Below are 71,239 nucleotides of genomic sequence, written 5' to 3' on the forward strand. Positions count from 1 at the left end.
AACACATTTACCCACAAGTGCCAGCTGCCTGAGGATGTGGACCCCACCTCTGTGACATCAACATTGGGCGCAGAGGGAACGCTTACAGTTAAGGCCCGCAGACACCCATCCAAGCATGAGCTCACACAGACCTTCCGCACTGAGATCAAGATCTAAAAAGACAGACTGGACTCTCTCATGACCTCTGCTCCCTCGCTGCCAGCAATTTGTAATGCTACAGTGTATACTGTTTTTCACATTGCCTGTCTTTACTATTATACCTGTCCATTCTGGTTGTCTTCCTCTTCTGCCATACCACCTCCTCCCATATAGCTGCCTTGAATTGACAGTAGTTAGCCTACTTTGTTCTTGTGTTTTCCCACAGTTATCACACATGGGGTTGAAAAATTCCTGGAAGTTTCAATAAACTTTCTGGTTTTCCAGAAAACCATTTTGCTACCGTAATCACACATCACCTCCATGTGTGTGCACACCCTATCCCATCCATCAATAAAGTAATGCTTCTTCTATTCTACTGAACTCTACAGTACTGCTACCATACCAGTATTGTACATTGTAATAGTTTTGTGAGTAGTCGATTGATAAATGATTTCCTATTTTGAGAATATAAAATGTTGTGTACATCAATGTATGGTGTTTGTCATGGCTCAGAAGATCTAGACCAGTGACAGAAAGAAAAAACAGATTAAAAAGTGCAAAGAAATGCCCATCACTACATTTTCACTTACCCCTTTCAAACATTTACACCAGAGCTGTCCATTATTTTAGCATGTCATTATGACTATTAGAAGCACATACTATAAAAGTTTAGGGCAGCACAAAGTAGTTGTGAGAGTAGTAAAAGAAGTTTATCACTGTGTTGAGAATGAGACAGCCTATAGGGAGGAGGTCAGAGACCTCGCCCCCATTCTCATCAACGTGGCTGTGGTGGAGCAGGTTGAGAGCTTCAAGTTCCTTGGTGTCCACATCACCAACAAACTAACATGGTCCAAGCACACCAAGACAGTCATGAAGAGGGCATGACAAAACCTATTCCCCCTCAGGAGACTGAAAAGATATGGCATGGGTCCTCAGAACTTCAAAAGGTTCTACAGCTGCACCATCAACAGCATCCTGACAGGTTGCATCACTGCCTGGTATGGCAACTGCTCGGCCTCCGTCCGCTAGGCACTACAGAGAGTAGTGCGTACGGCCCAGTACATCCCTGGGATCAAGCTTCCTGCCATCCAGGGAAGGCCCTAAAAATCCAGCCACTCTAGTCATAGACTGTTCTCTCTGCTACTGCACGGCAAGCGGTACCGGAGCGCCAAGTCTAGGTCCAAGAGGCTCCTAAACAGCTTCTACCCATAGCCTCTAAGCCATAAGACTCCTGAACAGCTAATCAAATGGCTACCCAGACTATTTGCATCCCCCCCCCATGCTACTCTCTGTTATTATCTATTCATAGCCACTTTAATAACTCTACCTACATGTACATAATTACCCCAATTAACTTGACACCAGTGCCCCCTGCACATTGGCACATTTACTCTGTACCGGTACCCCCTGTATATAGCCCCGCTATTGTTATTTACTGCTGCTCTTTAATTATTTGTTATTCTTATCTCTGTCTTTTGGGGGGATTTTCTTAAAACTGCATTGTTGGTTAAGGGCTTGTAAGTAAGCATTTCACTTTAAGGTCTACACCTGTTGTATTCAGCGCATGTGACAAATAACATTTGATTTGAACCACATTGGAAGCATCCTGAGTACGATCAGGCATAGCGCGCCATTGCGTGGTCATTTTAAACACCATTCCATACGCAGGAATAAAAACTGCGCGTGCGCAATATGTAAACTATCCACCCGGCCACTATCAGTCGATCAGAGAGTGGAAGATGGGGGTAAATCGAGTCTGTGGGGCTAGATCGATCACCGAAAAACTCGATTGAAGGAATTCAACGGATTGTGTTAAAATAGTACAAAACAACACCATAACAAGCGTTTGGAGCGGGGAATTCAGCGATCATCAAGAGGTATTTTCAATGTACGTCTTTTGAAAGATGGTGCATGCTTAAAGCACACAAAGAGGCTCTAAGGACGGGCAGAACGAAAGGCCCCAAAACATGTATGTCTAGGCAGGCTAAATTAATCCCGGATAGTGAATGTAGAAGGATATAGTATTCGTAATCAATCCGCTGCATCGTCAACCCAACAAAAATGCAAGATGTTCCTTGAAAACGAACAACATTATGTCTCGTCGATTATTAAACTAGGACTCTGATATTAATAATCGGGAGGCCATATAGGTGGTATAGGCCAACTCTTTTGATAAATTGAATTTTGCATTGCTATAAATGGAATATTTTAACATCTTTATCTATAAAACAACCCCATATCTTGTGAGCACCGATGATTTGGTTGTCAGGCTATGTCAAATTATTAAATTGCATGTCATAAATCACCCAGGAATACAACTAGCTGTAGGTGATTATACTGTATCATCATATTAGTCACATTTGAAGCGAGAATCCCCTACAGTCATGGCTTTTTACATTTCCAAACATTTTGATAAGTTTGACAGTGGTAATGTGTTACCTCATCTGATTGACTAAATCCAACACAACCCATATTTACTCAGTGGTGTAAAGTACTTCAGTAAAAATATTTTGAAGATACTACTTTAGTCGCTATTTGGGGTGTCTGTACTTTACTATTCATATTTTTGACAACTTTTACTTCAATACATTCCCAAATAAAAATATGTACTTTTTACTCCATACATTTTCTCTGACAGCCAAAAGTACTTGTTACTTTTTGAATGCTTAGCATCCGTGGTCATCCTTACTGCCTCTGATCTTGTGGACTCACTAAACACATGCTTTGTTTGTTAATGATGTCTGAGGGTTGGAGCATGCCCCTGTCTCTCTGTATATGCAAAAAAAGCAAGAAAATGATGCTGTCTGGTTTGCTTTATATAAGAAATGTGACATTATTAACTTCTGACACTATATTTGATGGTATATTTAAAACCAAATACTTTTACTCAAGTAGTATTTTACTGGGTGACTTTCACTTTTACTTGAGTTATTTTCGATTAAATCATCTATACTTTTACTCAAGTATGACAATTGGGTACTTTTTCCACCACTGCCCACTCTCACCAGGATGGACTTTCCCTGGCACAGTGGAAAGGTTTTGGAACAGCTCAACCACCAACGCCAGCTGGGACTGCTGTGTGACTGTACCTTCGTGGTGGACGGGGTGGACTTCAAGGCCCACAAGGCCGTGCTCGCTGCCTGCAGTGCCTACTTCCACACCCTCTTTCTGGACCAGAAGGATGTGGTGCACCTGGACATCAGCAATGCAGCAGGTACATCCGACTGGGTACAAACTGGTTGAATCAATGTTGTATCAACGTAAACATTTGAGAGTGAAATTTCAACCACCGGATTATGTCATCATGGTGACTTAATTTCAACACAGACAAATCTTGTTTCAAATGTTTTATTTGTACTTTTAAAACGATATTATCATATTATCAACATTATATTTTTTTATTTAACTAGGCAAGTCAGATAAGAGCATATTCTTACTTACAGGACAGCCTGGGAACAGTGGGTTAACTGCCTTCTTCAGGGGCAGAATGACCTTGTCAGCTCAGGGATTCGATCTAGCAACCTTTCGGTTACTGGCCCAACGCTCTAACCACTAGGCTACCTGCCACCCCAATATAAGAAAAAAATACAATAGGCTGGTCAGCACCTCCTACTGGAGAATAGATCTATCTACAGCTATCCTTTGGTCTCCCATCCGATGTTTTAACCAAGCCCAGTTTAGCTATATTAATTATTTGTCAATGACTATTACCAATGTGCTGTCGTGAGAATGATTTTTGAGAGATCTCCACTTAAAAACGACACTGATTCGCTTTTGCTATTGAAGTCATTCCAAAGGGTAGATTTAACAGAGCAAATTAAATGTGATCATACATTATCAGTCATCAATGATGCTATTTATCCCTACAGTATATAACATTTGCTAAGTCATTAACAGCAATTGAACCCAGAATTCAGCTAAAAATAGACAATAAAATAGGACTGGTTGATTTCAAATGTAATGATATTTAGTGATATTGAATTGTGTTTGGTTGTGAACGCAACCAAATATCAACATTTGAAGGAGACAGTTTAATCTGTGCCACTGACTTAGTCTTGCATATCCATTACATATGTTAAAAAGAAAAATGCTATTGCAACCACTTTGCAATATGGAATTGAGACCAAAAGCTTAAGAGGAGTTTCAAGTGTTTAATACCATGGATACAGTCAGCTGACTGCGTACATTTAGAAAACTCACAACCCATGTTATACTCTTCCCTTGTAGATGTCACATGTCACCTCCCCAGCTATACATTTTATGACCCCAATGAGTTTCCCTCTGGTTCCCTTGTGGAATGTCCATGGTTCTCTCTTTGTTTAGCCAGATGTCAGAATCACACCCTGTCCATCATCTGTTCTGGGCCTGACCCTGCTCTCTGATCCTAGGAAGTTTCCTCTTATCTGATTAGGTCAACATTTCTAAATTAGCATTTACACAGTTTCATGGCCTAAACTCCATTAATACTCACAGTAATCATTCACTAAACAGGATACAAACAAACTACAGTTTCATTTGAAACATGTTACATTTTAATAGACTCCATCACATATAAGGGATTACAAAAAAAACGGTAACTGGAATCCATTACCAGCTAAAATATTGTAATCCGATTACTGATACTTTTGAAAAACTAGATGATTACTTTGAGGATTACTTTTAAATGCAGAAAGTATGTTTGCGGAAAAATTAATCTTTGTCACTTCTGTTTTCTCAATGATGTTTAAATCAGCATAGAAAAGAGGTGCAAATGTAAGTTAGTTACACCTGAGCGAGTCTGACCACAAGTCAGAGAACACTATAATGACACACCAAATGGGTTTGATGGATCGCGGGAAAAGAGCAGGAATAGGCTTTTGGAGACTACAGTCCAAGCTATGTCTTCCAATGTTGCGGCTGCTGTCTGCATCCAAAGATTATCCAACGTGAATAAACGCTTGGAGGTAAGGATGACAGCAGTGGTTTAGTCTACAGCGATACAGATATCACTTATTATTAGTATCTACATAGCGCATTGATGTGAATTACACTGCTGCTCTCTCATTTAGCTATTTGCGCCTTACTGATTGTGGTTGCTGTGTGGATGGCTGTTCACAAATCTAAATGTGTATTTAAAGTAGGGTTGCACATTTTGGGGAATATTCAGTGGTGGAAACTTTCCATGGGAATATATGGGAATTAACAGAAATATATTGAAATTAATAGGAATTTAAATGTAAATGTTTTTTACATTGGATATATTTACCATATCATATGGGGACAGAAACATAAACATTTTATCTTATCATAAGTAGACATAATTGCAAATGATTAAATCCTTCCAATAGAAAAAAAATAAAATAATTAGTTACGAATTTAATTACATTTGTTGACTCTTCACATGGGATGATTTCACTGAACAACAAAAGAAAGGGAATATTGAATGATCCCCAATGATCCATCGCATCTCCCAAAAACGTTTTCAACATACATCTGTAAAATGATAGTCTAAAAACTAAAGCTTTGGTTGTCTTCCTCTCAGGCTTTCATGTCTTCTCCCTGGACCTGCTCAATGTCCACCTCTTGAACATCAGACTCTGAGGCCTCATCTTCACTGTCACTTTCCAATCCGGTTGAGGATAGCTCGTTGTCAGGCTCAAAAAGCCTCAAATTTGCCCAGATGGCCACCAATTTTTTAGCCCTTCTATTGGTCAGCCTGTTGCGTGCTTCGGTGTATGTGTTCCCAAACAAGGACCAGTTGCGCCCTGAGGCGGCTGATGTTGGTGGGATTTGGAGGATGATGGAGGTAAACAGGGGAAAGAGCCTCAGATCCACAAGTTCCCTTCCACCAGGTGGCTGATGAGATATGTTGGCATGACTGCCATAATTGCATCTCCATCCCAAAGCACTTGCTTGGAAGTGTACTTCGCAAGACTGCCAAGAACCTTATCCAGGCCAAGGGGGCGAGACACGGTAGTGATGATACCATAGGCCTTGTTGATCTCTGCACCATACAGGATGCTCTTGCCAGCATACTTGGGGTCCAACATGTACGCTGCAGCGTGTATGGGCTTCAGGCAGAAGTCTTCACACTTTTTGATGTATTTCAGAACTGCAGTTTTCTCAGTGAAATGGGCAGGGCAGTACGGATTTCTTCTCTAATGTTCAGACTCTGCTTGCAGATATAAGACAGGATGGCATTGTCTCTCTCAAGCCGTGCAATGGCTACTGCTATAGGTTTCAGGAGTTTCAGGCTGCTTACCACTCTCTCCCAAAATACATCATCCAGGAGGATCCTCTTGATGTGGCTGTCCATATCGGCAGACTGTGATATGGCCATTTCTTGGAGAGACTCCTTCCCCTCCAGGAGACTGTCAAATATGATGCCAACACCACCCCAACGGGTGTTTCTGGGCAGCTTCAATGTGGTGCTCTTATTCTTCTCTCTTTGCTTGGTGAGGTAGATTGCTGCTATAACTTGATGACCCTTCACATACCTAACCATTTCCTTGGCTCTCTTGTAGAGGGTATCCATTGTTTGCACTGCCATGATGTCCTTAAGGAGCAGATTCAATGCATGAGCAGCACAGCCAATGGGTGTGATGTGAGGGTAGGACTCCTCCACTTGAGACCAAGCAGCCTTCATGTTCGCAGCATTATCTGTCACCAGTGCAAATACCTTCTGTGTTCCAAGGTCATTGATGACTGCCTTCAGCTCATCTGCAATGTAGAGACCGGTGTGTCTGTTGTCCCCTGTGTCTGTGCTCTTGTAGAATACTGGTTGAGGGGTGGAGATTATTTAGTTAATTATTCCTTGCCCACGAACATTCAACCACCCATCAGAGATGATTGCAATACAGTCTGCTTTCTCTATGATTTGCTTGACTTTCACTTGAACTCTGTTGAACTCTGCATCCAGCAAATGAGTAGATAAAGCATGTCTGGTTGGAGGGGTGTATGCTGGGCAAAGAACATTCATAAATATTTTCCAACACACATTGCCTGTGAGCATCAGAGGTGAACCAGTTGCATACACGGCTCAGGCAAGACATTCATCAGCATTTCTCTGACAACGTTCCTCCATTTGGTCAAAAAAACTTCTGATTCCAGGAGGACCATGAGCTGTTGCTATCGATAAGGTGTCTGATTCATCATTTTCACCTTGAATAGAAGTAGAGGGACTTTTGTCAGAGGTTGCTTATTGTGAGCGCTAAGGGAACTTTATGCACTTGGCTGATTCTGAAACTTTGTTGCATTCTTCACATATGATTTGGCACAGTAACTGCAAATGTACACAACTTTTCTTTCTACATTATCTGCAGTGAAATGTATCCACACATCAGATAGTGCCAGCTGTAAAGATTATTAAAATAAGTTGTTTAAAAAAACCCAAATACAATTCCATGTACAGATAGATAGTTAAGCAGTTAGATTAAACAACTCGTTTGTAGGATAAATGTTTTAAAATGAAACATGTATGGAAACAGGTGAATTAATACTCCTCAGTTAGCAGACTCAAGCAAGCTAAAACTCACATGGTAGCAAAAACTAACTTGCAGAAATTGTTAATAAGTTAGAAATGATTTAAACACACTTTGCTGTAGGCTACTATTTACTAGTTAACAAAAAATAATGTATGTCATATATATTCACCCCACCCAGTATTGTAATCAAAACTTTCCAGAATGCATGTAGTCCTTGGCTCAGACAGTGTAGTAGTGTGGGCTCAATAGCATCTCATTAGTGTGCAAGATCTTGAGAATCAGCTGTACATGTGATGGAAGAGTGCACTGCACATGTGATGAAGAATGCATTGTGTATGCAATTCCATTGAATTGGGGATAGTTTATCCAAAATATGCCACAAGGCCTACAATTGCCTTATGTGTATCCCACAAAAACGGTTCACTGTTATAAGCTAACTTTTTTTGATTAATTTAGGCAAAATTCCCCAAATTCCCATGCTTAACTTCCCATGGAAAATTTCCAGAAATTTTCTGGGAAGTTGTTCGACTCTTTGCAACCCTAATTTGAACTCAATAATGGTTGAATTCAAGAAGTTTAAGCTGCCTATAAATCATTGTTTTTGAAACCAGTGGGACAGCCAGTGAATAATGTGCTCTTGCAACAGCTGCACAGTGCGGATCCCAGCCTATGGAATAAAAGTGGGGCTTTTATTGCTCAATCTAATTCATGCTGATAAAACATTTTAATCCATTTACCTAATGGACACATGTTCAAACTCGCACACTTTTTATAGATTAAAGGGGCAATCTGTAGTTGATACATATATTTTTGGACTTAGAAATTATACAACAATTAGTTACAACATACATTTTGATATCATGGATGGTCAGTCCTTGCATCCATAGCACTGCCTATTAATCTGAGAGGGCCCATCCCTCAGCTGTTTACCAAAACAGAGATGGGTCAACCGTTTTATTATTGTTTCATCTATGGATTTGCCCTTTAAACAGCTGCATATTATCAAGATATCAAAGTGTCACAAACTAAAAGGTAAACAATAGGCCTATAGCAAATGCAGCATATGGCATTCATTTTTCACATGTAAACAGCACTTTTCGGTAGTGCTCAAAGCATGCCATTCCATGAGCGCCGCATTTATTTTTGAACGTGAATCAATGAGCCCAATCAGTCCTCCATGACAACAAAATCATAAACAACAGAGTTGGGCTCGATAATAAATCTTTAGTTTTGGGATTATGCTCAGGTGAAACAATATGGCTAATTTAGACTTCCATATTTCCACGTCCTATACTTGAAGATCAAAGGGTATAATATTTATTGGAATGACTGGAATTCTGATAGACTTTGGTTTTTAATGTAAAGATACATTTTAATGGAATTATTATATGTAGTAGAAAGCGTTGGTTTAGAAGAATTCTACATAACCAACCCATAAAGTAAAAATGTACATCCATATATGGCCAGCTATGTGGACTTTAACATTGATTTATCCTGCAATAGATGTTGTTCAATTGGTAACATTCATTTTTGTCTTCTTCTAATGCCACTTAAGGGGTAAGTAATCTAAAAGTAACTGAATGTAATCAGATTACATTGCAGAGGTTGGGTAATCCAAAAGTTACATTACTGATTACAGTTTTGGACAGGTAACTAGTAACTGTAACGGATTACATTTAGAAAGTAACCTACCCAACCCTGGTCTTGTTTAGTTCTAGTTTATCTACAAAATAATAATTTATATGTTTGATATCATGTCTCCATCTCAAACAAAAATCGAAGTAAAAAAATAGGGCTAAATTAAATCAAACTTGATTTAAAATGCATTTAAAGTTTGATTTGATTTATAGTGTTCAAGATAGCATGCATAAGACATCACAGATCTGTGGAGATCTTCACAATTGCTGTTATAATCTGTGCAGGATCTTAAACTGCATTGATAATTTGCACCATGTACTTTTAATGTAACCTAACTGCAATCCAGGTCATTTGGTTCTGCTATAAGATGAAGCAAAGTGATATCAAATTCATCTGAACTCTATTTGCTTTACCTTAATATCCAAGACCATGTTGAACATCATGCTTGAGCTCCCAAGTGGCACAGCGGTCTAAGGCACTGGATCTCATCTCAGCTTGAGGCATCACTACAGACACCCTGGTTCGAATCCAGGCTGTATCACAACCGGCTGTGATTGGGAGTCCCATAGGGCGGCGCACAACTGGCCCAGCATCGGCCGGGTTTGGCCGGTGTAGGTCATCATTGTAAATAAGAATTTGTTCTTAACTGACTTGCCTAGTTAAATAAATAAAATAAAATCTGTCTCACAGTCACAGCAGGGCTCATGGATCCATTGCTGTGTGTATTCTGCAGGTCTGGGCCAAGTCCTTGAGTTCATGTACACGGCCAAGCTGAGTCTGAGTTCTCAGAATTTAGAAGATGTGGTGGCAGTGGCCACGTTCCTTCAGATGCAGGAGATAGTCAATGCCTGCTCTGCTTACCAGTCGCTGGCTGTCTCCACAACATCCCAGTCAATACAAGACTTAAATGACAGTGAGTACAGTACAGATCAGTACACAAACATTGGTTATTAGTACACAGAAATATCCATCAATAATTAGTATGCTTTCTTTAACAAGCCCACTAATGTTATCCGTCATAGCTTTGCACAGCTGAAGCAAGCACACTGATTTTCTTCAGGAAATTTACATGTTGTGGTTTATATTGCTCTTTCCCATAATCTCTTCCAAACCATAAAGACAAGATTGAGGAAGGAGAGCAGAACATAGAGAAGGAGCCATCAGAGACATGGTCACATGACGAGGAGATGCTAAAAACAGCAGATGACGGAGGGTCAAAGGGCGTTCAGGAGGACCCGAAAGAGACCACCCCAGACGATGGACAGATCAACAGTAAGACCCCCGACAAACCCAACCCACAGACCCCGGGGAGAGGAAGACCCTCCAAAACCTCCAACTACGCCGCACCAAGAAAAACCACAGCAGAGAGAGAGGAGATGGAGGTGGAGAGCCCTACTAAAGATGTGCCTGAGTGTCAAGATGACCACTCGGATGCGGACTACACTCCCAGTCAGTGAATTAGTCTTCATACTTTTCATTGGTGATCTGTATGTTTAATATTGCTGTGCGGATAAAGATGTATTTTGTTCTTAAGAGTTTCCATTCAAGTCTGAAGCCGGTATATCTAACATGAGTACCAGGAGAAGAAGGACAAGGAGAGCTCCTCATCGCAACCACTCTCAGGGTAAACAAACAGCTTGACTGACCTTCCTACCTAGGAGCAATCACTAATCTGCCATGCTTTCTCCTACCCAATCATGTTAGATCAGTGACTACTTCGAGGAAGGAAAGATGGACCGCTACATTTTCAAAATATTTGACTGCAGTGGGCCAGTGTCTGATGGTTATACAATTCCTCTTCATAGATAATGACTCCGATGAGGGGAACAGCGCATCAAAGACGGTAAATGAAGAAAAAGAGGTTGAAGAGGGTGAGATTGAGGAGGATGAAGAAGAGGGAGGTGGTGAGGAGGATGAAGAAGAGGAGGAGGATGAGGGAGAAGATGACCAGGGGACGGAGAGCGGAGAGGAGAGGAAGCAGCTAGAGTTGGGTGCCGTCACCGACCGCACCGAGTCACGGTCCTACGGCTCTGTGACGCACAAGTGTGAGGTGAGGACCGTGTGTGTTTGCGTGTGCTAGTTTGAGTGTGTGGTTACTTTGCACACTGCGATTAGAAATGTAAAGGATTGAATGTTTTTGGATGACCCATTCCCTATTAGAGGAGGACTTATTGTTTTGAACTGTGTATGTATATTTTCCTTTCAAATGAACCATCATATAGACAAAATTGTCTTCAAAAAGAAAGGAGGACCAAGGCACTCTTCATATAATTAATTAAAATACATTTTGGAATGGAACCAAGATTTATTTTTAACTGACTTGTTTCGGTTGCATGGCCTTTGTCAGGGGGTACGATGATACAAAATTATTTTGAACCAAGCATTTTACAAACAACCCTAATTAGAGGGAAGAGTCAGTCATTGGAAAACACCTAGTAAAAAATAATATACACTGAACAAAAATATAAACGCAACATGAAAGTGTTGGTCCCATGTTTCATGTGCAGAAATAAAAGATCCCAGACATTTTCCATAAGCACAAAATCTTTATTTCTCTCAAATTCTGTGCTCAAATTTGTTTACATCCCTGTTAGTGAGCATTTCTCCTTTGCCAAGATAATCCATCCACTTGAAAGGTGTGGCATATCAAGAAGCTGATTAAACAGCATGATCATTACACAAGTGCACCTTGTGCTCTGGACAATAAACAGCCACTCTAAAATGTGTAGTTTTGTCACACAACACAATGCCACAAATGTCTCAAGTTTTGAGGGAACATGGAATTGGCATATTGACTGCAGGAATGTCCACCAGAGCTGTTACCAGAAAATGGAATGTTAATTTCTCTACATAAGCATAGTATTGGGCTTAATTAATGTATTTCAATTGACATATTTCCTTATATGAACTGTAACTCAAAGTAAAATCTTTGAAATTGTTGCATGTTGCATTTATATTTTTGTTCAGTATACATTCAAAATGGTCTACTAGAGAATATTGCATTCACATTCATGTAATTCGGGATTGAGCATATCTAACTAAAATTGCCATGTATTTTCTAGGACTGTGGAAAGAAGTTCACCCACACGGGTAACTTCAAAAGACACATCCGCATTCACACAGGAGAGAAACCTTTCAGCTGCCGTGACTGCCACAAGGCCTTCTCAGATCCGGCTGCCTGCAAGGCTCACGAGAGAACACACAGGTTAGTATCAACCTCATCACTCATCTCTTTGGCCCAATGCCAAACAAATCCCTTAGTGTTCAATAACAACCCTTTGTATGACAGAGACGATACGCATTTGTGCAACACGTCCTCTTGTAAAATAGTTATTCATTGATAATAACAATGATCAAATTGATAGTGAATTAAAAATCAAGACAGGCATAGTAATCAGTTTCATAGCATCAACATCCCCTCGAACCTCAGCACCAAAGTAAGTAGCTATATCTTACTTAAATATCTTATGTTTCTCTCTCTCTGTGTAGCCCCCTGAAACCCTACTGCTGCTCCTCGTGTGGGAAGAGCTACCGGCAGATCAGCCTGCTCAACCTGCACCGGAAAAGGCACACAGGCAAGGCCCGATACAGCTGCAAGGACTGTGGCAAGCTCTTCACCACGTCTGGCAACCTGAAGCGCCACATTCTGGTGCACAGCGGCGAGAAGCCGTATCACTGCAACTACTGCGACCGGGCCTTCTCCGACCCCACCGCTAAGATGCGCCACCTGGAGACCCACGACGCAGACAAGGGCCACAGCTGTCCACACTGCGATAAGCGGTTCAACCAGGTTAGGACCACTTCTTGACCACTACATTGACCAGTATTGGGGATAGTAGGGAGAATTTGACCTGCATGTAAATAGAAGGGAGATAGTGTGGCAATGTGTTTGAGCAGTGGTGGGAAAAGTACTCAATTGTCATACTTGAGTAAAAATAGATACCTGAAAAGAAAATGACTCAAGTAAAAGTGAAAGTCACCCAGTAAAATACTCTTGAGTCATTATTTATTTTTTAAGTCAAAGTATCCAGTTTTAAATGTACTTAAGTACAGTGGTGGAAAAAGTACTCAATTGACATATTTGAGTAAAATGAAATGCTCTACATTAAATTCCTTATATTTAGCAAACTCGACAGCGAAAATGTTATTACATTTTTTATTTACAGACAGACAGGGGTACACTCAGACATCATTTACAAACGTGGAATTTGTGTTTAGTGAGTCTACCAGATCAGGGGCAGTAGGGATGACATTGCATTATATTGATAGGTGCGTGAATTGGACAATATTGCTGTCAAAATGTAACAAGTACTTTTGGGTGTCAGGGAAAATGCATATGGAAGTAAAAAATGCATATTGTCTTTAGGAATGTTGTGGAGTAAAAGTCAACATTTTCAAAAATATAAATACCCCCAAAAAGTACATACTCAAAAAGTAAATACTCTAAAGTATTTAAACTTAGTTACTTTACACCGCTGTGTTTGATTTAAGTAGCCCTATTTTGTACAATCCTGTATATAGTCACTCTCTATCCTTGCATTGAAATGTTGAACTGTATCTAACCTGGCTATTCCTGTCTGGACAGACTGGGAATCTGAAGGCTCACCTGAAGATACACATCACAGACGGCCCTCTGAAGTGCAAAGAGTGTGGCAAACAGTTCACCACTTCCGGTAAAACCAGACCAGACATGGACTTCCGAACCTGTATTCATAAAGCATCTCAGAGAGTAGGAGTGCTGATCTAGGATCAGGTACTCACTGTCCATGTAATCTTATTCATTATGATCTAAAAGGCACCACTGGTCCTATTAAGATTACATGGACAGGGAGGGGACCTGAACCTAGATCAGTACTCTTACACGCTTTATGAACACAGGCCCTGGTCTCTCGATGTGTTGATATATAACTAGTCTCTGGTCTTCGCATTGATATATAACTGTAGTCTTGGTTTCCCAGGGAACCTGAAGAGACACCTGCGCGTGCACAGTGGGGAGAAGCCCTATATCTGTATGCACTGCCAGAGAGCTTTCGCTGACCCAGGGGCACTGCAGAGACACGAGCGCATACACACAGGTAACAGTCCTGGATTTAAAGGAATGTGTTCACATTGACCTCTTTCTTTGTATTTTTTTATTTATCCTTTATTTAACTAGGCAAGTCAGTTAAAAACATTCTTATTTACAATGATGGCCAACCCCTAATCCGGACAACGCTGGGCCAATTGTGCGGCGCTCTATGGGACTCCCAATCACGGCCGGCTGTGATACAGCCTGGAATCAAACCAGGGTCTGTAGTGACGCTTCTAGCACTGAGATGCAGTGCCTTATTCCGCTGCGCCACTCGGGAGCCCAAACATGTGTAGCCAAACATGTGTAGCCTAAACATGTGCAAAAAGAACAGGGAATGCCTGTGCATTGCATGATAGGTTGGAGACTGTCATGTAATTGTAGTGTCTGTGTGCATGCTTGTGTGTGGGTCCTGTAGGGGAGAAGCCATGTCTGTGCCGGATCTGTGGGAAGGGGTTCACCCAGGCCAGTTCACTCATTGCTCATGTCCGCCAGCACACCGGAGAGAAGCCCTATGTCTGCGACCGCTGTGGCAAAAGGTAAACACACACACACTATAATCCTATTGATGTAACATAGAGCCCTTTTTGTCTTAATGCCCTATCTCCAACTCCAGGTTTGTCCAGTCCAGTCAGCTGGCCAATCACATCCGTCACCATGATAACATCCGGCCACACAAGTGTCACAACTGCAAAAAGGCGTTTGTCAACGTCGGGGACCTCTCCAAGCATATCATCATTCACACAGGTAGGAAGACATGGAATGTACAACTAACTGAGAGTGAGAAAGTAAGTTTCGCTGGGAGTAGTGGATATTAATGGATAGTCAAAGAAGTCTATAATATGTCACTATCTTGTGGAATATAGGTATCTTGTGTATATTTATCTAGTTAAGAAAACAAAGCTGTTGGGTATCTGGGCACATTCTTTCCCCTCCATCTTTAGTGTGCCTCCAACCTCCTTCCCCTGAGGTATAACATTAACTGCATTAGTCTACCTTCCCCCTTCAAGTAATTCTCCCCCACGGGTGGTGTCTGAGATATCACCTGTGACTACTAATGTGGTCACATAACACACGTGTAACCTGGGCACTAATTCGATACAGTTGACAATTACCCACGCTCTAACCGCAGCAGGTAGCCTAGCGGTTAGAGCGTTGGGCCTGCAACCGAAAGGTTGATAGTTCGAATCCCTGAGTCGACAAGGTGAAAAATCTGCTGATCTATCACTTAACCCTAATTGCTCCAGGGTTGCTGTCAACAATGGCTGATCCCTGGCCATGACCCGGTCTCCGAGGGAGCGGGATACACAAGTATAAGCACCCCCTATTAAAAAATAAAGAGCATTAATCACATTTATTGTCCCCCATGATGAAATCAGGGGGAGGGGGACGGACGGACGGGCTATGGATCTGTACATACGTAAGTCACGCAATATCAGACACCACTGGCCCGATCTTGACTAAACTTACAAAATTACAGTGATTGGCCCAATGGGGATGCTGTGTCATTCTTGGGGGAGGACGTGTTTACTGTTGCCTTGTTCTTTTTTTTTTACCATCCCCTAGGAGAGAAGCCCTTCCTGTGTGACAAGTGCGGTCGCGGGTTCAATCGTGTCGACAATCTACGCTCCCACGTCAAGACCGTCCACCAGGGTAAGGCTGGGATGAAGCGCCTGGTGGTTGCCGGGGGTGACAGTGATGACGGGGGTGACGGGTTCCATGGTGGGTCGGCCTCGGAGATGGACGAAAATGAGATCAACATAGTCACTGTCACCACCGAGGACATCGTCACCCTGGCGACGGAGGCCCTGGCTGGCAGCACTGTGTCCCAGCTGACAGGTCAGATGGAGCGCATGCTGGGTAATGTAGTTCAGACGGGTGGGAGTAGGGGACTATGCAAGGGTTGTGACTGTAAAAGGAATGGGATGAAAGGAAGGTGGCTATGTAAGAGTAAGAAGGAAATGGACTCAGAACAAAGGGAATAATAAAGACAATTCTCCTGCCATGTGTTTATATGGGATTCTGTCTGTTTCCAGTGGTGCCTGTGGCTACATCAGTGTCAGTAGATGAGACGGAGGCTCTGAAAGCTGTGATTGCGAAGGCTGTGGAGAAGGTGCAGGAAGCAGGTGAGACTGGCCACACACAGCTTTGAATAGCTTTTACTATTCATAACTTCCTCATACATCCTCACTGTCTATCTCCTCTCCCTCCCAGACCCCAACACTCAGATCCTGTATGCATGCGACTCTTGCGGTGACAAGTTCCTGGACGCCAGCTCACTGGCCCAACATGTGCGAATCCACACCGCCCAGGCCCTGGTCATGTTCCAAGCTGACTCTGACTTCTACCATCAGTACACCGCAGCTGCCACCACTGTGGGGGAAGATGTTACCACAACCTGGCAACCCACTTCCGAGCAGGTTATCCAGGGAGGGGAGCTCGTCTTCCACACCCGAGAGGTTGAGGCGGAAGGGGATGAGGTGACTCAAGAGGAGGGAGGAGAGGTGGTGGCCCAAGCTGACCCCCAGCCAGAGGAGGAAGATGAGGCTGTGACAGAAGAAGGACAAGGAGAAGAGATGGAGTGTGGAATGTGCAGTGATGTGGCACTCAAGAATAAAAATAAAATGCAAAGCAGTCAAGTTCTTACTGGGGTCTGACAATACCTCATATGAAGCTGCCAGTCTCTGGTTCTCTCTGAGTCTCTGCATCAGTGACATGAACATCTGTGTCCAAAGTTTGGGAAGAAACGGTTTGGCTTGTTTTTTTGGACATTGTATAAAGTTAAATTATATATATATAAAAAAAGAAGCAAAACACATTGCTATAGGCCTATCTGTGTTTTACCATTACCTTGAAAATAAATGTGTTTAGAGTTAAATAAGTTTGTTATTTGGTGTTTTTATTTTATTTTATGAGGCATGTGGCCCATGATGAACACTGAAATTCTTAATGTGGCAGCCCGGGGAAAATTATTGCCCACCCCCCCTGCTGTACAACATTTAAACTGGGGACCATTGAATGCAGGGGTCAGTTTTTGGCCCCCCATATTATTATTTTTTTATGCAAAATGTCCCAAAAGTAATGTCCCAAGAAGGAAGTTACCCCATCTAAATAATGCAAAAGGTATATTAACTTCAATTATTGAAGAAAGGGCAGGAGACAGTCAACTAAAAAGGTAAGCGGGCAGACAGCTTTGGAGGGCTGAAAAGTGAAGCGGTGGCCTCGACAATCAAAGGTGGACTGCAAATGGTGTTGAAAGTCATGAGTAGCCTAATTAATTTCAACAATCTTCTTCATTAGACTTAGACCAACAAAGCCCTCTTGTTATGTCTTCCTATTTAAAAAAAGAGGTATGCTATCCGACGCCTCAGTTTTAATTAATTAATTGAAATAAGGCTATTGTTTTGGGGCACAAGGGGGAAGATGGATTCTAATCTAGATAACTGGCAAAGTGTATTTTGGGTCGTATAAAATAAGAATATAGCTTTTCATGAACAATATATTTTTAAGTTAATGTATTTATCCAGCTCAACTTCAAGAAAGAACCTGAAAAAATGTTCTTCAAATGCCAGCAAGACACTGGGAAAGCACTGGACACAACCAGACCAAGTCAGTTCAGTGCTCTGAGCATTGTCAATCAGTGGCCACTAAATCAAATCCAACAGTCACCCACCTAATCCAGATAGCCATTTTTATTTGTAATGTTTTTTTTTTTGTTAACTAGGCAAGTCAGTTAAAGTTAATGGGTGTGAGTTAACACCATCCCTTCAGACTGTCTATGAACAGGCAGAGACCGAAGATGAAACTGAGACAAGCCAGTCATAATTCTTTAGAATTTGGGGCGGGGCTGTGATCTGGTCTGCTTATTGTCCTTGCCTCGCGGAAAAGTTGCCCTTTTAATAAAATGTCTGGTCAAGGAAGCCTCCTCTGCGGGGCGGGATATTTTTGTTATCCGTAATCTTTGGCCTGTCTGATGTTTGTCTCAATCAAATCATCCCAGACCCCTCCCATAAACTCCATCCAGAGTTACAGCCTCTCTCCTCAGTCTATGCAGTTCCTCTATGGACAGTTAATATATTAAGACCCAGTATTCATTCATTAGTATTTGATTTTCTGTTTGTTTCTTTAAATAGGGAGTAAGCAGACGAAGCCATGTGGCCATAAAGATGTAAGCCTAATTGGTAAATCTAGGAAGTCTAGATATTGTTACGTATTCGGTACATAATATAGAGAATGCAAACAAATACTGCATTCAACTCATCCGTGCACAATTCAAAGTTGCTTAGGGATCTGACCCTTTTTTTAAATTTTCGCATAAAATGACATACCCAAATCTATCTAACTGCCTGTAGCTCAGGACCTGAAGCAAAGATATGTATATTCTCAATACCATTTGAAAGGAAACACTGAGGTTTGTGGAAATGCGAAATTAATGTAGGAGAATACAACACATTAGATCTGTTAAAAGATATTACAAAGAAAAAAACATGTTTGAAATGCAAGAGAAAGGCCAATGACTTAGGAATATAGCCGCAATTTCGACAGTATATGTTCAAAGTTTTAGACTGATCCAATGAACCATTGCATTCTGTTCAAAATGTTGTATCAAGACTGCCCAAATGTGCCTAATTGGTTTATTAATACATTTTGAAGTTCATAATTGTGCACTCTCAAACAATAGCATGGTATTCTTTCCCTGTAATAAGTACTGTAAATTGGACAGTGCAGTTAGCTTACATTTGGTAATCTTTCTGCCCATATTAGATATGTCTATGTCCTGTGAATTTTGGTTACTTACAACCTCATGCTAATCACATTAGCCTACGTTAGCTCAACCGTCCGGCAGGGGATACACCGATCCTGTAGAGGTTAATTTGGCTACAATTTGTTCATCAATGTTGATTTAATTAACTTGCTGGTGGTCCAATATGATGCGTCAGCTTGCCTGCCTGTCGATCTATCTGCAACTACAGCTGATTTTTTTCTCAATGCTTTGTGCTGACCAGTGTTCCTACAGAATGCCTTCTTGTTATGCTATTAATGTACTTGAAGATAAAACTCTGGGAAACCTTTAAAAATAACTGCAGTAGTGAATAACACATGGTAAGGTTAAAAGAAAGCCATCATGTTTATTTGTACAACGGTTCTTGGCCAACATTTCACGAGTGCATAAAATGTTTTATGTCGCAGAGGGGCCAGGCTATGGGTGTAGTCTATACTCTTGTATAATCTTTACTGCAAAATTCAGACAAATACATCAGTCTACACCATTTAGGAAGAAAAAGTAGTGACCAAGATGTTTGATTTTTTTAACGAATTAGATATTATTAGTAGTATCTTTGGTAGAGCACGCATGGCTTGCCTCACTCCGTCTGACAGTCAAACAGTGAGGTTTTGAGACTGTTCATGAAAGTAACAAAGTAATATAACGTTACTTTCTATGCAAAGTAATATTGTAACATTCCTTTTGTTACATGTTCTTATAACTAATCACAACACTGCCTAGGACTAAATACCCTTTCAAAAAAACAACAAAAATCTGATAAATAAACAAACTGCAAATTAACTTTTACATTATTGGGGTAATTGTGTGAATATTAAACATTGTACATAATATCGTCTTGATTACAACTAGGGAATCTGGAGGCACTGCATTTCAGACAGGCAGAGGCACAGACTGACAGACAGGCAGGCAGAGGGACAGACAGGCAGGCAAAGGGACAGAGACAGGCAGGCAGACAGATATGCAGGTAGAGGAACAGACAGAGGGCCAGACAGACTACAACATTTATTGGTAGTCCTGCTCACATGTGCTGTAATTCTGTTCTTGACATAATACTTCACTGCCCGCCAGTCCCGCTCTCTGAGGGCTTGTGGCACTGCCTTGATGCATGCAAGAGTCTGCATTCCCTGGAGTAGCTCCAGAGTCCATGAATTGAATATATGTTTCTTCCACTGTCCCTTTGTCCTCCTCACTCCACTTCCTCTTCTTAGAACCTTGGGACAAGTAAACAACAATTAAAAAATATTTGAGGCATTTTTGCTGCGTCACCATACATCATGCTGTATTTGAATTCTATGCATGTGCTTTTGCTGCTTAACTGAAGTCATGCGTTATGTTGCATGCTGTTTACAAACTGGATACATTTTTATTTGTATTTTTAAAAAATTCAGTCATTTAGCAGACACTCTTATCCAGAGTGACTTACTTAGGGTTAAGTGCTCAAGGGCACATCTACAGAATTTTTCACCTTGAAGATTCGAACCAGCAACCTTTTGATTACTGGCTTAACGATCTAACCACTAGGCTACCTATCTCCCTTTATTGTTCTGCGTCTCCTACCTCCACCCCAGTCTCCACCTGCTTTGGGTCTGCTCTATCCCTATGGGGAATGTAGATTATTCCATTCTCTACCTATTTTTTTAATTTAATTGTGAACTTTGTTATGGTGCTTTTGTTGTAGGGAGTATCCCAAAAGGATCAGAGTCCATACTCAATATATTGCCATAAATATTTGATTCAATAAATTGTTAAAATGGCCAAATATTCTCAGTTTCTTACAGAATAAAGTTTCAGAGCCTCTAGAGAGTTTTAGAGATCTTAGAATAGGAGAGACTTTAGAGGCCGCCATGGCCTCCCGTATCCTATGACATTCCCACCCACCAGGGAGCCAGGGCCAGCCAATCAAAATGTGTTTTTCCCATCAAAAAGGGATTTATTACAGACAGAAATACTCCTCAGCACCCCCACCAGCACAAAATGCACCTGTGTAATGATCATGCTGTTAATCAGCTTCTTGATATGCCACACAAGTCGGGTGGATAGATTATCTTGACAAAGGATAAACTGCTCCCTAACAGGGATGTAAACAAATTTGTGCATATAATTTGAGAAATAAGCTTTTTATGCATATGGAAAATGTCTGGGATCTTTTATTTCAGCTCATCCAACATGGGACCAGCACTTTACATGTTGCGTTTACATTTTTGTTCAGTGTAGAAACAATAACGTTTACTCACTCCCTTACTTTCATGTAGGCTATTTTTGCTTTGACCACATTGATTCGGATGGGGTTTCTCACGATCCGCAAATGCGAGTTGTAGTTGCCATTTACCGATGGGAAAATTTGTTGAGTATTAGGAGTACAGTAATACTTCAGGCATTTCTGGAAAGCACTGTTATTTACAGCTATTTACTGTTATTGATAGTTACGATGGGTAGAAAAATGACTGTGATATGTGGTTGTCCCACCTAGCTATCTTAAGGTGATTGCACTAACTGTAAGTTGCCCTGGATAAGAAAGTCTGCTAAAAGACAAAAAATCATAATAAATTGCTGTGGCTAAAACTACACTAAAATTGTCCAGAGTTTTAGATAACTAAAACTAACGAGAGATGAAATTACTCAAATGTGACTAAGACTAAAACAGCTAACAAAATGAACACTGGTCTCGCTGAGTCTCTCTTTAAAAAATTGGAACATTGCATTATAAGAATGTAATTGTTGGAGCATGAGTAATGAAATCACGAGTGTGTGGATTACTTGTTCATTTTTAGAGCCACAATTTGAGACTCCTTCAGCAAAGTGGCTGAGTACCACTTACTAAAGAACAGAGCTCTAAGATCTGGCTTGGCAGGAAATATAAATAACTAATTCACCGACCACAGTCTACGTACAAGGACTAATATGTCTATAATTAAATGTTTGTGGGAGTAAACAGAGAAACTATTTTGACATGACTAAGTGCTGGAAATGCATGCAGACATTTTAGAATAGTAGAGACTAAAGAGCCAAGTGGAAACAGGAACAAACACATCAATAAGATTAATTTGGGCAGGTTCCTTACCTGATCTTCCTGCCATGGCCTCCCGTGTCCTCTCTGGTGAGCCAATGGAAACACATTAATACAAATTCCTAAATCCCATGGATCTGTATTGAAATCCTACAACATGCTGTTTGCATATACAATATCAATTAAACTGTTGGCCCTAAGGTACAGTATGTGTGTGTCATTTATGAATATGTTATGGCTGGAAATTAAAATGGAACAAGTTTCTAAAAGCTGCTGGGCCTTAAATGCTTTCATTCCACATCAAAATCTTTACCTTGTGGCTCACATGACCTTCCAGGAGTTTCTTCAGTCAAGTCTGTATCACTCTCTTCATCCAGCTCAACACACTCTGAAATACAAGCAAGCAAGAACATCTCTTAGCAAGGAGAGCGAAATAGACAGGTCGCTCAGAAAAAGTCACCATGACAGGGTTGAGGTACCAGGTTCAACTTGACAGATTGTTACATACCCACTGGACTGATGTGGATCTGGTCAAGACCTTTCCCCTTGAATTCGTTTAGCCTTCCCTGCTCCATCGCCATGAGGACTTTGGTGATTTTTGCCAGCTGAAGTGTTCCCTCAGGTAACCTGTAATATTTCTTGTCCATCTGTAGATCATGTCCCAGGAAATCTGCTAGCAGGTCCATGTCGGTGTCATTTAAGTTGAGTACAGTAGACATCATGGTGATGTGTTTACGCAACTTGATGGACGAGAGGGATTCTGGACATTTAGCCCCACACTTCTTGGCAAAGAGACGCAGGCAGTCTGATCCGCTAAATGATGTTGGACAGCCTGGAATGGCGAACATATAGATGTTCTCCTTCAGAACGCTGCAATGTTCACGCTTCTCTGCAAGCAGCTCCATTGATTTGATCATTGTAGGGGACAGAAGCACTGCGACTTTTCTTGATCGCTTTCCACGTATTTCTATGCGACTAAAATGTTGGCATAGCGCCCGTTCAACATCTGAAAGGGAGTTCCCATAATCGTCATGTAAAGCAGTTTTGTCTCGAGACACGAATGAGGCCACTGTCATCAGGGAGGCATCCCCTAGTCTTTTTCGGTTAAAGACCGTCATTTGTGACAGAGTGACTTTAGCCAGCTGTGCCCACGTCTTCCTGTTAGGTTCTTTGGAAAGTTGGCTGTAGCATGTTTTCTGTTTTTCTTGAAGGTGGATGTGCAGTTTCTTGACATCTTCAGCAAATGTCAAGATCAGTGGAGCATTGAACTTATTTTCTTCAAATGTTTTGTGAGCATGACACGAGATGTACTCTCTCCAGCATGTCTTATAGATATGTTTGAAGTCCTCTACCTTCTGAGCCTTTTTCTTGTTACCAGAGACCCTAGCCTCACAACTAACTATGTCTGCAACCTTCTGAAGGTTATGGCCAAGTTTTAAGGCTAGTGAAGGTGTCTTTAGTGTATTCTTATCACTGTCAAAGCCACAAACAGCTTTCACTGCACTGATTGTGTGGAGGAAGTTGGCTGGATCAATGTATTCCTCCAATCTCGTGAGAGGTGATACATGCTTCCCTTTCAAAACCAGTCTTCCCAGCTCGCGCATTTTCTGCCGTATCAATTCATGATTGGCACGTCTGTGTCCCATGATGTTGTAATGTTGCTCCCCGAACTGGATGATACATTTGTCTCTCTTTATGACATCTACCACCTCATCTTGTGTCATATCATTGACGAGTTTCCACAGTCCCTTGCTTATCCCATCTGGCACAGGTTGTGCATGGGCACAAATAGCCTGCACTCGTGTTTTACCAGGTTTCAGCCGTACACCACTCAGTGGGCACCGTTTCATGTGTTTCCATAGGAATTTTCTTTTAAAGAGTCCTTGGCAATTTGCACAGTGCAAGAAGTCTTTTGGATTTCCATTTGGGGAACTGGTTTGTTTACAAGGAACTATAACACCTTTGCCTTCTCTTATGACTTGCATGTTGTGTGCTCTGTCCCCTCGTTTCCTCAGTATAGTCAGTTGGAGCTTTCTGTCCTTGGAGTTCTTTGGGAAAGAAAGGGCCTTTGCGACTTCAGCTTCACTTTTATGAATCATTTCCAGATGCCGGGCAATTTTTGATTGTGGTTTCTCACAAAAGAGACAGTAATGTTTTTTGGTGTATCTTCTTGATCCATCTTTAGTCTTTGTAACGTGCATGACTTCAAGTGAACTTGTCGATTCTTGCACAGAGGTGTCAGATTCTGTATTTCTATGTCTCTTATAAGTCTTTTTTGGACCGTCTTTAGGAGCAGATCTTGCTTTGGTGGGGCCTTTGTTCTTCAATACAGTGCAGTGCTCCAAGCTGCTCTCACTGTCACTTTCCGTTCTTGACACACATTCATCTCGTGTTATTTCTGTGCTGCTGATTGAATCTTCAGAATTATATCCAATCCTGTCTTTGTCAAGTTGGCCATCTTTAGGTTCCAATCTTGCTTTAGTAGTGCATTTGTCCTTCAATGCAGTAAAGTCCTCTAAGCTGCTCTCACTGTCACTTTCTGTTCCTGGCACATATTCATATTCTGGCACATATTCATATTCTGTTATTTCTATGCTGCTGATTGAGTCTTCAGAATCATAACCAAGCAAGTCTTTGTCAAGTTGGCCATCTTTAGGTGCAGATCTTGCTTTAGTGGTGCATTTGTCCTTTAATGCAGTAAAGTCCTCTAAGCTGCTCTCACTGTCACTTTCTGTTCCTGGCACATATTCATATTCTTTTATTTCTATGTTGCTGATTGAATCTTCAGAATCATATCCAAGCATGTGTTTGTTGAGCTGAAATCATGAAAACAAATCAGAATTGATAAATTTGTTTTACTAAATGCATTGTCTGATCACTGAAAAACTGAACAGTTTTACTCCAACATATCAACTCATTTACTAAACCAATAACTGTGTCCTTATTATTCTGAAAGGGCCTATTTCATGCAATCAAGTAATAAAATAAAACCATGCTCCTTTCTTATTTGTAATCATTCCATTATCTATTCTGTATGCTAGTGTACAGAGTAAAACATGTATCGGGTCTCTAAGTTCCTGACTAACTCCACAGCTAAAGGGATACCGAGACAGATTTGGTCCTTGTGAAAGGAATGAGACTAATTTCATCCCTGTATGATGACCACAAATCAGAGTGGCCCTAGAAATATGATATCCACAGTATCTTGGCCTGAGTTCAGTCTTGCTCGACCTCTTCAGACTCTGTCACAGACAGAAATATCAACTCAGGGATAATCTTCAGACTTTAAAGTTTCCGGAATGGTGACTTGCTCAGGTAGACCATTTTTAGATAGCTAAAGATCTCATTGGGCCCATATAATACATAGTCACCTCAAATTATTGGCACCCTTGATAAAGAAGAGCAAAAAAGACTAAACTAAATACCAATACTGAGCTATATTTTATGCTCCAAAAAGTTTTCAAATTATTATTTTATACTGATATAATTTCTCAGAGAAATAGATTGTTTCAATATTTTTTCTCTCTTAAAAAGATGGGTGAAGATAATTTAGACCCCTCTGTCAAAAGTTTAGTGTTTAGTATTTAATTCCATATTCTTAGCGCACATTGACTACATCAAGCTAGTGACTAAACAAACTTGTTGCATTCACGCTTTGTTTTGGTTGTGTTTCAAAGATCATATCCTTAAGACATGCTAACCTCTCACCATTAGCAATAACAGGGGAGGTTGGCATGTCTTGGGGGTATGATCTTTGTTCTTTGGCCCTAATCTATGGATTTCACATGAGTGGAAATACAGACATGCATCGTGACACGTCTCCTTCGCATAGAGTTGATCAAGCTGTTGATTGGAATGGTGTCCCACTACACTTGTTGCTTGATATTGGCGGAAACTGTAACACGCGTTCCTACACGTCGATCCAGAGCATCCCAAACATGCCTGGCGAGTATGCAGGCCAGAAACAGGGACATTTTCAGCTTCCAGGAATTGTGTACAGATCCTTGCGACATGGGGCAATGCATTATTATGCTGAAACATAAGGTGATGGCTGCTGATGAATGAACCTCGGGATCTCATCACGGTATCTCTGTGCATTCAAATTGCCATCGATAAAATGCAATTGTGTTTGTTGTCTGTAACTTATCCCTGCCATACCATAACCCCAACGCCACAATGGGGCACTCCATTCACAACGTTGATATCAGCAAAATGCTCGCCCAAACGACACTATACACGTGGTCTGCGGTTGTGAGGCCGGTTGGATGTACTGCCAGAATCTATAAAACGACGTTGGAGGTGGCTTATGGTAGAGAAATTAACATAAAATTCTCTGGCAACAGCTCTGGTGGACATTCCTACAGTCAGCATCCCTCAACTTGAGACATTGTGGCATTGTGACAAAACTGAACATTTTAGTGGCCTTTTTTTGTCCCCAGCACAAGGTGCACCCATGTAATGATCATGCTGTTTAATTATCTTCTTGATATGCCACACTTGTCAGGTGGATTGATTATCTTGGCAAAGGAGAAATGCTCACAAAATGAGAAAAATGGGCCAAAATTCACCCAACTTATTGTGGGAAGCTTGTGGAAGGCTACCCTAAACATTTGACCCAAGTTAAACAATTTAAAGGCAATGCTACCAAATACTAACTGAGTGTATGTAAACTTCTGACCCACTGGGAATGTGATGAAAGAAATAAAAGCTGAAATAGATCATTCTCTCTACTATTATTCTGACATTTCACATTCTTAAAATAATGTGGTGATCCTTACTGACCTAAAACAGGGAATTTTTACTAGGATTAAATGTCAAGAATTGTGAACTTAAGTTTAAATATATTTGACTAAGGTGTATGTAAAGTTATGACTTCAACTGTGTGTGTGTATGTATATATATATATATATATATATATATATAAATAAATCTAAATAAATAAAACATCCCTTTTTCACGACCCTGTCTTTCAAAGATAATCCAAATAACTTCACAGATCTTCATTGTAAAGGGTTTCAACACTGTTTCCCATGCTTGTTCAATGAGCCATAAACAATTAATGAACATGCACCTGTGGAACGGTCGTTAACACTAACAGCTTACAGACAGTAGGCAATTAAGGTCACACTTGTGAAAACTTAGGACACTAAAAAGGCCTTTCTACTGACCAAAAGAAAGATGAACTGCGTGAACGTGCCTTAGGCATGCTGCAAGGAGGCATGAGGACTGCAGATGTGGCCAGGGAAAGAAATTGCAATGTCCGTACTGTGAGTCACCTAAGACAGCGCTACAGGGAGACAGGACGGACAGCTGATCGTCCTCGCAGTGGCAGACCATGTGTAACAACACCTGCACAGGATCGGTACATCAGAACATCACACCTGCCGGACAGGTACAATGGCAACAACAACTGCCGAAGTTACACCAGGAATGCACAATCCCTCCATCAGTGCTCAGACTGTCCGCAATAGGCTGAGAGATAGGCTGAGAGAGGCTGGACTGAGGGCTTGTAGGCCTGTTGTAAGGCAGGACCTCACCAGACATCACCGGCAACAATGTCGCCTATGGACACAAACACACCGTCGCTGGACCAGACAGGACTGGCAAAAAGGGCTCTTCACTGAAGAGTCGCGGTTTTGTCTCACCAAGGGTGATGGTTAGATTCACGTTTATCATCGAAGGAATGAGCGTTACACCCACGCCTGTACTCGGGAGCGGGATCGATTTGGAGGTGAAGGGTCCGTCACGGTCTGGGGCGGTGTGTCACAGCATCATTGGACTGAGCTTGTTGTCATTGCAGGCAATCTCAACGCTGTGCATCACAGGGAAGACATCCTCCTCCCTTCCTGCAGGCTCATCCTGACATGACCCTCCAGCATGACAATACCTCCAGCCATACTGCTCGTCCTGTGCGTGATTTCCTTCAAGACAGGAATGTCAGTGAGCCCGGACCTCAATCCCATTGTGCACGTCTAGGAACTGTTGGATCGGAGGGTGAGGGCTAGGGCCATTCCCCGCAGAAATGTCCAGGAACTTGCAGGTGTCTTGGTGGAAGAGTGGGGTAACATCTCACAGCAAGAACTGGCAAATCTGGTGCAGTCAATGAGGAGACGATGCACTGCGGTACTTAATGCACCTGGTGGCCACACCAGATACTGACTGTTACTTTTGATTTTGACCCCCCCCTTTGTTCAGGGACACATTATTCCATTTATGTTAGTCACATGTCTGTGGAACTTGTTCAGTTTATGTCTCAGTTGATGAATCTTATGTTCATACAAATATTTACACATTAGGTTTGCTAAAAAATAAACGCAGTTGACAGTGAGAGGACGTTTCTTTTTTATCTGATATATATTTATATATATTTTTTTTTTAAATTAAATCTAATTTACAAAAATCTGCAAGGAACAAGAGAAAATGCCCAAATCCAGATGTGCAAAGCTGATACAGACATACTCAAGACGACTCAAAGCTGTAATCGCCGCCAAAGGTCCTTCTACAAAAGTTGTGAATACTTATGCAAATGAGATGAGTTAAGCAAATATTTACCAAATAAACTAAATAAACTATAAAAAGTTACAAAATAACAATAACGAGGCTATGTACGGGAGGTACCGGTACAGAGTCAACGTGTGGGGGTAGAGGTTAGTCGAGGTAATATGTAAAGTGACTATACATAGATAATAACAGCGAGTAGCAGCAGCTTAACAAAATGTGGAATAAGTCAAGAGGTATGAATACTTTCTGAAGGCACTGTATGTCAAGGGTTTTTGAAAATCAGGAAGGCAGAAGCCTCTGTAGAATTGCAGTTCACAGTCAGCCTAAAACATGACATAGTTGCTGCTGACACACAATGGAAGTGAAACAAACTCCAAAATGGCTATTGTACAATTATCCCCAAACATTTCTCCCCAAACACAAGTGGTGACAACTTTGCAGGACCTAAATAATATCAGCCATTTTGTGTTGTGATATACAATGATACTTACAAATACACTCTCCACTTCTCTGGTTGAAGAAGATGTATTGTCCATTTCTGAGCTTGACTGAAAAGAAAATCTAAAAAGAACCATTTCAGGTAATGAAATGACCACACTCATATCAGTGACTTGCATCTTATGTGAGGTTGAACTGACAGTCTTCCAAAATAAAAAAGGAAGCAAAGCGCCTTACTAGCAAGAGTGACACAGACAAGCTGAAATGTTAGAAGACAACATCTAGGTTAGGGCTATTCAAATGGCTACCAGTTGGCAAGATGCGGCCTTTTACCAATTTAGATTGGCCATTTGCTCAAACATAAAAAACAATTTCATCAGCTAAAAATCCATGCAGAAATCCAATGTTTAGTGCCAAAATGAGTTCAACATTCTCCAATGGGAGAATCTGTTTTCCTAACGTCCTGCCCATTAAGTGCTGTCAATCAATAGCACTAAGATACCAGTTACAGCCAATCAGAGCAGCTAACAAGGGTACAGGGTCTGTCTGGCTGCCTATAGGTGGTATGGACTCTTTCACCGCAGATGTGACTACACTGCCTGAGTGTGCTTTGCGCTAAACTCTGCGGTGAGTTAAAGAATGCACTGGACTCAGTTATGGCCATCATAAACTTTATCTGATCAACATTTAGCCTTCAACATTGCTTGTTTCTTAGTCTGCTGAAAGACATGTCTGCTGAGCATCATGATTCAGTGGTTAAATAAGGGTAGACCTAACGCTCTCAAGAGAGTATGTGAGCTTAGGGAGGGGAGAGTTGCTTATCTCTCGACTGCCGTCAGAAGAAACCCATCACATTCTAGAGAAAATGATTTTTTTGTGACATCTTCAATCACTTGAATGGACTTAATTTGGGACTACAGGGGAGGAACAAAACAGTTAATGACATAAATTAAAAATAGTCTGCTTTTCCAAAGAAATTTGGGTAACAGTTTACTTGACACCCAGTATCATATAACGTTATGGCACGGTCAAAACCATGTCAAAATATGTCATAACAGCTAACATAATTTTTCATAACATAGTCATAACACTCATGACCCATATATGTACACCTGCTGAGACAAATTGCATCATTTTATGGCTGGTTATGTTCAAATGTGTTTTTTTTCTCCTGCCAATAACTTTCCTTTCGTTTGTTGTTGTAACAAATTCTTTAGTCATTTTTTTTGCCGTCATATTTTAAATAATTTGTCATAAAGCATTATGATCATCATAATCATATAAGCCAGATATGTCTATCACGTACTTTCCCTTATGTCAGTCATCAGTCAAATAGAGGGTGTCTTGTCCTGTTCCTTAAATCTGCTCCTGCATGCACCCCAGTCATCAGAAACAAAGCATTTGGGTAGTTGCATGTCTGACATCAATGTGTGCACAATATTAAATTCTGGTCAATTCCAGAAAATGTTTGGTAACATAAACATACTACTGACAAGTAGGCTATGGTGTAATGAAATGTTTTGCTTTGTGTGGTAGGTTGTGGGTTTTGACATTTATGTAGGCGTCATAACCAGCCATAAAATAATTGAATATGTCACAACCAGTGTAAATATGCCAGTTTATGACAAGTTATGTCAGCTGTTATGACATGGTTATGACCGTTTCATAACGTGTAAGGACGCTGGGTGTCAAGTAAAGTGTTACAGACATGTTGTATTTTCCCAAACATCTTTGCAACGAGATTTGGTGAGTTTAATCACCCCACAGAGGTGCTGCATTTTGTTAGGGACATGTTCGATACTGAAGGGGGAGGGGGCACTTCTATGCAAAAGCTAAACAGGTGCCGACGTCACTCACCGAGGGTTCCCTCCAGCTGTAGACATGCAAACATCTTATCTGAGGCAGGCACTTAAGTCTGTGGGCTGTGCAATGTTTTGGACTGATCATATTACTGCAGAGTAATTGCCAAACATGACAGCACTGGCGTTTTTTCTTTTAACGGTGTTTGGATCAACATACACAACATATAAATTCAGCTACTCTCACATGAAAACGAACACTGTTCTTCTCTGTCAAATCTGCATCAACAACACTGCAGGTTGCCCTGAATTCATATGTGCCAAATGTTTTGCTCTTTCACAATTTAAAAAGTGCATCCAACTTGGAATTCTAACTCTGGCATCTTTCTACAGCTCAGACTTTCCAACCTGAAGATTACTGACATTGTGATTTGACCCTGTTTTTTTCCCCAAGTTCCCAGTTGTCTTGAAAGCACCATAAATGTTTCTGCACTTTAATGTTCCATCATTATGCAGTTTTACATATTCATAAGCATGATCATTTCATACTTCAAAACATGTTCATAACAATTATCAGATTATCTTGAACCATCATCATAACATGCCCTGTGCATTGTAACAATTAATAACCCCTTACATTGTCAGGTTAATAATTTTACTGATAAAAGTCTTTACAGTTTGAGTAGAATACCTCTGACTTTTATTGTCAAATATCTGTCAAATAGGACACAATGCGTGATTTCTGATTGTCTAGTTTTCTGGATATTACAAAAGGTGTACCGCATAGATCAGTATTGGGACCTGTTCTCTTTCCCATTCATATAAATAATATTAAACTGTTAAAACTTGTAATATTTATCTGTATTCAGATGACACTTATGTATGCCATTGTCCCAACTGTTGACAAGGCTATATTAGAGCTGTAATTTGACTTTGTTGCCTTACAAAATAGCCTGTTTGGTTTAAAACGTGTACTTCATGCGGGCAAGACTGTTGTATGTTGTTCTCTAATCCTCGCAAACAAAAAACATTGGAATACATATTTATTCATTGGCTGGTTCTCCCATCAATCTGGTTCCCAGCAATAAATACCTGGGCATTTGGATTGACAAGATTTAATGTTTAAAAAAAGATATGGATGAGCTAGTTAAAAATCCACGATTTAATGTGGGCTTCTTTATAGAAATATATCTTGCCTCTCCCTAAATAGCAAGAAGCAGATTGTACATTCAACTTTCGTGCCAGTTCTTGATTACAGTGACACAATTTACCAGACTGCAGCAGCCATTACTGTTAAACCTTTGGATGCCATGTCTCCCATAGCGCCCTTCACAGGTGACAGTTTCAATACTCACCACTGAATGCTGTATCAAAAGGTTGGCTGGTTCTCATTAAAGTCCCATAGATCAGTTAATTATTACCTTTTTGTTTACAAAGTACTACTACACAAGCTTCCGACTTATCTAACTTCACTGTTCAAATATAAAAACATGAGATACCAAACCCGTCCACGAGGTTGGTTGAATCTTAAGGTTCCTCGGGTCTCCACCGAACTAGGTAAATCTGCTTTTAGTTTTAAAGCACCGCATTGCTGGAACCAACTATAAAATACATTACAATTGCATGTTCTGGTGCCACTCTGGCAATTTAAAATATTGATTGGGGACCTGCTTTTTGAGGAATGTAATAGTTTTCCTTGAATATTTGTGTAGTGCTGTTTTTTACTTGTTTCATATAGTATTTGATTTTTTGATTTATGAAATTATATATAGATGGCTTCCTTGTGAAAGAGAACCTCATCTCAATGGTGACTCCCTGCTAAAATAACGATACAATTAAATAAAATTAACTGGCAACATTGCCCAGCCCCTCAAACCAATACAGAGAGAGGTAGGGAACTGGCAGTAATTAGACACTGAATGCATGTATTCACTAGGAAACAACATTAATACATGTAGCTAAGGATGCACAATCAATTAATTGGCTAGTAAGCCTACATGAAGCAGAAAACAACTAGCTGAATGTTGAATGTTTTTAATCAGATAATGTTACAATATCTTACCTCCACACCAGTCGGGAAAGAGTGCTTTGTCCTGCTAAAGCGTCAATTGGCTTGTTTAGTCCCTGAAAGAAAACGGATTTAAAAAGATGATTTGCAACATTTCCTGGCTAGCCTAATAACCAATTCAGGATTTAAAAAATAAGCGGTTCTTTGTAGTTGACACATTCCTGAATGTACAATTAACTAGTTAGTTTAACTTTGGTTGTTTATCTAAACACCGCCTGCTGGCAATCAGCAGGGACATAAACGTTCAGCCTGCTGCAGAGACCCTATCCATGGTCTCTCTAGTCTAGAGCAATGGTTAAATTGAGCATTTTTTACATCTCTAAATGGATAAACTTGTGAGAATTGTGATTATTGAACAAATCTTTGAGTTTGCATAATTTATTATCATCCTAAATTAAGATATTGAATTATTTTGCCATATCAAAATGCAAAATAGGATTAATATGTAATTAATGTATATTACGCTACTTTCCATGATATACTGTGTGTTACTACTACATTACACAAACTGACCACATCGAATGGGGGGAGGGTTACACATGCTTTTTACCTCAGATTGGTGATGTTAGTATAAAAGTTTATCGTCAACACGATGACAAAATATCAATTGCTTAAAACAGATCAATATCTTTGGTGTTGTAATGTTGATTTTGTCATACACGCTGAGGGTAGCAGGATTTAGAACGCTAATAACATTTTATTTCTCAAATGGCGCAGATAATTCGGACGGTCTATATAAAAGTCGATGACTACACAACAATAGACGGAATTGAAAGTCAAACGATTACTTAAATAGCAGCCAACCGTTGTCAATGTTGATACCTTATGGCGGGTCGTGATTCGTTGTAAATGAACTAAACAGAAAAAGTGTTGTATTCCCTTTTCCATGATGGCAGCCTCCCGAAATCAACATCCGCCATTTCAAAATAAAGATAGAAGCCTTATACAAATTATCATCTAACCAACCATGTACAGGTTATTCCAAGTTTCCGTGTGGCCGTTGAATAGCGTTAGTTTAAACAGCGCTACACCCCAAACGTTTAACCCCTGTTCTATTGATTTCAGTATGATATCGATGGAAGTGATTCACAGAAAGGTGTTGTTACAATTACCTCGTTGGTGACCTACTTGAATCAAAATGCAACACTTCAAATTGTAGCTAGCGTTCTTCTACAAATTGTCCTCCAACCAGTGATGTACACATGATTCTCAGATTCCGTGTGGTTTTTGAGTGTGTGAGATTTAACAGCACGTGCAACCTAATCTTCCCCCCTCTCGGGCAATTTATTTCAACATGATAATAGATTGGAGTGATTGACAAAACAATGTTGCGTTTCTCTTTTTGTTTTGGTGACCCCCATATCCAAATTCAACATTCCAAAATGCAGCTCACCGTTGTGAAGGGTATCCTCTAACCAGTGAAGTAAAAATATCCTCATTCCATGTGGTTTTGAGTTGTGGTAGTTTGAACAGCGCATATCCCCCCCATCGATTAATGATTTAGTACCACTTGACCAACTGGGTTTTGGTGCGTGTGGAGTTTATAGGGTGCTCGTTTAAAAAATACAAGTAATATGATTACTATTGTTGCACATGTAAGTGTAGATAGTAAATTGTATGTTTACGTTTTCAATATATCACGAACTGTTTCTGCATATTGGTTATTGATTTGGACACTTTAAAACTGTTGGGACATTGGGCTATTTATTAATGTCTTGTCAACAGGAAGCAGCGGCTGCATTATTTTCAACTAAAGTTATAAGAATATAAATTGAATTTAGCATTTAATTTAATGGTATTGTACTGCTGAATGAGTCCAAAAACTTGCAGTGATTTATTTATTTGGATGATTTATCAAGAATCACCAAAACGGGTTTTTCGTCCCTACGTTACTAATCGGACGGTAGTGTCCAATAACGTAAGCTAACAGTAGTTAGCTTGCTTGGCTAGTGGGATGATGTTGAAAACACACTCGGCGTTGCATGCCCCAATGATCGTATTAAACATTAAAATGAAAGTAATTTGTTGAATAAATAAACGTTGTACTCACATTTCACGAAGTTGGTCTTTGTTATTCTAGCGAGAAAGCGTTCTCCCAAGAAATCTTCTTCAAATGAGTGTGGCAGATCACAATTTACTGTTAGGTGCATACAGCGCCACCTTCTGTACTGGAGTGGGAGGCCTTCCCTATTAATCGAGGTTATTAATCTATTTCTCTTATCTAGGCCCTGCGTTTCTGCCTACTTCTGGAATGTGAATTCATTGCAATTTGAGACAAAAATGGAAGGGAAAAGGACGGGGAATAGGGAAGAAAAATTGCCCTACCAACTAACCCTACACCCAAAAAAACGCACCACTATTCCACTACTTGGCTCTATCTGATCCTACACCAAGCCGGCTGCCTGGGAGAACCCGGGACAACTATTGCCCAACATTAGCGTCACGGAAGCGTGTGTGGATTTTGTCAAGAAGGGATAAAGATTTTGTCAAATTGGACTTTTCGTAGGGGGTTTAGGAGAACTAATAAAAAGTACGAGGTCAAATCATTAAATCAGTGACCTTCAGGTCGGAAAGTCGGAGCTCTAGAAAGAGGCCCGAGTGGGAATTCTGAGTTGGATGACCGTTCAAAATGATTTTTTTTTCCAGGTGGAGCTCGTTTTCCAAGTTCCCAGTTCTCTTGAACGCACTGAATTCGGAAGTTGGAGATTTCCGAGTTCTCAGTTGTTTTGAACAAGGCATTCAAAGCGCCACCAGAAAGCGGTGAATGAGCGAGATTTCTTGCACGTTATTGTCACAAACCTGACATTTTTAAAGAGACGGTGTACAATGTAATGCGTTTCAATAAGAATATAGTGCTTTACACAATGTAGAAACAACTTATTTTTAATTTCAATGACAGGTATTCGTATCAACATTTTAGCTTTTATAATACGCTGATGTATTTACAGTGTTACACATTCATTTATATGGCACAACATGTGCTTCAAATGTAGCTAGAATTCATATAGTCCCAATATAGACTGTATCTCCCCCCAAAATTCTGGCGCTCCTAAATTTAATTTGGGGGCTCCTACCTTTCTTTAACTTAAGAAGGGAGTACCAGTGCTACCAATATTTTCGTTTTAAATTTAGAGCCTTGAACGCAGCTATAATTTTCTTTCTCAAATAACACAGGTAATTTGGGCGGTCTCTATATAAGTCACTAGCCACACACCAATAAACAATCACATTATCAATAAATAGCAGGCAATGATTGTCATTGTTTTTATTTTTAACCTTTATTTAACTAGGCAAGTCAGTTAAGAACACATTCTTATTTTACAATGATGGCCTACCCTGGCCAAACCCTCCCCTAACTAATTGTGCACCACCCTATGGGACTCCAGATCATAGCCAGTTGTGATACAGCCTAGGATCTAACCAGGGTCTGTAGTGATGCTTCTAGCACTGAGAAGCAGTGCCTTAGACCGTTGCGCCACTTAGATATTGTATGGCGGGTTGTGAAAATGTGTTTTGTTCCCTTTTCGCTGATGGCAGCCTCCCGAAATTAACATCAGCCATTCCAAAATATACACTGAACAAAAATATAAACTGGATTTGCAACGTTTTCAAATATTTTACTGAGTTACAATTCATATAAGGAAATTAGTCCATTGAAATAAATGATCCCCTAATCTTTGGATTTCACGTGACTGGGAATACAGATATGCATCAGTTGGTCACAGATACCTTCTTTTTTTAAAAATAGGGGTGTGGATCAGAAAACCAGTCAGTATCTGGTGTGACCACCATTTGACCACATCTCCTTCGCATAGAGTTGATCAGGCTGTTGATTGTGGCCTGTGGAATTTAGCCCCACCCCTCTTCAATGGCTATACAAAGTTAATGGATATTGGCGGGAACTGGAGCACGCTGTCATACACGTTGATCCAGAGTATCCCAAACATGCTCCATGGGTGACATGTCTGGTATGCAGGCCATGGAAGAACTAGGACATTTTCATGCTGAAACATGAGGTGATAGCGGTGGATGAATGGCACAACAATGGGCCTCAGGATCTCGCCACGGTATCTCGGTGCATCAAAATTGCTATGATAAAATGCAATTGTATTCATTGTTAGTAGCTTATGCCTGCCCATACCATAACCCCACTGCTACCATGGGGCACTCTGTTCACAATGTTGACATCAACAAAACGCTCGCTCATAGGACGCCATACACTGTCTGCCATCTGCCCGGTACAGTTGAAACCGGGATTCATCCGTGAAGAGCACACTTTTCCAACGTGCCAGTGGCCATCGAAGTTGAGCATTTTCCCACTCAAGTCGGTTACGACGACAAACTGCAGTCAGGTCAAGACCCTGGTGAGGACGAGGAGCACGCAGATGAGCTTCCCTGAGATGGTTTCTGACAGTTTGTGTAGAGATTCTTTGGTTATACAAACCCACAGTTTTATCAGCTGTCCAGGTGGCTGGTCTCAGACAATCCTGCAGGTGAAGAAACCAGATGTGGAGGTCCTTACACGTGGTCTGTGGTTGTGAGGCTGGTTCGATATACTGAGAAATTCTCTAAAGCAACGTTGCAGTCAGTATGCCAATTGCACGCTCCCTCAAAACTTGAGACATCTGTGGCATTGTGTTGTGTGACAAAATGGCTTATTTTAGAGAGGCTTTTACTGTCCCCAGCACAAGGTGCACCTGTGTAATGATCATGCTGTTTAATCAGATTCTTGATATACCACAACTGTCAGGTTGATGGATTATCTTGGCAAAGGAGAAATGCTCACCAACAGGGATGTTAACAAATTTGAGTTTATGGAACATTTCTGGGATCTTTTATTTCAGCTCACGAAACATGGGGCCAACAATATGTTGCACGCTTTCCTGAGATTGAGTAGCAGAAGAACCATCTTGTGGTGGGAGAGATCAGGAGCAATCAGGTCAACATAATTTACTTTTAGGACTGACTTAGAGATCTGTTCTGTTTACAGAGATCTGTTGTGCAATTATCTAATCAAAGAGATATTGCATTATTGCTTGCTTTTATAGGCAGCTCAGATCCGTTAGCCAGTAATAGAGATAGAGATGCATATTGAAAAATGTGCATTGGCTGGTGCTAGGAAAGTGATTGAAGTCAGACACATCTCCATCTTTGTATCTTGAAATGTTCAGAGGAGGATTTACCCCCTAGATAGAGACATCGGGAACATAGTCAGGAAGACAAAGGACAGTACGAGGCGGTCAAACATTCACCAAGTCAATCTGCAGGTAACCATAGCTTTGGTAGGAGATTGTTTTTTAGGATTGAAACAACATTGGAGAGAATGGATCCTTGCCTTCTGGCTGATCCATATGTGGTATCAGGATGGGTGAAGAAGAGGTTGGGGACTGTTGAATCGGTGAAAGTAACTTGAAGTGGACTTGTGAATATATTTTTTGTGTCTTCCATCCTGAAGGAGCAGGTGTCCCAGGACAAGACCTGTGACTTGCTCTGCTATCCGGGCACAATTGAAAGGAATGATAATTGGAGTGATGTTAAGTGTTGAGGAGGACCAACTGAATTTGGAGGACCAACTGAATTTGGAAGATTCTGTGGTGTCTCTTTACCTGAAAAGTCAAGCCACTGCTGAAGCCATTATGGTTCTTTAGGTGCAAAGCTTATTGTAATGTTGCAGACCCGGTGGAGGAATGTGTGGTGAAGCAGAACTGTAAGACACTGTCTGTCCTGCTTTGTTTTGATGCAGAGTCTTTAAAATGTGTTTCAGTAAGGTTGGCTCCTTAACATTCATAGTCATGGATATCAACTGTACTGCAGAAATGGAAACGTAAATCACAGAAAATAGATGTTGTGGTGGCAGCTGCAGAGAAGTACTTGGGTGTATGAGATTTTACTGCAGAGGAGTTACAAGGTGTGTTGAGCGATAGTATTGGATCAGATAGGATAGGTTTAATGGGTGTAGGGTTAGATGGTAGGGACATTTTTTCCCTCCCTTTTGTGTCACAAAGTGGAACGAATTCACGCCCAAAAATAGTAGGCAGAAACACCGGGCTAGATACAACAAAAAGATTAATAGGGCCCCACACACTCCATTGTAGTAGATGGCAGTGTATGCGCCTTTCAGTCGGTTGCGATCAGCCAGTACACATTTTAAAAAGAAGAAGAAGAACGCTGACGTCGACTTCTTCTCCAAAATGGCGACGTGGACCTCAGACAAGCGCATGAATTGGTGCAGTTCTGCTTTGTTGTTAAAAAAACGCACTGTAGGCATGGCTCAGACAAAATCCAGATTGTTGGGAAACAATTTTATTTTATTCTTGATGATATCGTCCATGATGCACATGGCATTGGCTGACGGAAAGACGCTCGTTTTGTTGGACAACCTCAACATCAGAGATACACATGCAATCTTCTTCCGCAGTCTGGCAGGTGGAAGGAATACATGTTCTTTTCTCAGCCATTTGTTAGCTAGCTAGCTACAATTATACGTTTCTTTTCATCCATAACGAAGATTTGTTTTCATTAATTTGTTTTCGTTCCGTTAGTAAGCTAACGTTATCTTAGTTAGCGCTCGTAACTCCACTAACGTTAGCTTGTTAGCTAGGTTGCCAACGCAACGTTGCATAGGATAGGAATAGGTGTCACTACTGGGGCATGTGGCATTGATTTGGGTAAAAAAAAAAAGTAACTAGCTAGCTATCATTGTCGATGTTAAAGGCAAATAAAGGTCGTATCTGTCCACAACTACGTGTCCGGGGCACCTGAGAATGTTAGCTTTTGCACTGTGATTGTACTACTACTTCATACACATTATTTCAGTCCCTACTGCGCATGTACTGTTACATGATGTTTATCCCAAAATGATGCATAAGTGTGTGTTGTTTTTATGCACTAAAAATGCTGTGTTAACCCACCCTGGGCATCAAAATGGTTTAAAACAAAGTAACTTAGCGGACTTATTTCCAAATCAATTTCCACCAGGCTGATGTAGTTCTATGTCCCTCTTTGCAGATCGTGGCTTTGACCTTTCATTCAAGACTGCAGATGATCCTTCTCTTTCCCTGATCAAATATGGCCAATTTCTCTATGACCACCTCATTATCTTCTCCCCATCCGTGGAAGGTTAGTTACCTAACATTGCAGTTCTAATTTTTGACATTTCTTATCTTGCATCAAATCATTTTTGTTACAACAAACAGTACAAAATATTTAATGCAACTTTTATCCTTTTAAGACTTTGGTGGCAACATCAGTGTTGAGACAATCACTTCCTTCATCGATGGTGGAGGCAATGTCCTGGTTGCTGCAAGCTCTGATATTGGTAAGTGAAAAATATATTATTCTTACTTGTGTAAAAACCACAGATGTTGTTTCTACAACATGTACGTGCTGACCGAACTAACCAAGATGTTGCAAAATAAATGTACACGGGTTATTTAATAATTTCATCCAAACATCAACAAACTTGGTTCCATTTTAGGGGCTTGACCCGCTGCAAGTCCTGCCTCTCCCATCTACTCATTGGTTTTTAGGAGCATACTAACCCACGTGGTTGATTGAAAGATGAACAAGATCCACACGCCAGTCCAGTTGGTGGTGGTAATGCACCTTAAAGTTGGTTGCCAACTGCCATATAGAATCCACAGAAGAATAAGAATGAAGGAGGGAACATTAATTAAATAAAACTAACTTTAAAACTAACTAGGGTTCCCTTTTTATCTATGGATTAATTGTCAGAGTAGAGAACACATGATTTTGCGACTCAAAATTGGTCAACATTTTACAAAGAAAAAAGGACTAAGTAAAATAACAATCCAATGTTTATCTCCCAGGACAAATTAGCTAGCAACAGCAAGCTTGCTAAATATCCATGAATGTTTCATGTGTGTTTCGACCTGTCCAATAATGAATATAGTTCATTCACAGTTGGTTTGGTATTTAAACCTGCGTGTCATGAGCACGTCTGATGGGGATAGACAAAACATGAGTCGGTTTGGTCAGAATGTTTCACAGTAACTAATGCCATTCTCCTGTAATCTCCTTTGTCCTAGGTGATCCTCTGAGAGAGATAGGCAGTGAATGTGGAATTGAGTTTGATGAGGAGAAGACTGCTGTCATTGATCATCACCATTACGATGTGTCAGACCCTGGTGAGGTAAGCAGAAGAAAGAACATTCTAATGTAAACCTTTTAGCATTAGGTTTTGCAATTGCTTACAGGGGCATGTGTCAATGCACTTCTGTAATAATGTAGAATTCCCAAGTTAAGTCTCAGGAAAAGGTGTGAAATGTGTATTGAGTGACCATTAAAATTGCAGAGCACTTGAGGTAGGCGAATGAAGTGAATCATAATAGGTAAACTTCCCCCCTATTCCTTCCCCTAGCATACCCTGATTGTTGCTGATCCAGACAATCTTCTGAAGGCTCCCACTATTGTCGGGAATCCCAGTGACAAACCCATCCTCTTCAAGGGTGTTGGGTGAGTCTACCATTACAGTTGAGAACAAGTATTGTCAGTTCTAAACAAGGGAGTTACTACACTGGTATTATGTTGTTATACCCCTATGGACATATTTTTCTATGGTAAAGGATTTTTGTCGTCCTCTGCCCTTCTTCCAGCATGGTGGCAGACCCAGATAACCCCCTGGTCCTGGACATTCTGACTGGCTCCTCCACCTCCTACTCCTACTTCCCTGACCGACCCATCTCTCAGGTAATACCAGCACTGTTTCCTTCCTTATCAAACATTGTCCTTTGAAATTTGACTAACTTATGTGTGTAAGGTGTTTATAACTGAAACTTTATATTTTGGTTGACACTACGCTCTCCTTTCTGGACAGTACCCCCATGCTGTTGGAAAGAACACTCTTTTGATCGCTGGGCTCCAGGCCAGGAATAACGCCCGAGTGGTATTCAGTGGCTCACTGCACTTTTTCAGCGACGCCTTCTTCAACGCCGCTGTTCAGAAGGCCACACCTGGCTCCCAGAGGTAACCCTCTCTCATAATGCTTTTCATCATCTGCTCTGTAGTTGCCTGCCCTACTTTTATCCTGATTTTCTTTGTTCAATAATCACCTTTTATATTTTAAGAAATGGAATAACTGTGTTTTAATTCCAGTCTTGGATCTCTTGTAGGTACGCTCAGACTGGGAACATGGAATTAGCCGAGGCTCTGTCCCGTTGGGTGTTCAAGGAAGCCGGTGTACTCCGGGTGGGAGCCGTTACACATCATCCTGTGGGGGAGAGCACCCCCCCTGCAGCTTACACCATCACAGACCTTGTGGTGAGTCACTATTTAATCCATCAACATCTCGTGGTAAGACATTTTTGCTGTCCATTATGACAGTATTTAGTTATTTTTCTTATTTAACGAAACATTAAAATGTGAAAATATGCCAATTTAGCTAATGTGAATGAAAAAAGGCATGAATATTTTTGTTTTTTTACTCCATAAACTGTGGCCATTATGTTGTTTCTGTCCTTTTCCTCTGACACAGGAGTACAGTGTTGTAATTGAGATGCTGTCCGAGGGCAGCTGGATTCCCTTTGATGGGGAAGACATCCAGTTGGAATTTGTGAGAATCGACCCCTTCGTCAGGACCTACCTCAAGAAAAATGGTATGAGCATTTCAGAGATTACTCTTTATTTTCATGATTATTTACATTGTGGAAATTGATTGAACAGTTTTCGATGTCAATCAAATATTTATATTTACCTGAATAGGAGATAAATACAGCGTCCAGTTCAAGTTGCCTGACGTGTATGGAGTGTTCCAGTTCAAGGTGGACTACAACAGGCTAGGCTACACACACCTGTACTCCTCTACTCAGGTGAGGGAACTGTCATGTTTTGAAATGGAAGGCTCTTGAGTATATCAAGGGCTACACCAGCTAATTCATTGTACGTGTCACACTATAAGCAAACAAAGTATAGTACTCAATTGCTAATGTATACATGTCCTCTCCCATAGGTGTCGGTGCGTCCTCTGCAGCACACGCAGTATGAGCGCTTCATCCCCTCAGCGTTCCCTTACTACGCCAGTGTCTTCTCCATGATGGGAGGACTCTTTGTCTTCAGCATAGTCTTCCTTCACATGAAAGAAAAGGAAAAATCAGACTAGGGAGATGAAACGTTTCGAGAAAAGCTTATTAAATTAGGAGGGAGGGGTGGTAGATTAAGAATTTGCCTTATTGGGGTGAAGGTTCTTGGTTGCTTAAATCGTCTGGAGGTGTCTGCAAGAAGAGTTGGTGAGAATTGAACATGTTGCTTCTCTATTGGTTGTGGGGGAATTTAATGAGGGCTTTGCAGGCAAACTAATTCAGCTGTGGCTGAGATTTTTTGTAATTCTGAAAATAATACACTTGTGCACAGATAATTTGAGTGATTATTTTACACATCTCTGAATTCAGTCAGCAATTGGATATGGTTGCTTCATGATCTCAATAACAGATGGAACACTTGTTTGGAAAAATCCCATGAATGTATGTTTTTCACACCCCCTTGTATGAGGATAAAAACATCTTGATGCAGTACATGCACTGAATATTTTTGTTTTGTCTGATCAAAAAGTCTTGCCAATAGAAACACTAACATGTTTGCAACAAACGTTACACAAATCCTTAAACTACAATAAAATGTTGACATTCCACTCTGTTGAAGTCTTATTACTATCCTTAATCTAATTTAGTAACCCGCAGCTGGATCAATTGTGTGTATATATAAATCATTGAGCTGGATAGGGTAGAGAACATGTAGTTAGTTAAAAAAAAAAAAGACAAACTACAGCAAAAAAACAGTTACCCACATTTGTTGGAGGTGATGTTAGTGGGTCACGAGCTCGTTGACAGGCATTTGGTGACTTATCAGTCAATTCTATAACTTCAAATGGCCAGCTGCTAAATTTAACCATATACAGTACAGTATAAAGATGGGCAGAAATTGCTTCCCAAATGGAGATACCCGATCACGCTTCTAGGCCATGTCATGGCGACGTTGGCTAGCTAAGCTCATGCGCAGAAACACTTCTTCGGCTCTAATGATGGTCTCGCGCCGGAATGCGCACGTGCTGGACGTCGACTTAAAGGCACTCCTTTGATATAAAGTAATTTTTGACAAAGGAAAACGTGTCAATTTCACAAGGTTGGAGTAATAACATGTTCAATTACTTAAGACGTGGGCTCGAATCTAGGTTGTGTATTGACATGTCTAGAAAATTAACTATAGAATACCCTTTCACTTCTGTAATTGAATTGTTAAATCCGAAACCCCGGTCTGTTCCGCAAGCGTTCCCGGAAGCCTCGCGATGTTGCACCTCTGGCTTTAGAAACTGGGTTAGCATTGTCTTGAATATATGCTTCTGGACTAAACATCGAGCTTGTTAAAAATAGGTCATGGTTTCTACATTTTACATCATAAAGTTGAACTACAACATAAGTTTAAACAAGTTGAGTGCTAGCTAACTACACAAAGTAAAAGTTACCGGCTACGACAGCAGGATATTTACTCCCTACTAGCGCTGACGCCAACTAACGTGCTGGCCAGTTCGGTTGACTAACGACGTTAGCCATTCGAACCTTAGTAGGAGGACTAGTATGAGGGAGGACGACGTTGCCAGTCAACGTTATTAGCCATGGCCATGTTGTCTTATGCTAGTTGTTACATTACCTAGCCAGCTCTTTGTTTGATATGTTGTTCGCTTCGCTAGCCAATTATCAGTGTTGAAAATATATGGCTGGCTAGCTTTGAGAACATCGACAGCAGACCACATTGAGACCCCTGGAAATCAGCTGACAGCTGCAGGCAGCCAAGGAGACCAGTCAGTGATGGATCAACTCAAAGTCAAGGACCGAATATTGGAAAACATTTCTTCGTCTGTCAAGAAGGTAAGACTGATACCAAGTCTATACACATACCGTTAGCTGATCTTACTAACATGACTTTGAGCTAACTTATTTGAAAACGGTAAACACCAGTATTACCATGATAGGTGGGCCTGACTCATCGTAGAAAACAGTTGCTGACTATCTGTGAGGTCTTTGAAGATTGTTTAGCTAACGTTAAACACATGGATTACGTTTGTAATGTCATGGGTGTTTTGTCTTGCTAATTTAGCTTACACTGTGTTGTATTCGCTAATGCTGTCATGTAAACAAACACTTTCTTGCTTCTAAAATTCTGAGTCACGGCCAATTCAACAACCCTCGGGTCAGCTAGGTCTATTTTTGAAGGCCAAAATAACTTTTGTTGCTTATTTTCCAAACACATTTCAATATGCTTGCTTAATATAGGCATAGTTACGCATACTGTGACCACGTTCAATTTGACTTCTGGGTTACTTAATCAATTAAGCTAAACCCTGGTTGAATGTTTGTTGATGTTCATCCTTTGCATACACCTGTACAGTTAACGTTCAGTCCCATCCTTCCAAAGTATTTGCACTGTGCCAGACTGACAGTGCTTTAATAGACCTTGCCTGGTATGATTTTCAAGTCCTCTCCAGTTTATATTCAGTTTGTTCCTGTTCCCAGTCACATGATCATCATCAGGTGATTGGAATTTAAGATCCCACATTCCTTTATATTCAGTCAGTCCTGTTAAACTAGTCTTTTCAGGGGTTATGAACAAAAGTCTGATTAATGCTTTTAAGTCAGTCATAGTAATACCATTTGGTGGATCAGATGTACAGTAGCAATTATCCAATTTCAGGCTCCATGCTTGCAGATATCTGTCACTGAGGGACTCCTCTCAACATCTCATGAAGAAGATATCCCTATATTTCTAGTTTGGCTGTGGGCTGAGTACTCTTGTCAGCTCCATATGTTTTGTGCTCTGACTGCAGTTGCAGAGTTATTTTGCTGCCTGTGAGGATGAAACTCCAGCCATCCGGAATCACGACCGGGTCCTACAGCGACTGTGTGAGCACCTTGACCATGCTCTACTCTATGGGTAAGAAGACTGAGCCAAATCTGCTCAGTACTTTAATACATCCTAACTCCGTTCAATTCTCATAGTCTGTGCATTGCAGGCTGCAGGATATCTCCTCAGGTTACTGGGTACTGGTTCTACACTTCACCCGCAGGGAATTGGTCCGGCAGGTAGACGAGCTCCAGCACATAGCAACCAACCTTGGGCGAAGTAAGAACACCATTTTTATTGCTTTCTTACGCACACATCCACATTCAGTCTTGTGGGCAACTTGAGAAACAAACGTTTCACAGCAGTTAACCCTAATACATACATGCCATTTCTGTCAATCAATTCATACACCTACATTTACTGTGATAAAATGAATGACATATGTTAGCCAGTGGTTTGCCAATTGTAAGTTCCTCTTGTGCCACATGCCAGAAATGTAGCATGATGATGTTATTTGAGGTCAGGATTACAGTAATTACCATTGGTGTTTGCACATATGTTTCTCTTTTTACAGAAGTTTCTTTGCAGGCCTACTTATTTGCAAGTTCAGGCAGGAAATAAATAATACATGGTACTAGTAAATATGACCTACATATGCCCATGTTTGTCCCTTGTTTATATTTATTTTCTATGCAGGTCGTGCCTGGCTATACCTAGCACTGAGTGAGAGCTCCTTAGAAAGCTATCTCCGTCTCTTCCAAGAGAACCAAGGATTGCTGCAGAAGTATTACTTCAAGTGAGTGTTCTGAAGAGCCCTAAATTAAAATCAAATATATTTTTTTCACATGCACCGAATACAACGGGTGTAGACTTTACTATAAAATGCTTGCCTACGAGCCTGTCCCAACTATACAGAATCAAAAGATAATAAAAATAGTAACACAAGGAATAAGAAAATACAATATTTAATATATGCATACATACACACACACACACACATACAGTGGGGCAAAAAAGTATTTAGTCAGCCACCAATTGTGCAAGTTATCCCACTTAAAAAGATGAGGCCTGTAATTTTCATCATAGGTACCCTTCAACTATGACAGACAAAATGAGAGAATAAAAATCCAGAAAATCACATTGCAGGGTTTTTAATGAATTTATTTGCAAATTATGGTGGAAAATAAGTATTTGGTCAGACCTGTAACTTTTTCTTTAAGAGGCTCCTCTGTCCTCCACTCGTTACCTGTATTAATGGCACCTGTTTGAACTTGTTATCAGTATAAAGAGGACACAACGAAACCTATTCCCCCTCAGGAGACTGAAAAGATTTGGCAATGGTCCTCAGATCCTCAAAAGGTTTTACAGCAGCACCATCGATAGCATCGTGACTGGTTGCATCACTGCCTGGTATGGCAACTGCTCGTCCTCCGACCGCAAGGCAGAGGGTAGTACATGCAGCCCAGTACATGACTGCGGCCAAGCTTCCTGCCATCCAGGACCTCTATACTAGGCGTTGTCAGAGGGAGGCCCTAAAAATTTGTCAAAGACTCCAGCCACCCAAGTCATAGACTATTCTCTCTGCTACTGCACAGCAAGCGGTACCTGAGCGCCAAGTCTAGGTTCAAGAGACTTCTAAACAGCTTCTACCACCAAGCCATAAGACTCCTGAACATCTAATCAAATCGCTACCCAGACTATTAGCATCCCCCCTTTTTATGCTGCTGCTACTTTCTGTTATTATCTATGCATATGCATAGTCACTTTATTAACTCTACCTACATGTACATATTAAACTCAATTACCTCGACTAACCGGCGCCCCCGCACATTGACTCTACTGGTACCCCCTATATATAGCCTCGCTATTGTTATTTTACTGCTGCTCTTTAATTATTTGTTACTTTAAAAAAACATTTTTTATTTAAACTGCGTTGTTGGTTAAGGGCTTGAAAGTAAAGCATTTCACTGTAAGATGCATGTGACAAATAAAATTGGATGTCAGGTTCTAATGTTTCCTCTGGCCTTCCTGACCAATTAATGATGGATTCTAATAAAGTGAAGGATAAAGCCCATATTGTAGGGGTTTTTAACAAGCACTTCATGTACAGTTGAAGTTACATACACCTTAGCCAAATACATTTAAACTCAGTTTTTCACAATTCCTGACATTTAATCCTTGTATAAATTGCCTGTCTTAGATCAGTTAGGATCACCACTTTATTTTAAGAATGTGAAATGTCAGAATAATAGTAGTGAGAATTATTTCAGTTTTTATTTCTTTCATCACATTCCCAGTGGGTCAGAAGATTACATACACTCAATTAATATTTGGTAGCATTGCCTTTAAATTGTTTAACTTGGGTCAAATGTTTCGGGTAGCCTTCAACAAGCTTCCCACAATAGGTTGGGTCTATTTTCACCCATTCCTCCTGACATAGCTGGTGTAACTGAGACAGGTTAGTAAGGCCTCTTTGCTCTCACACGCTTTTTCAGTTCTGACCACAAATTTTCTATAGGATTGAGGTCAGGGCTTTGTGATGGCCACTCCAATACCTTGACTTGGTTGTCCTTAAGCCATTTTGCCACAACTTTGGAAGTATGCTTGGGGTCATTGTCCATTTGGAAGACCCATTTGCGACCAAGCTTTAACTTCCTGACTGATGTCTTGAGATGTTGCTTCAATATATCCACATAATTTCCCCTCCTCATGATGCTGTCTATTTTGTGAAGTGCACCAGTCCCTCCAGCAACAAAGCACCCTCACAACATGATGCTGCTACCCCCGTGCTTCACTTTTGGGATGGTGTTCTTCGGCTTGCAAGCGTCCCCTTTTTCCCATCAAACATAACGATGGTCAATATGGCCAAACAGTTCTATTTTTGTTTCATCAGACCGGAGGACATTTCTCCAAAAAGTACGATCTTTGTCCCCATGTACAGTTGCAAACCGTAGTCTGGCTTTTTTATGGCGGTTTTGGAGCAGTGGCTTCTTCCTTGCTGAGCGGCCTTTCAGGTTATGTCGATATAGGACTCGATATAGGACTTTACTTCCGGCGCCGACAGAGATGGCCGCCTCGCTTCGCGTTCCTAGGAAACTATGCAGTTTTTTGTTTTTTTACGTGTTATTTCTTACACTAGTACCCCAGGTCATCTTAGGTTTCATTACATACAGCCGAGAAGAACTACTGAATATAAGATCAGCGTCAACTCACCATCAGTACGACCAAGAATATGTTTTTCGCAATGCGGATCCTGTGTTCTGCCTTACAACCAGTGCCATGGAATGGTTCCCATGCAGCGACCCAAAAAACGACTCAGAAAAAGAGGGAAACGAAGCGGTCTTCTGGTCAGACTCCGGAGACGGGCACATCGTGCACCACTCCCTAGCATTCTTCTTGCCAATGTCCAGTCTCTTGACAACAAGGTTGATGAAATCCGAGCAAGGGTAGCATTCCAGAGGGACATCAGAGACTGTAACGTTCTCTGCTTCACGGAAACATGGCTAACTGGAGAGACGCAATCCGAAGCGGTGCAGCCAGCGGGTTTCTCCACGCATCGCGCCGACAGAAACGAACATCTTTCTGGTAAGAAGAGGGGCGGGGGCGTATGCCTTATGGCCAACGTGACATGGTGTGATGAAAGAAACATCCAGGAACTAAAATCCTTCTGTTCACCTGATTTAGAATTCCTCACAATCAAATGTAGACCGCATTATCTACCAAGAGAATTCTCTTCGATTATAATCACAGCCGTATATATCCCCCCCCCAAGCAGACACATCGATGGCTCTGAACGAACTTTATTTAACTCTTTGCAAACTGGAAACGATTTATCCGGAGGCTGCATTCATTGTAGCTGGGGATTTTAACAAGGCTAATCTGAAAACAAGACTCCCTAAATTTTATCAGCATATCGATTGCGCAACCAGGGGTGGAAAGACCCTGGATCATTGTTACTCTAACTTCCGCGACGCATATAAGGCCCTGCCCCGCCCCCTTTCGGAAAAGCTGACCACGACTCCATTTTGTTGATCCCTGCCTACAGACAGAAACTAAAACAAGAAGCTCCCACGCTGAGGTCTGTCCAACGCTGGTCCGACCAAGCTGACTCCACACTCCAAGACTGCTTCCATCACGTGGACTGGGAGATGTTTCGTATTGCGTCAGACAACAACATTGACGAATACGCTGATTCGGTGTGCGAGTTCATTAGAACGTGCGTTGAAGATGTCGTTCCCATAGCAACGATTAAAACATTCCCTAACCAGAAACCGTGGATTGATGGCAGCATTCGTGTGGAACTGAAGGCGCGAACCACTGCTTTTAATCAGGGCAAGGTGTCTGGTAACATGACTGAATACAAACAGTGCAGCTATTCCCTCCGCAAGGCTATCAAACAAGCTAAGCGCCAGTACAGAGACAAAGTAGAATCTCAATTCAACGGCTCAGACACAAGAGGCATGTGGCAGGGTCTACAGTCAATCACGGACTACAGGAAGAAACCCAGCCCAGTCACGGACCAGGATGTCTTGCTCCCAGGCAGACTAAATAACTTTTTTGCCCGCTTTGAGGACAATACAGTGCCACTGACACGGCCTGCAACGAAAACATGCGGTCTCTCCTTCACTGCAGCCGAAGTGAGTAAGACATTTAAACGTGTTAACCCTCGCAAGGCTGCAGGCCCAGATGGCATCCCCAGCCGCGCCCTCAGAGCATGCGCAGACCAGCTGGCCGGTGTGTTTACGGACATATTCAACCAATCCCTATACCAGTCTGCTGTTCCCACATGCTTCAAGAGGGCCACCATTGTTCCTGTTCCCAAGAAAGCTAAGGTAACTGAGCTAAACGACTACCGCCCCGTAGCACTCACATCCGTCATCATGAAGTGCTTTGAGAGACTAGTCAAGGACCATATCACCTCCACCCTACCTGACACCCTTAACCCACTCCAATTTGCTTACCGCCCAAATAGGTCCACAGACGATGCAATCTCAACCACACTGCACACTGCCCTAACCCATCTGGACAAGAGGAATACCTATGTGAGAATGCTGTTCATCGACTACAGCTCGGCATTCAACACCATAGTACCCTCCAAGCTCGTCATCAAGCTCGAGACCCTGGGTCTCGACCCCGCCCTGTGCAACTGGGTACTGGACTTCCTGACGGGCCGCCCCCAGGTGGTGAGGGTAGGCAACAACATCTCCTCCCCGCTGATCCTCAACACTGGGGCCCCACAAGGGTGCGTTCTGAGCCCTCTCCTGTACTCCCTGTTCACCCACGACTGCGTGGCCACGCATGCCTCCAACTCAATCATCAAGTTTGCGGACGACACAACAGTGGTAGGCTTGATTACCAACAAAGACGAGACGGCCTACAGGGAGGAGGTGAGGGCCCTCGGAGTGTGGTGTCAGGAAAATAACCTCACACTCAACGTCAACAAAACTAAGGAGATGATTGTGGACTTCAGGAAACAGCAGAGGGAACACCCCCCATCCACATCGATGGAACAGTAGTGGAGAGGGTAGCAAGTTTTAAGTTCCTCGGCATACACATCACAGACAAACTGAATTGGTCCACTCACACAGACAGCATCGTGAGGAAGGCGCAGCAGCGCCTCTTCAACCTCAGGAGGCTGAAGAAATTCGGCTTGTCACCAAAAGCACTCACAAACTTCTACAGATGCACAATCGAGAGCATCCTGGCGGGCTGTATCACCGCCTGGTATGGCAACTGCACCGCCCTCAACCGTAAGGCTCTCCAGAGGGTAGTGAGGTCTGCACAACGCATCACCGGGGGCAAACTACCTGCCCTCCAGGACACCTACACCACCCGATGCTACAGGAAGGCCATAAAGATCATCAAGGACATCAACCACCCGAGCCACTGCCTGTTCACCCCGCTGTCATCCAGAAGGCGAGGTCAGTACAGGTGCATCAAAGCTGGGACCGAGAGACTGAAAAACAGCTTCTATCTCAAGGCCATCAGACTGTTAAACAGCCACCACTAACATTGAGTGGCTACTGCCAACACACTGTCAATGACACTGACTCTACTCCAGCCACTTTAATCATGGGAATTGATGGGAAATGATGTAAATATATCACTAGCCACTTTAAACAATGCTACCTTATATAATGTTACTTACCCTACATTATTCATCTCATATGCATACGTAGATACTGTACTCTATATCATCGACTGCATCCTTATGTAATACATGTATCACTAGCCACTTTAACTATGCCACTTGGTTTACATACTCATCTCATATGTATATACTGTACTCGATATCATCTACTGTATCTTGCCTATGCTGCTCTGTACCATCACTCATTCATATATCCTTATGTACATATTCTTTATCCCCTTACACTGTGTATAAGACAGTAGTTTTTTTTTTTTTTTTGAATTGTTAGTTAGATTACTTGTTCGTTATTACTGCATTGTCGGAACTAGAAGCACAAGCATTTCGCTACACTCGCATTAACATCTGCTAACCATGTGTATGTGACAAATAAAATTTGATTTGATTTGTTTTACTGTGGATATAGACACTTTTGTACCTATTTCCTCCAGGATCTTCACAAGGTCCTTTGCTGTTGTTCTGAGATTGGTATGCACTTTTCGCACCAAAGTACGTTCATCTCTTGGAGACAGAACACGTCTTCTTCCTGAGCAGTATGACAGCTGCGTGGTCCCATGGTGTTTATACTTGTGTACTATTGTTTGTACAGATGAACGTGGTACCTTCAGGCGTTTGGAAATTGCTCCCAAGGGATGAACCAGACTTGTTGAGGTGTACAATTTATTTTCTGAGGTCTTGGCTGATTTCTTTTGATTTTCCCATGATGTCAAGCAAAGAGGCACTGAGTTTGAAAGTAGGCCTTGAAATACATCTACAGGAACACCTCCAATTGACTCAAATGATGTCAATTAGCCTATCAGAAGCTTCTAAAGCCATTTTCTGGAATTTTCCAAGCTGTTTAAAGGCACAGTCAACTTAGTGTATGTAAACCTCTGACCCACTGGAATTGGGATACAGTGAATTATAAGTGAAACAATCTGTCTGTAAACAATTGTTGGAAAAATTACTTGTGTTGTGCACAAAGTAGATGTCCTTAGTGACTTGCCATAACTATAGTTTGATAACAAGAAATTTGACATTTGGATTGGTTGAAAGTGAGTTTTAATGACTCCAACCTAAGTGTATGTAAACTTCAACTGCATGCTGTACGTTTTTGATAATGTTGGGGCTCAGGCTTCTAATGTAAGCTCTGTTACTGTAAATTAAATGCCCTTGTGAACCATTTACATTTTGAGCCTGTTTCTTATGCTAAGGTCTGTAAAGCTCTACAGGCAAGAGACACTAAAAAGTTTGCAGGTCCATACAACCGGGATCTCTCCTACCTCTAAAAGATAGCAGCTGGTATTATTACACATTGTCAACTTGAGTCGCTTGACCAATTCCATACCCAGCATTTGGAAATCTGCTTATATTAGCAAGATTCCTCAGATGCTAATAACTATCATCCTATCTCTAAACTCCATATCCTGGCCAAGGTCTTTGAATCCCTGATGAACACACAGTTAAAAAACGTATTAATTGAAATGAACATACTGAGAGCAGTTCAGTCTGGCTTTAGATCAGGGCACATCACCAAAGCTGCAGCTATGCCAGTGGCAAGTGACAGCATTTGGGAAATGGGATGCAACCGAAGTTGCATCTATATGCAGATGCTAGTCATTTATTAATGTTCTCCTTCTCTGGTTCAGGCTGTTGAAGATCTCCAGACTGCTTTTCAGTTACCGCAGGACTCCCTTTATGGTCTCCAACTGGTCTTGAATGTACAGAGAGAAAAAATGCATGACCTTTGCCGGAGCTCACACTCAGCCAGAGTGTGAGCTCATTGTCGCAACATCCTCTCACTGCCAACTGCGTTTATTTTTTAGCAAACTTAACATGTGTAAATATTTGTATGAACATAAGATTCATCAACTGAGACATAAACTGAACAAGTTCCACAGACATGTGACTAACATAAATGGAATAATGTATCCCCGAACAAGGGGGGGTCAAAATCAAAAGTAACAGTCAGTATCTGGTGTGGCCACCAGGTGCATTAAGTACTACAGTGCATCTCCTCCTCATGGACTCTACCAGATTTGCCAGTTCTTGCTGTGAGATGTTACCCTGCTCTTCCACCAAGGCACCTGCAAGTTCCCGGACATTTCTGCAGGGAATTGCCCTAGAACTCACCCTCTGATCCAACAGGTCCCAGATGTAGTCAATGAGATTGAGATCTGCGCTCTTCGCTGGCCATGGCAGAACACTGGCATTCCTGTCTTGCAGGAAATCACGCACAGAACAAGCAGTATGGCTGGTGGCATTGTCATGCTGGAGGGCCATGTCAGGAGGAGCCTGCAGGAAGGGTACCACATGAGGGAGGAGGATGTCTTCCCTGTAATGCACAGCATTGAGATTGCCTGAAATGACAACAAGCTCAATCCGATGATGCTGTGACACACTGCCCCAGACCATGACGGACCCTCCACCTCCAAATTGATCCCGCTCCAAAGTACAGGCCTCGTGTAACGCTCAATCCTTCAACGATAAACGCAAATCAGACCATCACCCCTAGTGACACAAACCGCGACTCGTCAGTGAAGAGCACTTTTTGCCAGTCCTGTCTGGTCCAGGGACGGTGGGTTTGTGCCCATAGGCGACATTGTTGCTGGCGATGTCTGGTGAGGACCTGCCTTACAACAGGCCTACAAGGCCTCAGTTCAGCCTCTCTCAGCCTATTGCGGGCAGTCTGAGCACTGATGGAGGGATTGTGCGTTCCTGGTGTAACTCGGGCAGTTGTTGCCATCCTGTACCTGTCCTGCAGGTGTGATGTTCGGATGTATCGATCCTGTGCATGTGTTACACGTGGTCTGCCACTGCGAGGACGATCAGCTGTCCGTTCTGTCTCCCTGTAGTGCTGTCTTAGGAGTCTCAGTACGGACATTGCAATTAATTTCCCTGGCCACATCTGCAGTCCTCATGCCTCCTTGCAGCATGCCTAAGGCACGTTCACGCAGATGAGCAGGGACCCTGGGCATCTTTCTTTTGGTGTTTTTCAGAGTCAGTAGAAAGGCCTCTTTAGTGTCCTAAGTTTTCATAACTGTGACCTTTTATTGCCTACCGTCTGTAAGCTGTTAGTGTCTTAACGACTGTTCCACAGGTGTATGTTCATTAATTGTTTATGGTTCATTGAACATGCATGGGAAACAGTGTTTAAACCTTTTACTATGAAGATCTGTGATGTTGTTTGGATTATCTTTGAAAGACGTTCCTGAAAAAGGGAGATTTTTGTTGTTGTTGAGTTTACATAAAGGCAGGGTTTAGTGACTAGGCATAAGGATAGTTAAGAAGAGTAAAATGATGAACAGAGTAGTAGCAGCATATGATGAGTATGAAAGTGTGTCTGTATGACTAATGCGTATAACCCTTATTGTACATAAACCATCTGCTTTGAATCTCTTCCCAGAAATGCATTGGTGTGCAGCCATGATCACCTCACACTCTTCCTCACATTGGTGTCGGGACTGGAGTTCATTCGCTTTGATCTGGAGTTGGTCAGTTATTAGACAGTGCTTTACAACCATTATAATTCATATTAATACACTTCCAACGGTTCAGGCTTTAACCAAATAATCTAAACATAGTATTTGGTTTGTGTGTAAAACTAATAAATAGTTCAGTCAAAAGGGGATGTGTGATGTAACATCAAGAACACTCTCAAACCCCAATTGTTTTCTGGATGTTAGGATGTCCCTTACTTGGATGTGGCACCCTACATGCCGGAGTACTACAAGCCCCAGAATCTGCTGGACTTTGAGGAGCGCCTTCCCAGCTCTGACAGCCTTTCTCTGCTCTCCTTCACCTCCCTCACCTCTACCAACCTGGAGTGGGACGACAGCGCCATCGCCCCGTCCAGCGAAGGTCGGGCTCCACCTATCCATCTCTTTCATTTTCTCCTTCTCCACCTCTGACTTTTCTCTCCACCCCGTCTCTCCCCGTCTGTCTTATGTGGTGTCACTAGTCTAATTCATAGGCTGGTTTGTCAAGTAATGAAGTATTGATGCTGAAGTTTGATCGATCAGGAAGACACTTGTGGCTCATGGGTTTTAATGTAGAAATAGTAGCTTAGCACTCACATTGAAGTGCTCTTCATTGATCACATGGCACAGTATATGAACTCCAGGGTGTGAATGCTTTATCTCCTGTCACTTTCCATAAACCGTTGAGCCCCCATTAATTTGTAGTTTTCTCTGCCTATCCATACCAGTAACTGTTCTCATCAAGTGTATCATATTTCTCTCATATGTCACAGTTTCTACCTCTGTCTCGGGCCTTCCAGTTCTAACGTTGAGTCTTATCCCTCCTTTTTAGATTATGATTTCGGTGACATCTTCCCCATGTTGCAGCCAACTGCAGACTGGGAAGGTGGGACATGGTTACCCCTCTCCTCCCTTCCTCCCCGATCACAGCATCATGCATGTCCTCCATCCCACAGTGTGTGCTCAATGCATTCTGGTCCTCTGTGTAGTCAGTGGTTTAATTGGAGTATCTCAATTGCAATATCAATGCTGAGAGGGAAATGGTAGAGAAGTCAATGAAGGGGCTTCTGTTTTATGCACTTTAGTTTATTGGGAAGTAGGCTAGATGGATTCGTAAGCATATTAACATCCACTGTTGCTGTGCTTTTACACTTATCTTTTAAGACACTACTGAATCACCTTTATGCAAGAAAATGTGGCACTATTGCCAACATTTCATACGATTTTATTGCCAGGTAAGTTATTTTCTAAGCAGACATTTCTATGCACTGGTGAATTGTTAATGTTGTCTATTATGTTTTAATTAACCACGCAACGTTTATTTTACAAGACGTGACCTTGAAGCTTACGCAGCATTGATGTGGAATAATACTAGAGAACTGCCATGCCTGATGTATCTGGTACTCACTCTGTTTGGTGTCTGCCGGCATATATGTGGTATATCCTCTATTTCTCATTGGAACCATTGGATTGCATGGCTTTGTTCTACGTTCAACTCTGCCTTCAAAGCTTTTGTCACCAACTGTAGCATGTACTATAGCACTGCATACCACTGCTGGCTTGCTTCTGAAGCTAAGCAGGGTTGGGCCTGGTCAGTTCCTGGATGGGAGACCAGATGCTGCTGGAAGTGGTGTTGGAGGGCCAGTAGGAGGCACTCTTTCCTCTGGTCTAAAAAAATATCCCAATGCCCCAGGGCAGTGACACTGCCCTGTGTAGGGTGCCGTCTTTCGGATGGGACGTTAAACGGGTGTCCTGACTCTCTGAGGTCATTAAAGATCCCATGGCACTTATCGTAAGAGTAGGGGTGTTAACCCCGGTGTCCTGGCTAAATTCCCAATCTGGCCCTCAAACCATCACGGTCACCTAATAATCCCCAGTTTACAATTGGCTCATTCATCCCCCTCCTCTCCCCTGTAACTATTCCCCAGGTCGTTGCTGCAAATGAGAACACGATGTGTTCTCAGCCAACTTAACAGATAAATAAAATAAACTGTCACTGCATTCATTTGACATAGTTTCACCAATGCCTGTCACTCAAAAAGATTGTCTTTTTTTCTGCCTGCCTGTCTTTGTCCTGTGCATCCTGTGGGAAATGTGTGGTTGCGTGCCCTAATCCCTGTCCCAGCCAAAGCACCACCAGTATCCATTCTCATTATTTGGATCCAGAATGTGTACAGTATCTGTAGCATACTGTATGTGTGAATGTTCTGCTATTTTGTTTACTATGTGTGTTCCTCTCCCGTCCTGCCTCAGAGGGTGACCTCACCGACCCGGTTATCTGTCCTCGCTCCAGCGCCTCAGACCCTCAGACGGTCTTCAAAGACTCTGTGATCCTCCGGGCTGCCATCATCCCAGTAAGGGGAACTTCCCCGCCCCGCAGCCCCACCAGACACAACCCCTTCAACGAGGACTCAAACAACAACACCTCGGCCGACATCACCCCCGTCCACACTGCTAGCCGCCACCCCCACGACACCACCACCACCGTGGACGACACGGAGAGCACCAGCAACGAGCTGGAGGTTACTAGGTACAGCACACACTCCTAACATTAGTCTCTATGGGTAAAACTACATGAGATTTAGGCTAGTTAGCTGCTTAGCCACTAACTGGTTATCAGGTTTATGTTGCCCACACTTTTTCTCAGCCTCAACACACAGAGCTTGGAGTTATTGAATCCAAATGGCATGTTCCAACTTCATTTTAGCTCAACAAACATCGGGGTTATCAGGTCAAGCGAAGCCCTCATTTATTGGCACACTCATACAGGTCAGCAAGTCACCTAGCTTTTTGGCTTGTGAAATGTTAGGAATTCATATGGACCTAGGAGGAGTACACATGGACTAACTATTATGACGTACTGCTTTTCTTTCCACCAGGATGGCTACACGAAGGAAGCCTGCCAAGAAGCGCCATGTCGTGAAGGGCTCCAGCAACTCCTCGGTGAGCAATGAACAGAACACAGCGGCCTCCGAGCAAGCGGAAGTAGAAGACGGAACCCAGGCGAGAGGGGGAGAGGGGCTGGATGGAGACTCCTGTAGCCCCTCTGTGGGGCCGCCGCAGGGCTCAGGGGCCGAGACAGTGAGGAGAAGGAGAGGGATGGGGGATGAGGAAGGCCAGGAGGAGGATGAGTCTCCTGCGGAGGGTCTCCTGCGGCTGCCGGAGATGACTGACACCTCCATGGACAGTGTTGGCCAGCCTCTACGTGATGTTATGGACCGGCTCAATGGAGCTCTGGACGGGGGGCAGGCCTGGTGGCGACCAGACAGAGAGGAAGAAGATAAGGGGGAGGAGGGGGAGAAGACCCATCAGAGTTCCCTCCCTAGAAGGTCCTCCTCTGGCAGCCCTGAAGCCAACTCCCAGCCCCCGGGGCAGCAGCCCTTTCGGGGGGATCCGATTATTGAGCCGCCTGACTCGGAAGCTGGGGCCCTCCTCCTGCTGCGCCCTGCTCTGGCCCCGAGCCCCAGCTTCCTGCAGGCCCCTCTGGCCCCTGCAGACTTTTACTGCTTTATCCCCCACAGTCCAGATGCTGCTGCCACGCGTGGTGGCCACCATGACACTGCAGGGCATGGCCAGCCGCAGGCTCTTCCTGGTGGCCATGAAGATGAGGCAGAGGCACCACCAGGAAAGGACCCCTTCTTAGAGGAGGCAGGGGTGGTTGAGAATGGATTGCCTGCTGGAGAAACTGAAGAGGACAGGCTCAGTCCAACAGAAAACTCCCATTCTGCAGAATTCAAGTGAGTTGGGAGATTAATTACACATGTTTGGGTGAACCATGAATGGAACCTTTTTTAATTATTGTCTAAGCTGGGGGGGATGTTCTACCCTGCTAACATAGAACTGTTTTAAGATGGTCATACCAAGGATCATTGAGCTATTTTATTTAGAATTTTAGAACCCATTTAGGTATCAAAAGAATATATAAAACATGTATTTGAAACATTGAATTTGGCCACAAATTAACCCATATAAACGCATTGAATAACAGATTCATACACTTAAGTGTCTGTCCTATATCTGAGCGATTATTTAAAAAATGTAAGAAATTATTACATTTTTTACCCATATTTAACCAATTGTTTTGGGCACTAAACTACTTCCATAATACACTGAGTAAAAACATTAGGAACACCTGCTCTTGACCTGGGGAATCCATGTGAAAGCTATGATCCACTTCAATCAGTGTAGATGAATGGGGAGGAGATAGGTTAAAGAAGGATTTTTGCAATAATCAATAATAATGTAATACTAGTAAAACACATAATAAATAAGAAATATAAAGAACACAATAACTAAGTAAGCATACCAAATACATGGTGAAGTTCCAATAGCATATTTAAAGGGATTTACAAGGAGCAGGGATTTCGCTATACAGTGGGGCAAAAAAGTATTTAGTCATCCACCAATTGTGCAAGTTCTCCCACTTAAAAAGATGAGAGAGGCCTGTAATTTTCATCATAGGTGCACTTCAACTATGACAGACAAAATGAGGGGAAAAAATCCAGAAAATCACATTGTAGGATTTTTAATGAATTTATTTGCAAGTTATGGTGGAAAATAAGTATTTGGTCACCTACAAACAAGCAAGATTTCTGGCTCTCACAGACCTGTAACTTCTTCTTTAAGAGGCTCCTCTGTCCTCCACCCGTTACCCGTATTAATGGCCGCTGTTTGAACTTGTTATCAGTATAAAAGACACCTGTCCACACACTCCAAACTCCACTATGGCCAAGACCAAAGAGCTGTCAAAGGACACCAGAAACAAAATTGTAGACTTGCACCAGGCTGGGAAGACTGAATCTGCAATAGGTAAGCAGCTTGGTTTGAAGAAATCAGCTTGGTTTGAAGAAATCAACTGTGGGAGCAATTATTATGAAATGGAAGACATACAAGACCACTGATAATTTCCCTCGATCTGGGGCTCCACGCAAGATCTCACCCCGTGGGGTCAAAATGATCACAAGAACGGTGAGCAAAAATCCCAGAACCACACGGGGGGGACCTAGTGAATGACCTGCAGAGAGCTGGGACCAAAGTAACAAAGCCTACCATCAGTAACACACTATGCCGCCAGGGACTCAAATCCTGCAGTGCCAGATGTGTCCCCCTGCTTAAGCCAGTACATGTCCAGGCCCATCTGAAATTTGCTAGAGAGCATTTGGATGATCCAGAAGAAGATTGGGAGAATGTCATATGGTCAGATGAAACCAAAATATAACTTTTTGGTAAAAACTCAACTCGTCGTGTTTGGAGGACAAAAAATGCTGAGTTGCATCCAAAGAACACCATACCTACTGTGAAGCATGGGGGTGGAAACATCATGCTTTGGGGCTGTTTTTCTGCAAAGGGACCAGGACGACTGATCCGTGTAAAGGAAAGAATGAATGGGGCCATGTATCGTGGGATTTTGAGTGAAAACCTCCTTCCATCAGCAAGGGCATTGAAGATGAAACGTGGCTGGGTCTTTCAGCATGACAATGATCCCAAACACACCGCCCGGGCAACGAAGGAGTGGCTTCGTAAGAAGCATTTCAAGGTCCTGGAGTGGCCTAGCCAGTCTCCAGATCTCAACCCCATAGAAAATCTTTGGAGGGAGTTGAAAGTCTGTGGTGCCCAGCAACAGCCCCAAAACATCACTGCTCTAGAGGAGATCTGCATGAATGGGACAAAATACCAGCAACAGTGTGTGAAAACCTTGTGAAGACTTACTGAAAACGTTTGACCTCTGTCATTGCCAACAAAGGGTATATAACAAAGTATTGAGAAATTTTTCTTATTGACCAAATACTTATTTTCCACCATAATTTGCAAATAAATTCATTAACAATCCTACAATGTGATTTTTTTTTTTTTTTTTTCTTCTCATTTTGTCTGTCATAGTTGAAGTGTACCTATGATGAGAATTACAGGCCTCATCTTTTTAAGTGGGAGAACTTGCACAATTGGTGGCTGACTAAATACTTTTTTGCCCCACTGTATATATATATTTTAAATAGGCAAGTCAGTTAAGAACAAATTATTATTTACATTGACGGCCTACACCGGATACTGGAGTGATGGAGGGTAGATACAGTATGTATAGGGCTAAGGTGACTAGGCAAAAGGATATAAGATGAACAGAGTAGCTGCAGCTTGTGAGTGTGTGAGTGTGTGTGTGTGTGTGTGTGTGTGTAGAGTACATATTATGTGTGAGTGAGCAGATGATGGAGTGAGTGTAGGGCCTGTCAGTGTGCATATAGACAGTGTAAAAATAAAAGGTCAATAAAGATGCAAGGTTAACTCAGTCTGTGTAGCTATTTTGTTAGCTATTTATCAGTCTTATTGCTTGGGAAGAAAGCTTTTCAAGAGCCTGTTGGTGTTAGACTTGATGCACTGGTACTGCTTGCCGTGTGGAAGAGGAGAGAATAGTCTGGCTTGGGTGGTTGAGGTCTTTAAAGATTTTACTGGCCTTCCTTCCACACCGTCTGACAAACAGTGCATTCAGAAAGTATTCAGACCCCTTCACTTTGTCCACATTTTGTTACATTACAGCCTTATTCTAAAATCGATTGAGGATTTATTTATTTAATCTACACACAATACCCCATAATGACAGTGAAAACAGGTTTTTAGAAATGTTTGCAAAACATAAGTATTCAGACCCTTTGCTATGAGACCTGAAATTTACCTCAGGCGCATCCTTTTTCCATTGATCATCCCTGCGATGTTTCTACAACTTGGAGTCCCCCTGTGGTAAATTCAATTAATTGGACATGATTTGGAAAGGCACACCTGTCTATATAAGGTCCCACAGTTGACAGTGCATGTCAGAGCAAAAACCAAACCTTGAGGTCAAAGGAATTGTCTGTAGTACTCAGAGACAGGATTGTGTCAAGGCATAGATCTGGGGAAGGGTACCAACACATTTTATGCAGCATTGAAGGTCCCAAAGAACACAGTGGCCTCCATTTTTAAATGGAAGAAGTTTGGAACCACCAAGACTCTTCCTAGAGCTGACAGCCTGGCCAAAAGGAGCAATCGGGTGAGAAGGGCCTTGGTCAGGGAGGTGAACAAGAACCCGATGGTCAGGGAGGTGACCAAGAGCCCGAAGGTTACTGACAGAGATCCAGAGTTCCTCTGTGGAGATGGGAGAACCTTCCAGAAGGACAACCATTTCTGCAGCACTCCACCAAGCAGGCCTTTTATGGTAGAGTGGCCAGATGGAACACACTCCTTCGTAAAAGGCACATGATAGCCCGCTTGGAGTTTGCCAAAAGGCACCTAATGGACTCTCAGACCATGAGAAACAAGATTCTCTGGTCTGATACAACCAAGATTGAACTCTTTGGCCTGAATACCAAGTGTCACGTCTGGAGGAAACCAGGCACTGCTCATCACCTGGCCAATACCATCCCTTTGGTGAAGCTTAGTGGTGGCAGCATCATCTTGTGGGGATTGTTTTTCAGCAGCAGGGACACGGAGACTATTCAGGATCGAGGGAAAGATGAACAGAGCAAAGTACAGAGAGGTCCTTAATGAAAACCTGCTCCAGAGCATGCAGGACCTCAGACTGGGGCAAAAGTTCACCTTCCAACAGGACAACGACCCTAAGCACACAGCCAAGACAATGCAGGAGCGTCTTTGGGAGTCTCTGAATTAGAGGTCGACCGATTAATCGGAATGTCTGATTAACTAGGGCCGATTTCAAGTTTTCATAACAATCGGAAATCGGTAATTTTGGATGCCGATTTTTGCCGGATTTTATTTTATGCCTTTTATTTAATCTTTATTTAACTAGGCAAGTCAGTTAAGAACACATTCTTAATTTCAATGACGGCCTAGGAACAGTGGGTTAACTGCCTCGTTCAGGGGCAGAATGACAGATTTTTACCTTGTCAGCTCAGGGATTCAGTCTTGCAACCTTACGGTTAACTAGTCCAACGCTCTAACCACCTGCCTCACGAGGAGCCCGCCTGTTACGCGAATGTAGTAAGAAGCCAAGGTAAGTTGCTAGCTAGCATAAAACTTAATCAATCATAATCACTAATTATAACTACATATGGTTATTGATATTACTAGTTTTTCTAGAGTGTCCTGCTTTGCATATAATCGATGCAGTGCGCACTCGCGAAAAAGAACTGTCGTTGCTTCAACGTGTACCTAACCATAAACACCAATGCCTTTCTTAAAATCAATACACAGAAGTATATAATTTTAAACCTGCATATTTAGCTAAAAGAAATACAGGTTAGCAGGCAATATTAACCAGGTGAAATTGTCACTTCTCTTGCGTTCATTGCATGCAGAGTCAGGGTATATGCAACAGTTTTGGCCGCCTGGCTCATTGAGAACTAATTTGCCAGAATTTTATGTAATTATGACATAACATTGAAGGTTGTGCAATGTAACAGGAATATTTAAACTGATGGATGCCACCCGTTAGATAAAATACGGACCGGTTCTGTATTTCACTGAAAGAATAAACGTCTTGTTTTCGAGATGATAGTTTCCGGATTCTACCATATTAATGACCTAAGGCTCGCATTTCTGTGTGTTATTATGTTATAATTAAGTCTATGATTTGACAGAGCAGTCTGACTGAGCGATGGTAGGCACCAGCAGGCTCATAAGCATTCATTCAAACAGCACTTTCGTGCGTTTTGCCAGCAGCTCTGCTGTTTATGACTTCAAGCCTATCGACTCCCGAGATTAGGCTGGTGTAACGAAGTGATGTGAAATGGCTAGCTAGTTAGCGGGGTGTGCGCTAATAGCATTTCAAACATCACTCGCTCTGAGACTTGGAGTAGTTGTTCCCCTTGCTCTGCATGGGTAACGCTGATTCGATGGTGGCTGTTGTCGTTGTGTTCCTGGTTCGAGCCCAGGTAGGAGCGAGGAGAGGTACGGAAGCTAGACCGTTACACTGGCAATACTAAAGTGCCAATTGACCAAAAGTCAAAGGTATATGAAATACAAATGGTATAGAGAGAAATAGTCCTATAATTCCTATAATAACTACAACCTAAAACTTCTTACCTGGGAATATTGAAGATTCAGGTTAAAAGGAACCACCAGCTTTCTTATGTTCTGAGCAAGGAACTTAAACTTTAGCTTTCTTACATGGCACATATTGCACTTTTACTTTCTTCTCCAACACTTTTGTTTTTGCATTATTTAAACCAAATCGAACATGTTTCATTATTTATTTGAGGCTAAATTGATTTTATTGCTGTATTATATTAAGTTAAAATAAGTGTTCTTTCAGTATTGTTGTAATTGTCGTTATTACAAATACAGTTAAAAAATCGGCCAATTTAATCGGCATTGGCTTTTTTTGTGTCCTCCAATAATCTGTATCGGCGTTGAAAAATCCTAATCGGTCGACCTCTACTCTGAATTGCCTTGAGTGGCCCAGCCACAGCCCAAACTTGAACCTGATCGAACATCTATGGTGAGACCTGAAAGTAGCTGTGGAGCGACGCTCCCCATCCAACCTGACAGAGTTTGAGAGGATCTATAATTGCTGCCAAAGGTGCTTCAACAAAGTACTGTGTTAAGGGTCTGAATACTTAAGTAATTATGATATTTCATTTTAATATTTGTACTAAATTAGCAAAATGTCTAGACCTGTTTTTGTTTTGTCATTATGGAGTATTGTATTTCGATTGATGGGGATTATTTATTCTTTAATAATTTTTAGAATAAGCCTGTAATGTAACAAAGTGGAAAAAGTGAAGGGGTCTGAATACTTTCCGAATGCATTTTATATGTCCTGGATGGCAGGAGCTCGGCCCCAGTGATGTACTGGGCTGTCCGCACCACCCTCTAGCACCCTACCAGGCAGTGATGCAGCCAGTCAAGATGCTCTCAATGGTACTACTGTAGAAGTTTTTGAGGATTTAAGGTCCCATGCCAAACTTTTTCAGCCTCCTGAGGGGAAAGAGGCGCTGTCGCACCTTTTGTACGTGTGTGCTTGGACCATTTTTAAGTCTTTAGTGATTTGGACACTGAGGAACTGGAAGTATGTGTGCTATTCAGAGGGTGAGTGGACAAGGCCAAAGGTTTGTTTCTTTGAACAGGGTATGGTAGTAGGTGCCAGGCGCACCAGTTTGAGTGTGTCAAGAATTGCAACGCTGCTGGATTTTTCACACTCAGTTTCCCGCGTCTGTCAAGAATAATCCACCACCCAAAGGAAGTCGAGTCAACTTGACACAACTGTGGGAAGCATTGGAGTCTCACCATATGCCAGTATCACTGTGGAACGCTTTTGACACCTTGTGGAGTCCATGCCCTGACGAATTGAGTAAGTTCTAAGGGCAAAAGGGGGTTCAACTCAATATTAGGAATGTGTTCCTAATATTTTGTACACTCTGTTTATACCTTCATTTTCTGACATGTACGTGCTAGTGAGAGTCTAACCTTTCCATAGAGGGGTCATATTAGTGCGTAGCTCAAACTGTTCGGACACAACAGACAGAAGTTGGCAGATAAGCGTTACCAACTCCAGTCGAGTTCCATCACGCTTTTGGCCGTAGAGCGAAACAGAGAACACCATCGTGTTCATGAGAGTCATCTTTACGTAGAGTGGTCAGATGATTAGTTTGTAGGCCAAACCATTCAGACACTACAGACACTTTAGCGACAACACCGATTTTTGGGATGTCTCACTGTCTGACAAACACCGCTCTAGCTCGGCCATGTTCCACCGCAGATGCGGAAGGCCACTGTTGGTGGATGTGGTGGATTGAGATGCAGCCCATGCAACAACAAAAAAATACTGATTTTGATGGTGATTTTTGTTACTTTGCAAGTTAGATTGCCGCAAGGCAGACATCGACTCTAGCGGTTTTTAAAGGCACAATATCTGGAAAATATTTTTTCTTAAATGTCCACCTGATTTCAGTTTGTGACATAACAAGCAATGTATAGTGTAGAGAATCATTGTACCATCTTTTTCAATAACAAAAAAATCTATCTTGGCAGAAATAGCTTGTTTTTGTAGCTGTATGAGTCTGATGTACAAAACTGAAAGTAAAAATAAACAAATTAAACTTACTGAAGGGAAGCAATCAGAATGACAGATCTATTACTAGCATTTCGATCGGAAATCTGTCGGTCGTGCACAAAATTACATAACTGTTAAGGCTTTTTTGGGGCGATTCTGATTGTGTGGCTGTTTCAGGGTGGACAACAATCACCTGCTACTGCTCATGATCCACGTCTTCAGAGAGACAGAGGAGCAGCTCTTCAAGGTAAGCCTAGTATATTATGTTGGGTGGGGGGGGTGTAATCAGGCTGTGTGCTTAGGGTTGTTGAAGGTCAATCTTCGCCCTTGTTCTGAGCACTCAGGAGCAGGTTTTAATCAAGGATCTCTCTCTACTTTCTTTCGATCCTGACTCGTCTCCCAGTCCCTGCCGCTGAAAAATATCCCCACAGCATGATGCTGCCACCCATGCTTCACCGTAGGGATGGTGCCAGATTTCCTCCAGACGTGACCCTTTTTTATTCAGGCCAAAGAGTTTCATCATGGGTTACATCAGATCAGAGAATCTTGTTTCTCATGGTCTCAGAGTCCTTTAGGTGCAAGCGGGCTGTCATGTACCTTTTACTGAGGAGTCGCTTCCGTCTGGCCACTCTACCATAAAGGCCTGATTTGGTGGAGTGCTGCAGAGATGGTTGTCCTTCTGGAATGTTATCCCATCTCCACAGAGGAACTCTGGAGCTCTATCAGAATGACCATCGGGTTCTTGGTCACTTCCCTGACCAAGGCCCCTCTCCCAATTGCTCAGTGTGGCTGGGCGGCCAGCTCTAGGAAGAGTCTTGGTGGTTCCAAACTTCTTCCATTTAAGAATGATTGAGGCCACTGTGTTCTTGAACCTTCAATGCTGCAGAATTTTTTTTGGTACCCTTCCCCAGGTGTGTGCCTCAACACAATCCTGTCTTGGACCTCTACGGAAAATTCCTTCGACCTCATGGCTTGGTTTTTGCTCTGACATGCACCATCAACTGTGGGAGCTTATTATAGACAGGTGTATTTCTAAATAATTTCCAATTAATTGAATTTACCACAGGTGAACTCCAGTCAAATTGTAGAAACAACTCAGGGATGATCAATGGAAACAGGATGTACCTGAGCTCAATTTTGGGGCGGCAGGGTAGCCTAGTGGGTTAGAGCGTTGGACTGGTAACCGGAAGGTTGCAAGTTCAATCCCCCGAGCTGACAAGGTTCAAATCTGTCGTTAACCCACTGTTCCTAGGCAGTCATTGAAAATAAGAATTTGTGCTTAACTGACTTGCCTAGTTAAATAAAGGTTATAAAAAAATATATATATATATATATTTCTTTTTTTAAAATTGAGTTTCATAGCAAAGGTTCTGAATATTTATGTAAATAAGGTAAATAAATGTGCAAAAATGTCTAAACCTGTTTTCACTTTCTCATAATGGGGTATTGTGTGTAGCTTGATAAAGAAAATAAGGCTGCAATGTGGAAAAAGGGAAGGGGTCTGAATACTTTCCGAATGCACTGCATTTAAAAAAAAAAAAAAATTTTTTAGAGCCTTTGTTTATGATTTTTCAGGGCCCCCGTAGTTTCTCAAAATCATGTGAAATCACAAAGGTGTCTGGACCCTTCCATAACATGCCATTTACTTAAAAAATAGAAGTACTCCTTTAATAGACAAGGACAGAACTCTATACCGTAATTTCCGGACTATAAGCCGCTACTTTTTTCCCACGCTTTGAACCTCGCGGTTTATACAATGACGCGGCTAATTTATGGATTTTTTCCGCTTTCACAAGATTCATGATTCAAACTGAGCACCGTCACATAATGTGACGTAAATCGAGCGCGCTCAAACTTCCCATCATTCTGATTACGGTAGTCATTTTGTCACCCTCATCATGGCAAAGACACAAAGAAATGCATATGATGCAGCTTTCAAGTTGAAGGCGATGGATCTGGCTGTTGGAAAAGGAAATAGAGCTGCTGACAGCGTGGAGCATTGTCAAAAAATCCACTCATCAACGAGTTTCAAAAGACTGGACTGCTGCGTGTTGAAGAGGACAGCGATCCAACATCGGATGAAGCAATTCTGAGGCTATTCAACTCCGACGCCGAAGGAGATGACTTCAGTGGTTTCAGTGCACAGGAGGAGGAAGATGGTGACCAATGATTTTCTTGGTAGGCTACTGTTTAATTTTTGTTACAAGCCGTGTTTCGTTTAAAGGCTGTGTAAAGTTAATTTGTTTCAATGTACCGGTAGGCACCTGCGGCTTATAGACATGTGCGGCTTATTTATGTACAAAATACATATTTTGTAATAATTCAGTGGGTGCGGTTTATATTCAGGTGCGCTTAATAGTCCAGCAATTACGGTACATTTAAAACATCACACATAGTCTACATATCAGTAGAAACAAACAATAGCTATGTCAAATAGGGAAGAGGTGTTGTGCGGCGAGGTGTTAATCTTTTTTTTGATACCAGGTTTGCTGTTCACTTGAGGAATCTTTGATGGAAGGGAGTTCCATGCAATCATCCTGTACATTTTCTTGATTTTGTTATGGTTTTGGGGACTGTGAAAAGACCCCTGGTGGCATGTCTGGTGGGTAAGTGTGTGTGTGTCAGTGCTGTGCGTAAGTTGCCTATGCAAACAATTTGGAATTTCCAACATGTAGTTTTTTAAATTAAAAATAAGAAGTCATGCAGTCAGTCTCTCCTCTACTTTTAGCCAAGAGAGACATATGCATACTGTTGTATTGATTAGGGCTGAACCCATTTAGTCGTCAGTCGATTGTTTGGTCAATAGGCTGTTGGTCGACTTTTCTTTAGTCACAAATTGATTTAAGTGGTGCACAAGATACATGTCTGATTCACACCTGTCTCAGTGGACTAATCCATTGCTGAGGCCACGGGGCTGGCACAGTCCATCACTCTTAAGACGTGGTACTGAAATTGTACATGGTTATATTATGTTAGAATAATGGTGCAACACCAATAAATATAATATTATTTTATAACAAACACGCTTTCTCCCGCGATGGATATCGGTTGCTGTTCGCGGTTCTGAAACATAATCTTCAGTACGTCATTAAATTTGCACCTTTCCTTATATGTTGGTATGTGCATAATAGCAAACTTAACCAGCATATTGGTGTTGAGAACAATGCTGCTGAGGCAGCAGCAGAGTGAGGAAACCACCCATGGCTTAATTAAGAAAATTGAAGAGAGAGTATACCTTAAGTAGGTCTATAAGTAATAATAGCCCAACTTTTAAGCGTGCCTGGCTTTAGAAATCATCCTTAATATCTACAGAAATAAGACAGATCCTGCTTCTGTTGCCAGTTTGTGATTAATAGTCTACCGAATCCGTAAGCATGCATGTTTCATGTAAAGAGAGCAACGATGGAGGGAATAGGGAATGTTTTTCCACAAAGCTGTTTTTCCATACAGCTTTTAAATTCCTCATCAATTCCCGGGGCCTTATCAGTTCTAACACTCTTATTCTGAAATGTGCATTTAAATACTCCCCGTTATGGATTTTACAATGGTGGAAATTCCCTCCAGCCAATGCTTTCCTTCAATCTAATGCATTTAAATCCATGACTGAGTGTGTGTGCAAGCACACACTTTAGGAGAAGCATGGATAATCGGGACGCTGCCAGGGCCTCCCAACCATCTCCACTCTAAATGCATCTTTATACACTGAGTGTTCAAAACATTAAGAACACTTGCTCTTTCCATGACAGACTGACCAGGTGAATGATGATCCCTTGTAAAATCGAATTCAATTAATGTTAATGAAGGGGAGGAGACGGGTTAAAGAAGGATTTTTAAGCTTGAGGCTATTGAGACGGATTGTGTATATGTGCCATTTTAGAAGGTGAATGAGTAAGACAATGGGATATGGTAGTAGGTGCCAGACACACCGGTTTGTGTCAAGAACTGCAACGCTGCTGGGTTTCACGCTCAACAGTTTCCCGTGTGAATCAAGAATGGCCCACCACCCAAAGGACATCCAGCTAACTTGAAGCATTGGAGTCAACATGAGCCAGCATCCATGTAGATGTTTTGACACCTTGTAGAGACCATGCCCCAACGTATTGAGGCTGTTCTGAGGGCAAAAGAGGGTGGGTGCAACGCAATATTAGGAAAGTTATTTATTTGTACACTATCTGGAACAAATTGATTTCAAAGGTATTGGTAAGTAAATCAGTGAGATTAGAATGCTTTGTAGTCTATATGAAAAGGTGCAGTCCTGAGTCTTTGGTTATTTTTGTCTGTTCCCAGATGGTGAGGATGAGCACGGGTCACATGGAGGGAGACCTGCAGCCTCTCTACCTGCTGCTGACTGACTGTTACATCTACCTGCTGAGAAAAGGTGAGGGTTTACTGCTCACCACGCTCTCAGATACTCGTTATTTCCGTCTCACTCTCTCTTGCTCTCTAATGGTGGGTCCCGTGTGGCTCACTTGGTAGAGCATGGGTTGTGGGTTCAATTCCCACAGGGGGAACAATAAAAAATTAAAAAATGTATGCACTGTATGCATGTAAAATGTATGTAAGTTGCTCTGGATAAGAGCAACATTTGGTGGTGTCTTTTGGCTTTGCTTGTCATGCTGTCTCTCGCTCTCCCTTTCTCTCGCTCTTTCAGGTGCAGCAGAAAAGCCCTATACAGTGGAGGACGCCATCTCTTACAATGAGTTGGACTATGTCTCTGTGAGTTGTCTACACTGCTGGGATATGTTTTCTACTGTCAAGATTGTCTGTGACTGGTTTCTTGTAATGTCACATGGCTGTCTTTTCTGCAAGCGCGCAATAGGTTTTCTTCCAGGTTAGCTTGAAGGTTGTCTTGGTCAATGTTTAGCGTCAGGGTCATGCAGGATCCTTAAATTAC

The 71,239-nt window shown here is 41.9% G+C and overlaps 5 protein-coding genes across 7 annotated transcripts in view; 4 read left to right on the forward strand and 1 right to left on the reverse strand.

Annotated features, from left to right (window-relative positions):
• LOC112216603 (heat shock protein beta-7-like) overlaps positions 1-592 on the forward strand; it is a 2,227-nt gene extending 1,635 nt beyond the window's left edge. Inside the window, exon 2 of the mRNA XM_024376587.2 lies at positions 1-592. This exon is cut by the window's left edge and continues 24 nt beyond it. Within this exon, the coding sequence (XP_024232355.1) occupies positions 1-156 (156 nt within the window). The 3' untranslated portion in view covers positions 157-592.
• A 1,224-nt stretch (positions 593-1,816) lies between these two features.
• On the forward strand, positions 1,817-17,185 carry LOC112232573 (zinc finger and BTB domain-containing protein 17). Of its 2 annotated transcripts, none has more exons than XM_024399631.1 (15): positions 1,817-2,026; positions 3,147-3,352; positions 9,973-10,152; positions 10,359-10,688; positions 10,774-10,863; positions 11,045-11,289; positions 12,302-12,444; positions 12,729-13,029; positions 13,825-13,912; positions 14,198-14,314; positions 14,726-14,846; positions 14,924-15,054; positions 15,874-16,146; positions 16,344-16,433; positions 16,522-17,185. In XM_024399631.1, coding segments are annotated over exons 1-15 (2,760 nt in total). In that variant the 5' UTR covers positions 1,817-2,024; the 3' UTR covers positions 16,965-17,185. The 2 variants fall into 2 exon arrangements, with proteins under 2 accessions (XP_024255399.1, XP_024255400.1); XM_024399632.1 differs by having other exon boundaries at positions 1,817-2,015.
• Positions 15,811-35,243, reverse strand: LOC112232574. The gene is made up of 9 exons (XM_024399633.2): positions 34,957-35,243; positions 32,901-32,962; positions 29,093-29,162; positions 22,609-24,916; positions 22,414-22,488; positions 22,155-22,187; positions 20,116-20,304; positions 16,971-17,030; positions 15,811-16,854 (listed from the first exon to the last, which is right to left on the reverse strand). Exons 3-8 carry the CDS (start codon positions 29,135-29,137, stop codon positions 16,972-16,974), a joined length of 2,709 nt encoding a protein of 902 aa, XP_024255401.1. The 5' UTR covers positions 29,138-29,162; positions 32,901-32,962; positions 34,957-35,243; the 3' UTR covers positions 15,811-16,854; position 16,971.
• Positions 35,244-39,079: 3,836 nt separating this feature from the next.
• On the forward strand, positions 39,080-43,549 carry LOC112232571 (dolichyl-diphosphooligosaccharide--protein glycosyltransferase 48 kDa subunit). The gene is made up of 11 exons (XM_024399630.2): positions 39,080-39,332; positions 39,915-40,025; positions 40,138-40,224; positions 40,955-41,058; positions 41,287-41,381; positions 41,522-41,615; positions 41,743-41,891; positions 42,038-42,185; positions 42,400-42,520; positions 42,627-42,733; positions 42,874-43,549. The coding sequence occupies exons 1-11, from the start codon at positions 39,098-39,100 to the stop codon at positions 43,021-43,023; spliced, it is 1,401 nt and encodes a 466-aa protein (XP_024255398.1). The 5' UTR covers positions 39,080-39,097; the 3' UTR covers positions 43,024-43,549.
• A 367-nt stretch (positions 43,550-43,916) lies between these two features.
• LOC112232569 (pleckstrin homology domain-containing family M member 2) overlaps positions 43,917-71,239 on the forward strand; it is a 48,286-nt gene continuing 20,963 nt past the window's right edge. Inside the window, exons 1-12 of one of the 2 annotated variants that reach the window (XM_024399625.2) lie at positions 43,920-44,785; positions 45,742-45,848; positions 45,928-46,037; positions 46,455-46,554; positions 55,292-55,379; positions 55,572-55,746; positions 56,197-56,250; positions 57,618-57,894; positions 58,244-59,101; positions 66,523-66,592; positions 70,633-70,723; positions 70,997-71,061. In XM_024399625.2, the coding sequence (XP_024255393.1) occupies positions 44,726-44,785; positions 45,742-45,848; positions 45,928-46,037; positions 46,455-46,554; positions 55,292-55,379; positions 55,572-55,746; positions 56,197-56,250; positions 57,618-57,894; positions 58,244-59,101; positions 66,523-66,592; positions 70,633-70,723; positions 70,997-71,061 (2,055 nt within the window). In that variant the 5' untranslated portion in view covers positions 43,920-44,725. Of the gene's footprint in view, positions 44,786-45,741; positions 45,849-45,927; positions 46,038-46,454; positions 46,555-55,291; positions 55,380-55,571; positions 55,747-56,196; positions 56,251-57,617; positions 57,895-58,243; positions 59,102-66,522; positions 66,593-70,632; positions 70,724-70,996; positions 71,062-71,239 lie in introns of both variants that reach the window. The other variant, XM_024399626.2, reaches the window with a different exon arrangement.

This window comes from Oncorhynchus tshawytscha, linkage group LG16 (assembly GCF_018296145.1).
Source record: "Oncorhynchus tshawytscha isolate Ot180627B linkage group LG16, Otsh_v2.0, whole genome shotgun sequence".
NCBI classification, from domain to species: domain Eukaryota; kingdom Metazoa; phylum Chordata; class Actinopteri; order Salmoniformes; family Salmonidae; genus Oncorhynchus; species Oncorhynchus tshawytscha.

What these genes read in the sequence shown, in the direction of transcription:
- LOC112232573 (XM_024399631.1), top strand. An exon ending in TGCGACCGCTGTGGCAAAAG is followed by an intron (nt 14,847 to 14,923) that starts GTAAACACACAC and finishes CTCCAACTCCAG; the next exon opens with GTTTGTCCAGTCCAGTCAGC. An exon ending in GCATATCATCATTCACACAG is followed by an intron (nt 15,055 to 15,873) that starts GTAGGAAGACAT and finishes ACCATCCCCTAG; the next exon opens with GAGAGAAGCCCTTCCTGTGT.
- LOC112232574 (XM_024399633.2), bottom strand. Translation starts at nt 29,137, where the DNA reads ATGGACAATACATCTTCTTCAACCAGAGAAGTGGAGAGTGTATTT. An exon ending in GATCCACATCAGTCCAGTGG is followed by an intron (nt 22,489 to 22,608) that starts GTATGTAACAAT and finishes CTTGTATTTCAG; the next exon opens with AGTGTGTTGAGCTGGATGAA. An exon ending in GGCCATGGCAGGAAGATCAG is followed by an intron (nt 20,305 to 22,154) that starts GTAAGGAACCTG and finishes ACTTGTCCCAAG; the next exon opens with GTTCTAAGAAGAGGAAGTGG.
- LOC112232571 (XM_024399630.2), top strand. Translation starts at nt 39,098, where the DNA reads ATGGCGACGTGGACCTCAGACAAGCGCATGAATTGGTGCAGTTCTGCT. An exon ending in CTTCTCCCCATCCGTGGAAG is followed by an intron (nt 40,026 to 40,137) that starts GTTAGTTACCTA and finishes TATCCTTTTAAG; the next exon opens with ACTTTGGTGGCAACATCAGT. An exon ending in ACACCATCACAGACCTTGTG is followed by an intron (nt 42,186 to 42,399) that starts GTGAGTCACTAT and finishes CCTCTGACACAG; the next exon opens with GAGTACAGTGTTGTAATTGA.